The sequence below is a fragment of the Ovis canadensis genome, chromosome 3, assembly GCF_042477335.2.
Source record: "Ovis canadensis isolate MfBH-ARS-UI-01 breed Bighorn chromosome 3, ARS-UI_OviCan_v2, whole genome shotgun sequence".
Lineage (NCBI taxonomy): Eukaryota > Metazoa > Chordata > Mammalia > Artiodactyla > Bovidae > Ovis > Ovis canadensis.
The window spans coordinates 26772928-26845016 of record NC_091247.1 but is presented as its reverse complement, the minus strand read 5'-3'; the positions used below and the strand labels follow the sequence as shown (position 1 = coordinate 26845016).

General features: G+C 40.3%; 1 long non-coding RNA gene across 1 annotated transcript; it reads right to left on the bottom strand.

Moving 5' to 3' along the window:
- Positions 1–26443: 26443 nt before the first annotated feature.
- On the bottom strand, positions 26444–58313 carry LOC138435487 (uncharacterized). The gene is made up of 3 exons (XR_011255124.1): positions 58151–58313; positions 37289–37381; positions 26444–27302 (listed from the first exon to the last, which is right to left on the bottom strand). It is a non-coding gene; the product is annotated as an uncharacterized lncRNA (long non-coding RNA).
- Between the last annotated feature and the right edge of the window lie 13776 nt (positions 58314–72089).

Genomic DNA, 72089 nt, shown 5'->3' with positions numbered 1-72089 from the left:
TCCTGAGGTCTCATAGCCCTGGATAGGGGTGGCTGCCACTATGTTCCATCAACCCACAAAAATACCCTCCAGTTGCTTCTAGTTCGAGAGTGGTCATCAAGTCCTAGTGAACTCTCACTATAACAGAATCAAAGTAGAACTCACCAGGATATTTGCTTGATCCAATGCTGTTCAAATATTCCCTCCCCTTCTCTTTCCTGATGCTGGGTTAAAGTCTAATGCAATTCAGATTTCCAAGTTTCTCTATTCACTCACTGTGGATTTTTACCAAATCTATAACCATTACCCAATAATATATTTTTTTCCCTCAGATGTCCAATAAGCAGTGTTTCAGGTGTTATATATATGTCAGAATATGATACAATTCCTGCTCACAAGGGATTTATTTCAAGGGGAGAGGGTATCTAGCAAATATAAATATTAATACATATGTATACAATGGCTGCAATCGACACAGTGGTTGCACAGCCCTTGAGAAATTATAACATTCGATCAGTCATGCAAGTACTGTCTCTTTGTACCTCTGAAGTACCATTTTTAAAAATATTTTAAACCTGAAAAATATGTCAAAACTGAAAAGTCTAGCAAAGCTACCACCGGTGTTCTTCCTGTTTCTGTCCCTCCTGCCAATATAAGGATGCTAGCTTCAAGATACAATGCTTCATGGTTTTTCTCATCTCACATTTTCTGGCTAGATGTCTTCAGTGAGTTGCTATTTCTGGGGGGAAATGTCAGGAGATCAACAAATATATCCTAAACATTTACAATATGTCAGGATCTGTTGCAGGTTCTAGGCAAAGAGTAGTAAATAAAATAGACAACATCCTTGAATTCTTGGAAACTATATTCTACTCAGGAAAATGACACAAAAAGATAGACAGATAGATAATAAGAAGGTGGCAAGTGCTTTGGGAAAAAATAAAGATGAAAAGAGGAATACTGAGTGCATGAAAACTTCAATGCTCATTGAACACATGCTATATACAATAAGATTCTCTAGACACTGATAATACAATATTGCATAAAGAAAAGGAAAACAGACAGAAATCCAAATTGTCAAAGAGCTCATGTTCTACTAGAAGGAGACAAAAATAGATAAATATTAAATATATGGTGAGTGAGGGAAGTTGCTCAGTCATGTCCGACTCTTTGCGACCCCATGGACTGTAGCCTACCAGGCTCCTCCGTCCATGGGATTCTCCAGGCAAGAATACTGGAGTGGGTTGCCATTTCCTTCTCCAGGGGATCTTCCCAACCCAAGGATTGAACTCAGATCTCCCGAATTGCAGGCAGACGCTTTAACCTCTGGGCCACGAGGGAAGCCCAAAATATATGGTATCAGTTCAGTTCAGTTCAGTCACTCAGTCGTGTCCAACTCTTTGCGACCCCATGAATCGCAGCATGCCAGGCCTCTCTGTCCATCACAATCTACTGGAGTTCACTCAGACTCATGTCCATCGAGTCCGTGATGCCATCCAGCCATCTCATCCTTGGTCGTCTCCTTCTTCTCCTGCCCCCAATCCCTCCCAGCATCAAAGTCTTTTCCAATGAGTCAACTCTTCCCATGAGGTGGCCAAAGTACTGGAGCTTCAGCTTTAGCATCATTCCTTCCAAAGAAATCCCAGGGCTGATCTCCTTCAGAATGGACTGGTTGGATCTCCTTGCAGTCCAAGGGACTCTCAAGAGTCTTCTCCAACATATATATATATATATATATATATATATATGGTATAGTAGATGATAATGAATTCTAAGGAAAAAAAGTAAGCTAAGGCAAAGCAGAAGGGAGTATTAGGTGGGGGCATGTTGGGTAGATCTTACTAAGATGGTGACATCTGTACAAAAATTGAAAGAAGAAAGTTGTGTAATATTTGGCAGAAGTACACAAGGAGTGTCTTTTGATAACCACCAATGTCAGCCTTCTAATGAGACAGCAATGTCTTTATTTTTTTCCTATTGATATAGATGTTGGGTTTTGTATCAGAAGAAAAGAATGATGGGATTAAGTATTTTCTTATCTTTTTCTGTGTAGGCTTTTTTTTTTCCCCAAAAAAGACTAACAAAGTATTTTTTATTTGATTTTTTTTCTTTCTTTAATATCATATAGACCCTACAGTTAGTGGAAATTCCCTTCAGATTTTGACATTTTTGTCAATGTCTTTAATCTTGATCATCATACATGTTTGCCATATTTTGTTAGAAAATCAGAAAAATAAAACAAAACAACCAGGAACAGAAGTTGCTCTCCAAACACTACATTAAACTATGAAGCATCCTATTTAATCCTGAAGACAAATCTGCAAGATTTTCACCGTAAACTAAAGTTTTATAGGTGAGAAAACTGAGAAGTGTTTAATGAATCGTTGGTCAAATGATTCCATAGATTAGCTTAGTAAATGCTAACATTTATCTGACAGCTACGTCTATGTTTTTCTCTTTGTTCCTGACTGCCTTGTGGCCAGGATTGCTAACTACATCCTTAATATTCATCTTCTTCAGTGTTTCTTGGTAGCAACATTTCTACATTATCGAGCATAGCAATGTTACCAACTATGAGACATTTCATAGATTTTCTTGTATCCAGAGGACCCCAGTCAGATGTAGTTGGGTGGGGCTGGCAGGAAAGCTTTTCAAGGGGTCTGATTCAGCGGGGAGATGTTCTATTTTGTTCATTTCCCCTTCCTTCATTTTTCTTCCCACAATATGAATGCAACAGTGAGACTTCCAGCTGCCATCTTGTGACCCTGAGGATGGATGTCATGTGTTAAGGACAGTGGAGCATAAAGATAAAAGGGACCCAGAACATTGATGATAGCATTCATCCATCACACTGTCTCTGGACTGTATCCTTCCTGATTTCTTTTACTCAAGAGAAAAGTAATCTCCCCATTGGCTTAAGACACTATTTCACATCATTCTTATCAACAGTCAGATGCAATTTTTAACTCAAACAGTCTTCTCTATTGTCGAATGTGTTATGAAGGGAAGTAACAGACTTATTTTACCAGGCCACATTTATGAAATAATTATTTTAAAAGCTCTTTGCTTTAAAAGCATAGAAAGTTTTATACGGAATGCAGTGCTTGGCACATGGAGCATATTTTCAGAAAACCATGTTGGATAAATGGAGTAGTAATATTTTACAGAAACAGATTTCCAAATGATAAGTTACAGTATGTGATGAGGGCCCCATTGAGAACTTCTGAGTTCTGACTGACAAGTGCAGTGAAGAAACCTTGCTTAAATAGGACCAAGATCCCTTGACTAGAGGTGAGGGTTAGCCATATTTTTCTGTGTTAACCTCAGAGTTTTTCTACAATTTTTATTTTTCATTCTTTTGGCCAGGCAGCACATAGGATCTTAGTTTCCTGATCAGGGACCCAACCTGTGCCCCCTGGAGTGGAAGTGCAGAATCTTAACCACTGGACCACCAGGGAAGTCCCAGTATTTTTTCTTTTTCTACCCACTCAATCTCTGCTCTAGCAAAAGATACATCTCTGTGATAGATACATGTCAGCAATGTTAATACTGCTGAAACATTATAGAAGTAGATGATTTCTAAGACAGTGTGTAGGCTTTTGTGGGGAGGGGGTTGTTTTTTGTTGCTTTTGTTGCTATTCTTGTTGTTTTGTTTTTGAAGAATCATGAAACTTTGATGATTTGAACCTCTGTTCATACAAAGCAAACTAACTCAGTAAGATTTTTTGCTATTTGTTTCCTAATCAATAGGTAACTACTAGTAATATGTCTGGTATGTGGTCTACAGCTCCATCTGAATGCCCAATAAATTTGGTCCAACTGACATGACCTCAGCGACATAAAGCAGAGGCTGACTTGGCATCACTGCTGGTATCGGAGAATCTTATCAAAGACCTTAAAACCAGAGCTCCATTCAACCTCTGGATAACAAGCATTCTCAGCAAAGGACTATAGTTCAGCTCAGCTGGTTCAAAAGTAACTGCTATATATGTATCAGCTCTGTTACCTGTATGCCTCTAATTAATACTAGACTAGTACCAGATCTCTGAGTAGATGCAGGTGGAAAACAGCCTTATTTTCAGCCCAAGAAATCAACAGTATATTCCATGAAAAGAGTACCTGAGAGATGAACATCAGGTAACCCTTGGGACCCCTGGCTTGTAGGTAAGGAGGGAAGGGAAAGGAAAAAAAAAAAAAAGGAGAGACACCTCTTTGTGTTTCTACCTATAAGCTTTTATTTGCAAAGGTTCCTTACCTGGATACCCCCCCCTCCACCTTTACTCAAATTCAATTCAGTTCAAGGGACATCGAAATACACTGGGCTAGGTGCCATGGGTGCTATATAAAACTAAATCAGACTAGGATCTTATCCATTCCTTGAGATACACTGTAAATCCCTTTTTTTCCCCCCACCCAAAAGTTAATATGGTCACTCACACCTCTAAACTATAATACTATATTAGTACTCTATTCTTATAATTCTATAATTCAACACAGGCAATGCACTTAAGCTCAAGGCACTTAATTCAATTCAATAGAATGCTCAGCAACATTTATATTTTAGGCCCTATGATAAATTACATAATAGAAGAGCAAATAAGACACAGTTCCTGCCCTACAGAAGCTATGATTTAATTGGAAGAGAAAACAGTTAAGCAATTGATTATAAATCTATGGGGTATCTACTCAACTACTTAAAGCAAATGACCTAGAGGGACACAGAAGAGTGTGCCATATTGACAATGGCTGCACAACATCCATGCCACCTTTATTCAGAACAGCCAGGTGCCAAGACCCAAGGGATGAGTTGTAATTCATTTAGGCCAGTTATTATATTTCCTTTCCCTAATTTCCAAGCCTTTTTTGGAAGAATTCTTATATAACCCAGGTGCAGTCAATGAGTCCAAAGACAGAGTCTGTGTTTTTCACAGATGTGGTTGGCATAGGTCCTTTCTCCTGTCATCTTTTTCCAGCCTTGAACACAGGTCTGTAGGTGGAACAGCTATAATGTAGACATGAGACACTGGGCTACATAGCTGAAATAAAACATTCATCAGCATATGGCCAATGAGGTCATCTCATAAACGATCCATTCCCCCATCCTCAGCTGATGGTCACTCTAATGTCATCCCAGGGAAGGAGTGCCCTCTCAAAAGCATGCAGAGTCTTTCTTGATCTCTTTTGACAAGGAGACTCTAACACTTTGTAGTACAGGAAAATCACAGAGCAATCGGTCTTATCACTATCAAAACACTGATAGATGAATGGTTGCCTATCACAGGCTTCTTGGTTTATTAGAAAAGAAAAACCCTTCTTGTTTTAAACTGCTGCTATTCATAAACTCTTTACCTTCCTAACTAGTACAAAATATCTGAGTTGTTCTGTCTAGTAAACTAGGGAGAGGAACTTGTGAAACATCATTTTGAACAATTATTTGCCATCTAAGTTGTCATTCATATCACTACTTATATGCATATGTTTCAACTACCTTCTGTAATTGAAGGAGAAATTGCTTCTTTATAACCCCTCACACGCTAGTAAAATAATGTGCAAAATTCTCCAAGCCAGGCTTCAGCAATACGTGAACTGTGAACTTCCAGATGTTCAAACTGGTTTTAGAAAAGGCAGATGAACCAGAGATCAAATTGTCAACATCCACTGAATCATCGAAAAGGCAAGAGAGTTCCAGAAAAACATCTATTTCTGATTTATTGACTATGCCAAAGCTTTTGACTGTGTGGATCACAATAAACTGTGGAAAATTCTGAAAGAGATGGGACTACCAGACCACCTGACCTGTCTCTGGAGAAACCTATAGGCAGGTCAGAAAGCAACAGTTAGAACTGGACATGGAACAACAATAGACTGGTTCCAAATAGGAAGAGGAGTACGTCAAGCCTGTATATTGTCACCCTGCTTATTTCACTTACATGCAGAGTACATCATGAGAAATGCTGGGCTGGAAGAAACGCAAGCTGGAATCAAGATTTCCGGGAGAAATAATAATAACCTCAGATATGCAGATGACACCACTTTTATGGCAGAAAGTGAAGAAGAACTAAAAAGCCTCTAGAAAAAGTGAAAGAGGAGAGTGAAAAAGTTGGCTTAAAGCTCAACTTTCAGAAAACTAAGCTCATAGCATCTGGTCCCATCACTCTATGAGAAATAGATGAGGAAACAGTGGAAACAGTGTCAGACCTTATTTTGGGGGGCTCCAAAATCACTGCAGATGGTGATTGCAACCATGAAATTAAAAGATGCTTACTCCTTGGACGGAAAGCTATGACCAACCTAGATAGCTTATTCAAAAGCAGAGACATTACTTTGCCAACAAAGGTCCATCTAGTCAAGGCTATGGTTTTTCCTATGGTCACGTATGGATGTGAGATTTGGACTATGAAGAAAGCTGAGCACCGAAGAATTGATGCTTTTGAACTGTGATATTGGAGAAGACTCTTGAGAGTCCTTGGACTGCAAGGAGATCCAACCAGTCCATCCTAAAGGAGATTAGCCCTGGGTATTCATTGGAGGGAATGATGCTGAAGCTGAAACTCCAATACTTTGGCCACCTCATGCAAAGAGTTGACTCATTGGAAAAGACCCTGATGCTGGGAGGGATCGGGGGCAGGAGGAGAAAGGGATGACATAGGATGAGATGGCTGGATGGCATCACAACCTTGATGGATGTGAGTTTGGGTAAAGTCCGGGAGTTGGTGATGGACAGAGAGGCCTGGCGTGCTGCAGTTCATGGGGTCACAAAGAGTTAGACACGACTGAGCGACTGAACTGAACCGAACCCCCTAACAGTGCCTAGGATGGTCCATTGTTTGTAATGGATTTAATAAGATATACATATTTCAGTTTAGAAGAAGGAAAAGTAAGTAGCCCATATCACTAAAGAGTTCCTATTCAAACTCCAAGAGAGTCAGTTTCATTTTGTCTGACTTCTTCTCAGGGCCAGGGGAGAGGTCTTGCCTGTACATCAGGCTATGAGCCACCCAGCAGCCCCAGCAGCCCAGTGCTCTAGGCTCCAGTATTCAGAAAGGGTCAGGACCAAGGGACAAGGAGCACCCTTAGCACTCAACACCTCCCACAAAAGAAACTGAAAGTAACAAATGGTGAATCCATTAAAAAATGCTAGAAATGAAAAAAAAAAAGTGCTAGAAAAGCAGGCGTTTCATATTTCTTCCTAGTCCCACAGCTTTGTTTCATGGGCTATCATGGTGCAGGACTGACCAACCTCTGAGAAATGGCAGTTTGAGTTGAGTGTCATTGCAGCCCTCATGAGCCCTCCTGATATAGTTTAGAATCAGGAGAGAAAATTGGAAATAACTTCATGGAGAAATTCTCCATCTGGGCAAGACATGCTTGTGAAGTCCCATTGGGCATATATCAGTATCTTGCACTAACATGAACTTCAAAGAACCTGACAAGACAGACCAAAATCAGCCCCACATCAAAGCCCACATGCGCCCTCTAGATGGAGATATTTTTGATTACCAAGCACTCTTTCATATTTTTATTTTCTCGTTGTTACTATCACATGCATGTTATTGCTTAGTTCTCAGTAAGAAACTGGGAACGCGGGTTCTAGACTAACTTCAACGGCTGACTAGCTGCATGGCCTTCAGTTTAAAGCCCCCTCAAAGCTTCAAAATTCAATAACTCTACCGTGTACATACATATTATTTCATATGGTTAAAAAAAATCAGACAACTTGGACATGTTTAGTCTGCAGAAATGAATACTGGAAGAAGCACTGCAGCTTTTTCATTTCATGTCAAGACCTCAGATCAAGAGATTAGTCAGTGAAGACAGAGGTAGGAGTAATAGCTTTAAATTTCTAAGTAAGGTAATGGCTGAATTGAGAAAATGACTTTAAAAGGTTAAGAACAATGAGAACTATGGAAAATGCTTCTATATTCAACTTTACTTCTATAGCAAAGACCAAGGACAATTGTTCTTATTATGGAGGTGAGCTGTGATAGCAATATATTGTAATTATTATTGTTATTAATACCTAACTCAATCTTACCTAGCATTTATGTTTACTATGACCCAGATACTGTGCTCTAAGTTTCATATACTTTAAGTCTCTACTGCTACTATAAAAGTTATATATGGTTATCATTTTTACATGAGAGAATTGAGAAATCTGCCTCAGAGTACTTAGAAGACAAATTCAAAATTTTGTACACCAAAATCCACTACTACACCATGCTGGCTTTCAGATGAGAATATAGAGGAATGACAACCAGTTAAGAAAACATACAAATGGCCAAAGGCGTATGAAAAGCTGCCTGATGGTGCTAATAATCAGATATATTAAAATTTAAAAACACAGAACACATCATCTCACACCTGTTAGGATGACTACTATCATAAAACAAAAAGTATCAGTGCAGATGTTAAAAAATGGAAACTTTATACACTATTGGCGGTGGGGATTATGAATGGTGCATCCACTATGGAAAAGAGTACTGACATATTAAAAATAGAACTACTATATGATTCAGTAATCCTACTTCTGGATTTATATCCAAAAGAAATGAGAAGATCTCTAAGAGGCTTCTGTATTTCCATGTTTATCGCAGCATTATTCACAATAGCTAAGATATGGAAACAACTTAAATATCCATTGACAGATGTATAGACAAAGAAAATGTGTTACATCATATTACAGAAGAAAATAAAAACTTTAAAAAGAAAGTCTTGTCCTTTGTGACATGGATGAAACTAGACATAATAAGTGAGATAATTCAGTCACAAAAGGACAAATATTGTGTGATTCCACTTATACGGGATATATAAAACAGTCACACTTATAGAAGCAGAGAATAGATTTGTGTTTGCCAGAAGCTAGAGAGAAAGCGGAATGAAGTGAAGTGAAGTGTAAGTTGCTCAGTCGTGTCCAACTCTTTGTGACTCCATGGACTACAGTCCATGGAGTCCTCCAGGCCAGAATACTGGAGAGGCGTAGCTTTTCTATTCTCCAGGAGATCTTCCCAACCCAGGGATCGAATCCAGGTCTCCCACATTGCAGGCAGATTCTTTACATCTGAGCCACAGAGAAGCCCAAGAATATTGGAGTGGGTAGCCTATCGCTTCTCCAGGGGATCTTCCTGACCCAGGAATCAACCCGGGGTCTCCTGCATTGCAGGCAGATTCTTTACCAGCTGAGCAATCAGGAAGAGAGAAAGGGAAATGGGAAATTGTTTTTCAATGTGTATAAAGTTTCTGTTATGCAAAATGAGTAAGTTCTAGAGATCTGCTATAGAACATAGTGTCTACGGTTAATAATATGACATTATGAATTAAAACATGTTAAAAAGACAGATCTCATACTGTGTCTTACCAAAACAACAATAACAAAAACCACAAAAGAACACAAAGTTTCAGTGGCTTCCCTGGTCACTGAGATTGTAAAGAGTCTGCCTGCAATGCAGGAGACTCGGATTTGACCCCTGGATCGGAAAGATCCCTTGGAGAAGAGAATGGCAACCCACTCCAGTACTCATGCCTGGAGAATTCCATGGAAAGAGGAGCCTGGTGGGCTACAGTCTATGGAGTCGCAAAGAGTCAGACACGACTGAGTGACTTGTACTACAAAGTTATAGAGGTGATGGACATATTTAATACCTTTGTTGTGGTGATGGTGTCATAAGAACTATACATTAAATGTATGCAATTTTTTGTATATTGATTATATCTCATTAAAGCTAAAAAAACAGAGATAACAACACTAACCTCAGAGGAGTAGAGGATTAAATTAAACATCATATATAATATGTCTGGGGCACAGCAGGTATTTAATTGTATTAAGCAATAACCTGTCAGCAAGGACATTGAGCTTAGGTATTAACAACAAAATTACAAAAATAATGATATAAAGGTGTCCTTCTGAGTAATTTAAATTATTCTACAATGAAAGATTCTTGTAAATTCAGTAAACACTTAAAAACTGAGAGTCCTGGATCTTAAAGGGTATAGTGTGGTCTCTGCTACTGGAAATGCAAGTGTATATATGTGTACATGTACTACAATGATGTTTAAAACTTGCTTGATGATCTTTTTCAGTGTATTTACACACACACACACAGAGCTTGTAATGTGAAAAGTATACAATGTGTCCATGTGTTGTGTGTATATATGTTATTTATCTATATATGTAACTGTATATGTATACAGTTGTATCTATATATGTAACTGTATGGTTACATATGCATATGTAACCATATGCATATGGTTACATACATATTTACTTATACTTGTGCACATACATATTTGTGTATAAGCAGACACAGTCATCTACATTTCCTTCTTCAGTCCACGACGCGCTCTCTTCCTGGACACTCTTACTTTCAAAGATTAGAATTGTTCCTTCAGGCATTTATCACATACGTTTAACAACACACATATAATTGGTCTCTTGACTCACCTATCTTAAACATTATCTCTCATCTTCTTGTCATGCGTCATAGGAATGTTAGCTCTATTATTCCTCCCTTCCCATCCCTACCCCCTTGTTAAATTGTTACCTTGGGGTTGTACTTATTGACTTGATTATTATCTGTTAAGTCCCTGGTTTGTATATTTTTTGTGAACCCTTGCAGGGCTAATATTGATACCTACATATGGTCTTACTGATAGTTGGATAGAGTTACTTTGAATAGAGTTGACTTCACGTTGTTCCTAGAGAGCATAAATAACACTGAACTTTGTATGAATAGATAAAAACCAAAAACAGCATGAGATTTTTTATTAATAAATATATTGAGGTATTTAGAATCTTTTTAATATTATACTCCAGGTGGGTAATTAAAGTCACTCTTGAGCTAATGATTTTGCAAATGATTGAAGTAACATTGCTGGATTATATGTGCATGGAAGTTCCATTTTTAATTTTTTGAAAAGCCTGCATATTATTTTCCATAGTGTCTGTATCAATTTACATTCCCACAAATAGTGCACAACTGTTCTCTTTTCTCCATATCCTCATCAGCACTTTTTATTTGTTGTCTTTTTGATAATACCCATTCTGACAGTTTGAGGTGATATCTCATTGTGGTTTTAACTTGAATTTCCCTAATGATTAGTGACATTGAGCATATTTTCATACACCTGTTGGCAATCTGTATCTCTTCTTTGGAAGAATGTCTATTCAGGTATTCTCATTTTTTAAAATTTTTAATTATTTTTTAATTGAAGGATGATTGCTTTACACAGGGAGCCTCTGCCTATTTTTAAATTGGGTTGTTTGTTCTTTTGATGTTGAGTTGTATAACTTCTTTGTATATTTTGGATATCAACCCCATACTAGGTACATCATTTGAGAATATATTTTCCTATTAAGTAGGCTGCTATTTTGTTTGATTGATAGCTTCCTTTGCTCTTAAAAAGCCTTTTAGTTTGATATCATCCCATTTGCTTATTTTTTGCTTTTGTTCCCTCTGCCTAAGGAAACATATTCAAAAAATAGTGCTAAGACAAATGTCAAAGAGCATGCCGTCTATGTTTTCTTTTACGAGTTTTATGGTTTCAGGTTTACATTTAAGCCCTTAATCCATTTGGAGTTTATTTTTACATATGTTATGAGAAATAGTCCATTTTGACTTTTTTGCATGTAGCTATCTAGTTTCCCCAGCACCATTTTTTGAACAGGCTGTTGTTTCCTTCTTGTATATTCTTGCCCCTTTTGTTATAGAGTAATTACACATATAAATATGAGTTTAATTCTGGGCTCTCTCTTCTGTTCTATTTTTGTGCCAATGTTATATTGTTTTGATTACTCTAGCTTTCTAGTACAGTTTGGAGTCAGGGAACATGGTAGCATGGTACATCAAGACTGTTTTGGCTATTTGGGTGCCTTTTGTGTTTCTATACAAGTTTTAGGATTATTTGTTTCTAGTTCTATGAAAAATTCTGTTGGTGTTTGTTAGAGATTACAGTGAATGTGTAGATTGTCTTGGGAAGTATGGTCACATTTACAAAACCAATTATTCCGATCAGGGAGCATTTCTTGTGTCCTTTTTATTTCAACAGTGTATTATAGTTGTCTCAGTATAGATTTTTTACCCCCTAGCTAAATTTATCCCTGGGAATTTTATTCTTTTAGATGCAGTTTTAAGCGGAATTGTTTTCTTAACTTCTGATTTGAAGAGTGTTTTTTTGTTTATATAAATCAGATTTCTGTATTCTAATTTTACATTCTACACTTTAGTGAAATCATTTATGAGTTCTAATAGTTTCTTGTGATGTCTTTATGATTCTCTATATTTAGTATCATATCACCTGAAAATAGTGACAGCTTCATTTCTTCGTTTCCAATCTGGATTTCTTTTTTCTTACCTGATTGCTGTGATTAGAACTTCAAAACTACGTTCAATAAAAGTTTTGAGAGTAGGCATTCTTTACTTGTTCTTCATCTAAGAAGAAATGCTTTCAGCTTTTCACCACTGAATATGATGCTAGCTGAGGGATTGTTATAAATGGCATTATTATGTTGAGGTTTGCTCCCTCTATACAAACTTTATTGAGATGTTTTATCATAAATGGATAATTAATTTTGCTAAAAGCTTTTTTTGGGCATCTTTTGAGATGCTCATACTATTTTTATTCTTCAACTTGTTAATGTGGTCTATCACATTGATTGATTTGTAGATATTGAATCATCCTTGCATCCCTGGGACAAACTTTTAGGTCCATCGATTTATTTCTACTGTTTTTAGTCTCTATTTCATGTGTTTCTGTTCTGATTTTTATTATTTCCTTCTACTAACTTACAGTTTTGTTTGTTCTTATTCTAGTTATTTTAAGTATAAGGATGGTTGTTTGATATTTTTCCTGTTTCTCGAGGTAGGCTTATATTGCTCTAAACTTCTCTTTTAGATTTGTTTTAGTCCCACAGATTTTGGATCATCAGGTTTTTGTTTTCATTTGTCTCCAGATAGTTCTCAATTTATTCAATGATGTATGATTATTTAGTAGCATATTATTAGTTTCTACATGTTAATGTGTTTTTACCATTTTGCAATTCCACTCCTGTATTTATCCAAAAAAAATGATAACACTAATTTGAAAAGATATATGTACTTCTATGTTCATTGCAGTATTATGGATAATAGCCAAAATACAGAACTAACTAAAGTGCCCATCAACAGATTAATATTTAAATAATAAATAGTATATAAATACAATGCAATATTACTCCTCCATAAAAAATAATGAAGTTTTTCCATTTGCAACAGTCTGAAACAACATGGACTTAAGAGTATCATGCTAACTGAAAAAAGTCAAAGACAAATTCAGCATGATTCCACTTACATATGGAATCTGTAAAAACAAAGCAAAAGAAAAAGCAAAACAGACGATCATAGACGCAGAGAATAAGCAGGTGGTTGCCAGAAGGAAGAGACTGTAGGCAGGAGAGAAACAGGTGAGGGAGATTAAGAGGTACAAAAACAACAACAACAACAACAAAAAAAAACCTTTTCCTGAATCACATCATGGGGAATGCAGTCAGTAATAATGCAATATCTTTGAATGGTGACAGATGGCAGCTAAACTTATGATGATCATTTTGCAATGTTTAGGAATATGTCACTATGTTGTGCATTAGAAACAGCATAGTGTTGAAAGTCAATTATAGTTCAAAAACAAACAAAAAAAGATAAAACCTAGAAAAGATCAGATTTGTGGTTACCAGAGGCAGGAGGCTGAGAGGAGAAGGAATTGGATGAAGTTAGTCGAAAGGTTCAAACTTCCAATTATAAGATAAATCAGTTCAAATCAGTTGAGTTGCTCAGTCATGTCTGAGTCTTTGTGACCCCATAGACTGCAGTATGCCAGGCTTCCCTGTACATCACCAGCTCCCAGAGCTTGCTCAAACTCATGTCCATCAAGTCAATAATGCCATCCAACCATCTCATCCTCTGTTGCCCTCTTCTCTTCCTGCCTTCAATCTTTCCCAGCATCAGGGTCTTTTCCAGTGAATCAGTTCTTCATATCAGGTAGCCAAAGTATTGGAGTTTCAGCTTCAGCATCAGTCCTTCCAATAAATATTCAGGACTGATTTCCTTTAGGATTGACTGATTTAATCTCCTTGCTGCCCAAAGGACTCTCAAGAGTCTTCTCCAATACCACAGTTCAAAAGTATCAATTCTTTGGCACTCAGCTTTCTTTATGGTCCAACTCTCGCATCCATACATGACTACTGGAAAAATGATAGCTTTGACTAGACGGACCTTAGTTGGCAAAGTAATGTCTCTGCTTTTTAAAATGCTGTCTAGGTTTGTCATAGCTTTCCTTCCAAGGAGCAAGTACCAGAGATGTAATGTACAACGTAATAAATATAATTAACATTGTCGCATATTATCATGAGTTAAGAGTGCAAAATCCTAAGAATCTTGTTCACAGGGGAAAAAATGTTTTATTTTTCTTTTATCTCTATTGTGAATATCATTTCATGATAGACATAAGTGAAACATTACAAACATACCTTGTATTTATACAGTTCTATTTGGCAATTTGTTGCTGTTGTTTAGTTGCTGGATCATTCATATTCTTTTGCGACCCTATGAACTACAGCCCACCAGGCTCCTCTGTCCATGGGATTCCCTAGGCAAGAATACTGGAGTGGTTTGCCATTTCCTACTTGAGGGGATCTTCCTGACCCAGGGATCAAACCCAAGTTGTCTGCATTGACCTGTGGATTTGTTACCACTGAGTCACCTGCGAAGCCCATTTATATTCCAATCAAAGTGGAAGGAAAAAGTAAGTAATGTATTTCTCTATCATAACATTAAAAATCATATAATATTAATAGGATGATTTTAAAAATCTATTACATTGACCATCCTGGTAACAAAAGTTCTAAAGCATCCACACATATTTGAGTACATATTATTTGGCAGATGCTTTCACTCATATTTTTCATTCAAAATTTAAGAGAGCTCTTTCAGGTCAGTATTATCTCCTTTTTAGAGAACAACCAAAGGCACAGAGATGGTAATTAATATCCTAGGGGCACAGTAAATCACAGATCTAGGATTTGGATGGACTTCTGTTTCCTGGACTGGTGCTTAATTCACTCCATCAGAGTTGACTTCTGTGGATTCTGCTTAAAATCCCAAGGTCATCATGACAGTGTGACTCCTGTGTGAGACAGTCCAGCTTACTCCAGAGAGGGGGAAGTACAGCAAGAAACTATAAAAAAAATTGATTGTATTTTAGGCACCACGACAAGCTGATTTACCACATAGTTCCCTAGTTACTCCACACTTTATATGTAGAGGGTCATTTATCACATGTGCGTGCTCAGCCGTGTCCGAGTCTTTGCAACCCCAATGGACTGTAGCCCACCAGGCTCCTCTGTCCATGGAATTTTTCAGGCAAGAACACTGGAGTGGGTTGCCATTTCTTATTCTAGGGGATCTTCTCAACCCAGGGATTGAACTGGTATCTATTGTGTCTCCTGTATTGGCAGGTGGATTCTTTACCACTTAGCTACCTGGAAAGCCCCGAGGGTCATATATGCACAGAGTCTATTGCCTAAAGGACTCTCCTAAAGTGACTGCACTATGCACCCAACTTCACCATAAGAAAACCTCTTCTATGTGGTTAAAGTAACTTTTCTGCCCCTTGTCATATCCTTAGGGGCAGAAGAAATGAAAGCTCATGTTATTGGTGACAGAGTAACTTACAGGATCCACCTTTACTATTTCATAGCACTTCTAAAACCTCCAGGACACTACACTTACTTATCCTTACTTGTGTCACTTGGGAGTTTTTTTGTTCATAAGTCAAGGGTTGCTTCTTCATGTTACCTGGATGAGTGGATTCCATTTCGCCTGCCTCAGCATTCCTCTTGACAATTCATTATCTTTTTACTGAGCATATACCATATCCCAAACACTATGCTAAACAATGAGAAGTAATACAGTAGAAGAGAAATGGAGTTTTTATTCTAAAAGCTCATAGCCACATGAAAGAGGGAAGTAAACAAATAAAACATTTTTAAGAAAAATGTTAGCTCTACTGACATAGGTATGGGGTACCTGCGGAGGCACTTTGGTCAGCCTGGTGCCTGGCACAGAAGTTGTTATTATTGTTCAGTTGCCATGTTTGACTCTTTGAGACCCCATGGGGTTCAGCACAGCAGGCTTCCCTGCCCTTCACTCTCTCCTGGAGTTTTCCCAAACTCACATTCATTGAGTTGGTTATACTATCCAACCCTCTCATTCTCTGTCACCCTTTTCTCCTTCTGCCTTCAATCTTTCTCAGCATCAGGGTCTTTTCCAATGAGTCAGCTGTTCGCATCAGGTGGCCAGAGTATTGGACCTTCAGCTTCAACATCAGTCCTTCCAATGAGTATTCAGGGTTGAAGTTAATGAATGTCAAATCTTGCAGAACAGGTGGGCATTGCCCAAGTTAAGAAACAAGTACTGTCTCTTCTAAAGGTAGAGACAATGGTAGACGTGATCCAGAGGTGACTGTGTTGCTTAAGATGAGGGAAAAGCACTTAGAGACGAAATGAAGATATTATCAGGTATTTACACTGTTAGTCATGGAAAACCTCTGAGAGGTTTCATAGGGAAAGTTGAAAGATAAGGTTTACATCATAGAACAGTCACAATGGAGGCAGATGAAAAGGGCCAATTGGGTAAAAAGACTGGAATAAAACAGGAAGAGCAGTCCAGAGACTGTGGTAGGCATCTATAGAAAACCTGGTCTACTGCAACTATAGTGTGGAAAAGAGAAGTGCTTGGATTTAGCAGACATCTAGGATAGTGTCAACACTTCTAATTTTTTATGTGTTTTCTTCCCACAGTCCTGGACCACTGGCCCTCCCTGCTGACCTCTCCTGACTTTGCCTAGTCTGGACTTTGTGTGAGTATTCAACCCATTCCTTCCAGGCTTCTCCACCTACTTGGTCTCCTGTCTTCCACACTTACAGGCCAGGCCATTTTAGGGTCTAAGATGATTCTGGATTTATTCTGAATCATGTGTATCCTGAGTTTCTCTCAATTTTAATGGTTCACAATCACTTATTTGTAATACAAAAAAAAAACAAAAACAAAGATGCTCTTCAAACCCAAGTGTTTTCATGAGTTTGAGCAAAGTCACTTGACCACAGAGCTGGATGTGAACTGATGTGAGAACTTTGTGTAAGTACTAAAACGTTTTGTCAGACAAACATTAATGATCTTGGATTACATCATGTTTCACCAGATCCTTCTTGGGATATATGCTCTGTAGTACTGTTCTGAAAACCAGGAATCTCTGAACCTGGCTAATTAGGTTTGCTAATCAGGATTGTAGACCCGTGTCTGCATTTTCCCTCGCATGTATGACACAGAATCAATGACCGTGGCCAGCATTTTCAGTATGTGCTCATCCAGCTAAGCCTCTTTCTCTGCTATTTCCATAATCCAGTTGTGCTGTGAGTGCTCCTTTATATGTAATTTAAAAACAGCATCAAGGAAATCCACTGAGACGGCAGCTGTTCCATTTAAAATGTTCAGAAATGTCTCTGCCAGCTTAAAAAAAAACACAATTTCAAAGACCTATTTAACCTTTGCACTGATTTTTTTTAAAGCAACAGTTTATTCAATTAAAAAGAAACATTTAAAAACAGATAATATTTTTTGCAGTATCTTAGCAACAGGTGATTGAACCCATGCCTAGAACTAGGCGTTGAGATTTTGCCAAAGGGCCACATACTAGTGATATCTTCCTTTTAACAAATGGAATAAATCTAATATTGTTTTGGACAAGTTGTGCTGGGTTACATCATAATATGAAGTTTTGACAACAGAGCCACACTACAGGGAGGACAAGCGAAGAGTAAAGGTTGGGTCTTATAGACTCCCACAGCTTTTAAGAGAGGAAAGCATATACTCTCGAGAGGCATAAAGCTCCAACCCAGGTGCCTAAAGAGAGTTTGTGATTAGGCAGTTTTTACCAAGGGCCCTGATGATTCAGAGTTCAGCTGGCCAACGGTGACCTCTGAGGTTGAGAGCTCTGCCCTACTCTTCGTAATCTACCTCAAACTGGAGGCTCACATAGAATTAGACACAGTGATTCTCAACTCATTTGAGAATGTAATATAAGCCTCACTCTAGAAAATTACACCTTTAAAATATACATGCAAAATATTTGTGTGATTCCTAAGGACTAATGCAATAGGTTAAAATCAACTGTGAATCCCATAATTGTTCACTGTGCCCTGGGAACAGATGCCTCCATTACATCTTGCTAACTTCCATAACCTCAGTGGAAACAGGGAGAAAGAGGGTGAGTGAGGTGACTAGTTCTATGGCCCTAAACAATGTCATAGTATAATCTGCACATTTTTATGGACAAAAAGTAGAGTAAGGCTGTTGGGATATAAAGTCACATTAACGTTAAGGATGAAGTGAGGATTATATATTTTTTTAAAGCTGTCCTGCCCTTGAACGTTCATGTGCTGGTAAATGGTAGATGCAGTGTTAACCACTAAGGGGTTTTTCAACACCCTTGAAAAATTGTAACTAAAACGACTTTTAATATATTCTCAAGAATGTCTTCGGTCAAGGCCAGTTGTCCAGGTACATTTCCAAAAAGCCCAAAGTATATAATAACAACCTAATATGTTTGCTGTGATAATGAGATGATACATGTGAAATATCTAATAGCCTGATAACATATAGGTGCCAAGCATATTGTAGCAATTATTCTCATAATCATTGGATATAATTATAATCTTTTGTGTGAGGCAATTGCTAGCATAATCTCCGACTCAATTTGGGTGAAGCCAAAAGAGACCACCCATTGAAACAGCAAACCATTTAAAATACTGTGTAGGTCTGCTGGAAATTCCTTCTGATCAGAGGAAAGCTAGCTCTCTTCCTTAGGCAGTCATCCGGCAAATATTTACTATTTTCAGAGTTCTAATTTATGCCAGGTACTGTGTTAGAGGCCAGAGATTAAAAAAATAAGTACATGGTGGTCTCTGCTTCAACAGATATATAATCCAGAAGGAGAAAGATATACCTAAATAGATAATCGCAATAGTTTATGAAAAGTAAGAACAATATGCACATGGTATTCTGAGAGCACAAAGGAGATCAATTTAACCTAAGTGGGCAAGGGAGGTGTGTTAGCCCAGGTTTCATCAAAAACAGAGACACCCCTCCTGCAGAAATACCCCTTTTCCCAAATGAAATGATTTTTTCCCACAGGGATGCAGAGTATTTTGTATCCGTTTCGTCTACCCGTCTTCTCCTGCATTCAATCATGCATTCATCCAACATCTATTCAGCTATGATTGTCGTAATGGGCACCTGGTGAACGCAGTGACTAGGTGGCCCTTGAGGCGCTCACACCAAGCAGTGACACGTGAAGAATGCCTGGAGGTGAGAACTCCACAGACATGTGCAACAGTGGGAGCACAGAGGAAGGGAAAGATTATTCCTTTAAGGGAGCAGAAATGCTCACAAGCAGAAACGAAGTGCATACAAACTGAGGCTTGGGAACAAAGTTTCAGTTTGTCCTGCAGGGAAGACAGAACAAAATCATCCACAGGGGCATCATGTGTAAACCAGCATTGGCAAGAGCTGTGCTCAATGTGAAAATATTTTTGGAAGTATTTAGTAACCTCCGGATGTTACACAGCTATTATTCAACTTATGGACTATACAATCCATGGAATTCTCCAGGCCATAATACTGGAGTGCGTATTCATTCCCTTCTCCAGGGGATCTTCCCAACCCAGGGATCAAACCCAAGTCTCCCACATTGCAGGTAGATTCTTTACCAGCAGGGGTAAAGGGCTCAGATGATAAAGAATCCACATGCAATGCGGGACGTCTGGGTTCAATCCCTGGGTTGGGAAGACCCCCTGGAGGAGGACATGGCAACCCACTCCAGTATGCTTGCCTGGAGAATTCCATGGACAGAGGAGCCTGGAGGGCTGCAGTCCATTGGGTCAAAGAGTCAGACACGACTGAATGACTTTCACTTCATTTTAGAAGAGACTGGTTGAGGGGTCAGTGTGACTGCAGCTTGGATCTTTCCCCAAGTCAAAAAGCAGACCAGTGGCACCTAGGATAATGATTCAGAGCATCCTACTTCTCCCAGGACAATCTCTGCACAAACTGATGTTTCTCACCCTGTTGATCAAAAACCAGTTACAAAGTATTCAACGCTTTTAAAGTTAGGCAGAGTGGGACTACCTAAAAGGAAGAGACCAAGATTTTGCTCTTAGAATGCGACCCTACATGAGCCCGTGCCTAGAGAGCCATCCTGCTGCAGAACTCTTTCCCACCGCAGCTCACCTCAGGGTCAGCCCACCAGAAATGCGCTTGGAGTCGTAGCACAGGCGGCGGCAGATAACGCCTCACTCTGCCTTTGATCTGCGGGCATGGTGATTGTCAGACCATACATTTCCTCTAGTGATGAAAACACTAACAATACCCCAACCCCAACCCTTAACCCCAAACCATGAGGTTGATAACGTTCTCCAGAATGAGCAAGGGTACCGTCTGCAGTCTGAGCCCTGGCATTTGGAAGAAAACCCTACATAGAGCTTCTCTGGCTTTTGGCATGACACAATACACTGGTGGTGCTGGGGACTGGCTCCTTTGCAGGTAGATGTCACATTCAAATAAAAGTTGTTTTTTTGCACATGGGATCTGAAAAAAAAAAAAAAAGAGAGAATGTTTGCTATTAAATTCAGGCTGACTGGCCCACCCCAAGCACGGAGACAATCTGCCTCTGCGTGGGGAAGGGAACTTGGAAGGATGTCTCCAGGCCTTGGCACACCCCAGGCTTTCTGGGCCTTGGTGACATATAGGTGCTTTGTAATATAGCCCATTTGTTATGCTGTTTAAATATGTATACGCTGGGTACAGAAAGCTAATATCTGGAACAATAAGGTAATCCTATATGTTTTTCAATGAAAAACATGAGGGGAGGGCGACTTGCTGCCAGCGTTCTGCCATTCTGGCTTAATTCTGTCTTTCAGTTATGTGATATCTCTGAAAGCATACTTTGTTAAAACCGCGTGGAGAAAATGAGCCACAAACAATACCCACTCCATCTTTGAGAACCAGGAGGCCGATTAAACATAGTTTCATTTGAAACTCAAAGAAACAACCAGGAAAGCAACTTCTCAGCTGTACAGCCCCTCCTGCCTCTCCAGTGGTTTGTTGCATTGTTTGTAAAAAATGCTAAGTGTGGACCAGCTTGGGGAAAGAAGTGAGTGAAGAGGAGAGCTATACTTCCTCAAACATTTTGAAAAGTGCTTCATAGGAGGGAGACAGCCAGATTCTTTGGCATGTTAGAGGCAGAGGAGTGAAGCTTCCTAGGGGATGTGATTTTTGGCAATACACTCCACTGGGGTGGGAAAAAAAAAAAAAGCTGAAATCAAAACTAAAACTGGTAGGTCCCTGGCAGTCCAGTGGTTAAGACTCCACACTTGCAATGCAGGGGGTGATGGTTGGATCCCTGGCTGGGGAACTAAGATCTCACATACTGTACCAGTGGCAAAAAAAATGCTTTTTTAAATTAAAATTTAAAAAAATAATTAAAATTGGTGGGAGTAGTGCTACAGGGAGAGGGGCAACTGAATCTACAGATAATAAATTTCTAAAGATAAGTGGCTTTGCTCCCCTTCAAAGGCTGTTGGCCTGAGAGTGGAGGCAACGGAGCCCAGCCAGGTTTCAGCAGGAGCATTTGCTTGCTCACAGGTTCTCTGCTCCTGCTCACCTTCTGATCCTTAGAAAGGCAGCGTGGATAACGGAAAGAGCCCAGATAGTGAAGTTGAGAAACCCTGGTTTTATGTCCTGCTGCTGCTAAGTCACTTCAGTCGTGTCCGATTCTGTGCGACCCCATAGTCCTGGTCCTGGGTATATTCATTTATTTATCCACCCTGAATAATGGTCTTAAACTCATAAGGTTGCTGTAAGAAATCAAAGTAGCATGTAAAATGGCTAAGCACGGTGTCTGATATAAACTGCAATGTCACCAATATGCAGCTGTCTCAAGAGGCATTGTCGTGTTTCCTGCATGCCTGCTCAGTTGTGTCCAACTCTTGGCGACCCCACGGACTTTAGCCCACCAGGGTCCTCTGTCCAGGCAAGAATATTGGAGTCAGTTACCATTTCCTCCTCCAGGGGATCTTCCAGGGACCAAACCTATGTCTCCTATGGGCAGGTGGATTCTTTACCACTGAGCCACCTGGGAGGCCCCCAAGATTCATACATGCATTAGTCACTCAGTTATGTCTGACGCTTTGTAACTTCATGGGCAGGCTCCTTTGTCCATGGGATTTCCCAGGCAAGAATACAGGAGTGGGTAGCCATTCCTTTCTCCAAGTGATCTTCCTGACCCAGGAATCGAACCCAGGTCTCCCGCATTGCAGGCAGATTCTTTATCATCTGAGCCACCAGGGAAGCCAATATGCATAATGGCCCCTAAAGAATTAACCCTCCTAAAAACCTGTAAGATAAGCCCTACCAGATCCCTAACAAGCAGGACTCAGTTGACACTTCTCCTACTCTTGACAGCCCCCATTGCAGAAGAAGGATTTGGCTCCCTAATAATAATCCCTTAGGTCTCACCCTTGACACCAGCTCCTCCGAGAAGCCATCACTGGTTCTTGAGGACAGAAAGCCTCCTGAGCCTCTTCTGTGCCCCCAGTCACACTTCACTATGATTTTGTGCATCCACGTCTGTTTCCTCCACTAGCCTGAGAGTTTCCGGGGACTTATGTCTTATTTATCTCTGTATCCTCCACTCAGCCCCTGGCTAACATAGAATGATATAGAATAAGCATTTCAAATATATCTGTTGCATAAATGAATGTATGAATAAATAAGATTGAATGGACAACCATTTCCTTAATCTCTGAGCTGAAAGTTCAGACAGATTTCTGAGTCATTAACAGGTTTCCCCAGTCTTGTCACTCACCATGAAAACACAGGCAGGAAAGTCCTCAGTAAACCACATCTCAAAGAAACAACAGTTTCCGAGTTCCTTTTCTCTGGGTGAAAGTCTACCCTGTGGAATCCCGGAGTCATGAAAACCACTGTCAGATGCAGAGAAGAATCGACGTCCTTGAGAGTAGATGAATTAACATTGTTTAGCAGCCAGAGCTTCCTCACTGAGCAGGTGTCTTCCTCCTTTGTTCAAATGTTTCTAGCATCACTCACCTGGGATTTTCATGGGCTGCTTCTATCTCAGACAAAAGCATGATTTAGAGTGACCCTTGCCCTTGTCAGCCCAGTTACACTCCTAAGAAGACAATTTTTCAGAAGAAACACCAAGGCCCATCTGTACTCAGAGGTAGCAAAGAGCACACACCCAAATGACAAGTGTGGCTAATGCTTCCACAGGGCCATCTGGAGCACCTTCCTTTTGGTCTCAGGAAAGCTCACAAACAGACTAGCCTGTCTTCTTCTCTTGTTCACATTACATTAAACACTAACTCCATCTCTGAGAGCAGCCCTGATCAACAAGAAATGGAAGTCTGGGGAGACACATGCCTCTACTGGAGGTGTAGATAGAAAGAAGGGGGTGGGTAAGAACAGAGGACATGGGACATCAGAGGCATTTCCATCACTGTTTTTGCTTTGTTAGACAAATGAGCATCAGGGATGGAGAATCACAACACTTCAGACTTCTATTCAGTCTTTCATTTATTAAACCTTGAGTGAGCCCTAACATGGTTTGATTGCCCATGCATCGCTACGGAGCTACTTGCATACGGAGCTATTTGCATCAGGTCCTGGAGAATTAGGATTCCCACAGGCTCTGCTGGGGACTGACAGAGGGCCCAACAAAGTAACTAAGTGCCCCCTTTAATCCTGAGTTAATTCACAAGATACTTAGCATAATTTTAGATTGTTGACTAAATGGGTTTGCAAATATTTTACCCCATTTTAGACAAACTTGCTATCCAGTAATGGGCAGTGCACAACAATTCTTGGAGTCCCTGTAGGGGCAGAACCTTCTGCTCCAAGATTGCTCTCCAAACAATCAAGCACAAACCAGATGGTACTCTCTCTGCAGGTAAACTGGTCTCTAATGAGACAGGTTATGCTGATTTCAGTTGCTTTTCCCAGATCACCAACTGAACTCTCCCTCCTCTGACAAGGAATAAACAGTAGAGAGGCCTAGAGAGTTACGCTGGCTAAATGCCCCTCCGTATAGAAAGAGGAGGACTCCCCTCTCTTGATGTGACTAATACTTGCATACAACGTCTCTGTGACCTGCTGCTCCCCAAGCAAGAGAAGAGCTGGTCCTACTTCGCTAGTTAGGCTTTGGCATTATCATGGTAAAGTAACAACAGTCCATGGAGATTACCCTTGCTGTTGGAGAAAATGAATAAAAACCAAATTAACCGGAATTCAAGTGAGGGTTCTCCTCTCTCCGTGGGACCTTGTCCTCTTATTCCCCAACAAGAGAAAAAAAGTGATCACAACAAAAGTGATTGATACCTGAAATTTACTCAGAATCACAGCAGCCAGTTCTGGTCTGGGCCAACAAACATTCCCCTAATTTCTCAGAACTTCTGCAGCTAAAATTATATGCCGTGAGATACGATGGTCAAAGGGGCTTCCCAGGTGGCACTAGTGATAAAGAACCTGTCTACCAATGCAGGAGATGTAAGATACGCAGGTTTGATCCCTGGGTCGGCAAGATCCCCTGGAGGAGGGCACAGCAACCCACTCCAGTATTCTTGCCTGGAGAATCCCATGGACAGAGGAGCCTGGCGGCTACAGTCCATGGTGGCGCAAAGAGTCAGACACGACTATAGCCACATAGCATGCACGCACACAATGGTCAAAATAACCGCACTCTAAGTATAGACCTGACGCAGACTTAAGAATGTTTCTTAGAAACCACTTACTAAGACTGGATAATCAAAAAACATTTTGCATATATGTTCAATGCTTTTCTAACAAAGTTTAACTTAAAAAAATAATTACTCAAAATTTTTCATTTCCTAAGCATTATAGCTAGCCTGACTTTTACTGCATTGTCATTTAAAACAAACAAAATTGAGTCTTGATTCCTGTCAGTTAAATAAATATAGTCCGTTGAAGCTTAAATTATCATCCATCTTAGCAAAATGTTATATTAGCAGTCAGTGACTGATTAGTTATTTATTCTCTTAAAGAGTAACTAAAGGAGATTAATATTCTGATAAACTTGTCACTGATTTCTGAAGAATGTCTGGCTTTCTTTCATCACTTGAAGTATAATGTGTCAGACATAAATTCCATTATAGTTACAATTAGTACTAATGCCTCCCAAATTATATTTAATGGAAAGGTCATCATTTTAACTACAAATAATTTCTTTCTTAAAAGTTGTAAATGGATTTTTATGAAAAAAAAAAACATAGCTAAATTAATGATGAGGAAAGACCAGTAAGTAAATCAGAAAGACATAAGTTGAAAAAAAAAAGACATTATATTTTGCTTATTTTTCCAGCTGGGTTACATTTTTCACTCATGTTCTGCCAGTATTGGTTTTTAGGTGATAGTGCGAGAGGAATGGGGAGGAGATGAAGAGAGAAAGAGATGGTAAGACCTCATTAAACATGCTAGGTATGTTTCAGACATGGTATAAGACGGCTAAACACTGCTTGTCGTGAGTCTTACAATAACCCTGAAGTAGACATGTTTCCTCCTTTGTGTGTGTGCTCAGTCACTGTCGTGTCCGATACTCTGTGACCTCATGGACTATAGCCCGCCAGGCTTCTCTGTCCATGAGATTCTCCAAGGGAAGAATACTGGAGTGGATTGTCGTTTCCTTCTCCAGGGGATTTTCCTGAACCAGGGATCGAACCTGTGTCTCCTTCTAGGCAGGCAGATTCTTTACCACTGAGCCACCAGGGAAGTGTTTCCTACTTTACAGAGTAGCAGAATGAGGCTCCTAGAGGTTAAATCCCATAAGCAATTTTGTTCTCCTTGGGATATGAGGAAGTGAAAACAAAAGCTGGCCTACCCAGCTTCAAACCTCCACCTCCATAGGCAATGGTTGTTGCTTCTCATTCTTCAGGGTTATGACAGCTGCTGTAGGAGCTTGACATTCCCACCAGCATGATGGGTTAAAGACCTGACCTAGGTGATGCCTAACCTGACCTAAGTGACAGGAGACCAAGTCTTCCCTGTGCTGCTCAGATGCCTTCTCTGATTCTTCTGTAATCTGGGTTCACCGGTGGATTTCTCCTCAGACATTTCTGAAAGCATCAATGAGTATAAGGAATATAAGAGACACATAAGAGAATATTTGGCCAGTATTTAGGTTGGATGACTATAGTGCCTCCTAACATAATCGCAGCATGTTGTGAATGACTTTGTTTTAAAATGACCATGAGATTTAGAATTAAAAGACCCAAGTCTTAAGCAATTACACATAAACTAAAAACAAACAGAACATCTATTTCCTATACATTTCCACACACACACACTAATCCCTATATGAGATAAGAGTTTATTTTGATAAACTATTTAGAAATAAGAACACTTTGAATGGCTCAGACTGGTTATATGACCTTGTACAAGTTACTTTTGCACCTCTGCAGCAGATTACCTCTGCTGCTGCTGCTGCTGCTGCTAAGTTGCTTCAGTCATGTCTGACTTTGTGCAGCCCCATAGATGGCAGCCCACTAGGCTCTTCCATCCCCGGGATTCTCCAGGCAAGAATACTGGAGTGGGTTGCCATTTCCTCCTCCAATGCATGCATGCATGCTAAGCCGCTTCAGTCAGCCCGACTCTGTGCGACCCCATAGACAGCAGCCCACCAGGCTCCTCTGTCCACAGGGTTCTCTAGGCAAGAATACTGGAGTGGTTTGCCATTTCCTTCTCCTGGAAAAACCAATAGCTTTGACTATAGAGACCTTTGTCAGCAAAGTAATGCTTTTTAATACATTATCTAGGTTTGTCATAGCATTTCTTCCAAAGAGCAACTGTTTTTTAATTTCATAGCTACAGTCACCATTTGCAGTGATTTTGGGGCCCAAGAAAATAAAGTCTCTTATTGTTTCCATTGTTTCCCCATCTGTTTGTCATGAAGTGATGGGACCAGATGTCATGATCTTAGTTTTTTGAATGTTGAGTTTTAAGCCAGGATTTTCACTCTCCTCTTTCACCTTCGTTAAGAGGCTCTTTAGTTCCTCTTCTCTTTCTTCTGCTTTTTTAGTTCCTCTCTGCTTTTTTAGGCTGGTGTCATCTGCATATGTAAGGTTATTGATATTTCTCCCAGCAATCTTGATTCCAGCCTGTGCTTCGTCCAGCAGATTATTTCACAGATTTGCACCTCAGTTTCCTCATCTAAAAGTAAGAAGACTGGATTACTTCAGGCTTGGATCAGTGGTTCTCAATGTAGGAACCTGTTAGAAGTGTAGATTCTTGGGCCACACCCTAGAACATAGGTCGAGGTCTAGGTCTAGGTCTAATATGTCATCTACATGGGTCCTCATGAAGTTCTAAAAAGTTCCATGTCCTGTATTAAGTGCAACCTCTTCCCAATGTACTCTGCATATCATTTTAGTATACATTATTGTAGACAACAGACACTCTTTTAGCATCAACCATGTGCCTAGTGGAGATATCCTGGTACATAGAGCCTCAGCCCATTATTCCTTGAGGATTTCACAGTCTACTGAGAAGAAAAAGGCAAGTTAACAGAAAACCAAGCTCGATAAGTACAGTATTAGTGGTGATGCCAGGGGCTATGGGAAGACAGGGGGAACAGTGACTCAGAAGCCAAGAGCTTTAATTCAGGCAGGAGACAGGGGAGAGAGTGAGAGGGAAGAATTCAAGTTATGAGAGAAGGCTTTTGGGATAGGGGGACTTTGAGGTCTGCATTTAAGTCCAATGAGGAAAGTATTAATTTACGTATTTTACAGGGGAAACAGACGATCACAGCAAAACGTCCAAGTTCACACAGTTATTGAGTGAAAGAGATGAAATTTAAAGGCAGATCTTTGGACTTAGCAACTCCTATTTTATTTGATACTGTGCTTCTACATTTCTTACAGTAGAGAGACTGTTAGGGAACTATAGAACCCTCCCCCTTACCACTCTCCCCACATCAGTAATAAAGCAAAATCCCCGTAGGTCTAAGGGGGAAGGGAGTCCTTCAGTCAGTGAGGCAGCAGTGGCAGAGCTGAGGCCTGGGCAGTCACCAGTGAGCCTATTAAATGTATCAGATGTCATCGGTACCTCCTTTATCCTTCTCACTTTGGACCTCACAGGCTGATAAGAAGGGGAAAGCGTTATAACCCAGAAGTAAAACTGTTGCGTGATTATAACCCTGACAGCCTCCCTCTAATGAGCTTCCCTGCAGATATGGAGAGGGGAGAGTGCTTTGATCTCCAGGGGCAGGAGGCTGAAAGGACCACTGTTTGGAGCAAAGCTGTCTGATGGGGTCCAGTCTTCCAGTAATCAAAGTCACAAGCTACCATCTGAGCCATTTGTGAACCACAGATAAGATTAGCTGCTCATTTGATAGATCAGCCACCACCATCAATGGAGGCTAATTGTATCTGAAATATGACCAGGAGAGTGTCAGCTCCTGGAGACAAGCATTTCCTTTATCCTGAGTTGGAAGCCAGGACAGCATTCTGTGTTTGAAAGCTTGAGTTAAATGTTAATATGCGCAGCATTTTTCTCCCTCCTTACCCCACCAGCTGTAAGAGACGACGAAATGTGAGGTCCTTTGAATTAGACATCAATCTGTAGTTATATTTTTGCAAAGATCCTGCATTATGGTGTCAGAGAATACATTCTTTCAGGGCTCAAGGCTGTAGATTCAGGAAGAATTGCACCATGGAATTCTTTCACAGCTTTAGAGCTAAAAAAGGAAAGTGTTCCAGCTTTGGAAAATCGTGTCCAGGAAGAGAGGCTTTGAAATTCTAGAGTGTTGTGTGCTGTCGGGGAAAAGAAACAATGATCGGTTGGTTGGAATTTGAAGGCATTTATATGGATAGCATTTTGCCTCAGAGGCTGAGGTGACTGACAGCTTTACTTTCTTCAAACTTATTCCCATGTCAGTAGAACTTGAACTCAAAATGAATCACGATCAGGCAACTTGGATGGCCCCAGTGCTTTGGCAAATGAAGAAAACCCATCTCATTGTTCCGCTCCACATCCACTGAAGTTAAGTCTTTGGCTACTAAAGAGATAACGCATTCTTTTTTATTCTCCAGGCACGAGAATGTCTGGTTCCTAGCCCTCTGTGAATATTCCTGTCTCTGACTGTAAGCCATTTTAGCTTTCTTCTTTTACGAAGGTGAGAACACAAACCCCCCACTCCCCTCTCACCAAGCCGTCGCTTGGGCTGCTCTATTTCCAGCCTCGTCCACTATAGCTCTTAAATTGCTAGGTTGTCCCCATGTCCAGGCGGCTAGTAAAAGCTGCCTGAAAATGGCAAGGTATGATGAGAAGCACCTCATTACAGCTCCCAAAATACACAGACCCAGAATAGCCTTGAACAGTTGAGGTAAGAAAAGAAGAAGGGGCCCAAGAACAGAAAAACTCAGTCTCCTACCTGGTGTGGGAACTGGAGGAAAGTTCTGCCAACTTCTTGAAAACTCTCAAGCTAAGATGTCCTGGCAGGGGCCACCTTCATGGACTCTCTCCTACTTCCCAGGTTGGGTTGACACCCTGTCCTGCCAGCATCTAACATCTCAGGTTTAGAAGCTATCTTAACCTTGTAGAAGGATGACCACAGTGGCAATGCTCCAGGAGAATCTCCAGATTTGTGTCTCAGGGCTGCAGAACATTACAAGTGGAAGAGCCTTTATCATGAACAACACCCTTAAAACACACCAGGCACTGTGCAAAGCATTTTTCTACATAATTATAAATTATTTAATCCTCATCAATAACTTCCGAGGGAATTACAGTTATTTCTGCTTTAAAGAGGAAGAAACTGAGACTCAGAAAGGTTAATAACATCACCCCAGGATACAGCTTGTAAGTGGCAGAGCTGGTATATGAAACCAGATTTATTTGACTGATGGCAAAATCTTCACTTTTTTATACTGCACTATATGTCACTTGAATTGTTATTCCAACCTTTTCTTTCAATGTTTTGCAACAAAAATGTTGACTAGCCCACTTCAATAACCCTATCTGTACCATGGCTGCCTCTAAAATGTCTTCTTATTATCCAACTTAAATAACACCAATCAAGTTAAATCTATAAAAGCACAGCTAGGGAGAATCTTTGACATACAGATGTGCAAGCGCTATCTTCAAAGCACAGAATCATGGGACACTTGGAACTAGAACCCAGGGCTCAACTGCCAGGCCATTTCCCTGCTTTCTCTGTATTTACTCCAAAGCATCAGGCAAGTCCACTCTGAATCCAGCACACATTAGGATGATGCCAACAGAGGACATCAGGAGAAAGTCTTTCCACATCCAAGAGGACTACACAAAACACTGAAAGTCAAGTGCAAATTTCTGATCACTAATGATGAAGCATGAGCTTGCTTTTCAGAGCACTTTATGATAAAGAGTTACAAATTCTCCAAGGACTCTATCAAGAGATAGCTAAGGATTGCTGACTTGACCCAGTCATTAACTCCACACATTAAAATCCTAAGATTTGATGATCATAGGTGCTTTTCTAGGTCCTATCTGGATCTCAGCAAATGGGGTATGAAATCAGGGAGATGACTGAGATCCAGTCAAAGAGAATTTGTGACTGCCAAGTTCTGTGACATCAAGCCTTAGGAATTAAGATAGGCAGGAAGTGCTGTGAGGTCAACGGACAGACAGGTCCTTTCCTGCAGGATTGTGGGTAATGATGCTATTGGCCACAGGATGGGGAACATTACCCACAGTTTGAGGAGCTTCTTTAGTCCTCCTGTCAACCAGCCACAACAGGGCTCTGCCACAAGCAGCTTAGGTTGTATAGAGAATCAGGCATTATTATAATATTTTTTTTCTTGACCTCACTCACACTTTCCGGGTTTTATTTTTCCATGCAGTTTTAGCTCATATCTGGGAGAAGCATGTTTAGCCGTTCCCAACACTTTGATTCTCTGGAACATGATTTAATAACTCAACAGTGGTTGCTGCACAGGCTCTGTGCTGAGGATGAAATGAAGCATGTGGAGCTTGTCTCTGGGCATCACAGAAACACATCCTGAGGTCGGTCTTGCTCAGGAATTAAGTTTCCCTGGGATTCCAAACAAGAATAGAGACTAAACCCCACACTGCCTCAGAAGTCAGGAGCCCTGGGTTCCTTCTAGTCTGACCTCAGTCAGCTGTCTCACTTTGAGCAAATCCTGGTTTTCTGCCCTGGAGCTCATTTTCTACAGTTTAAACATGAGGAGAGCTTCCCTGGTGGCTCAACAGTAAAGAATCTGTCTGCTGATGCGGAGGACACGGGTTTAATCCCTCGTGCAGGAAGATCCCACATGCTGTGGAGCAACTAAGCCTATGTGCCACTATTGAGCCTTCGCTCTAGAGGCCAAGAAGCACAAATACTGGAGCCCATGTGCCCTAGAGCCTGTCCTCTGCAACAAGGGAAGCCGTTGCAATAAAAAGCCTGCACACCGCTGCTAGAGAGTAGCCCCAGCTTGCTGCAACTAGAGAAAGCCTGTGCAGCAATGAAGACCCAGCACAGTCAAAAATAAATAAATAGACAAACAAACAAAATTGTTAAAATAAAGTAAAAATGAGGAGGCCCTATAGGTCTTTCTCTAAGTCTGTATGATTCTAAAACTTTTCACATTGTCTCCAGGGAACATTCTGAAATAGGCTGATTCTCGGTAGGCACTAAAAGGATGAGTTTGGGGTGGGGGACATTTGATGAAACACCTGACCACTACTCTTCAGATATGTGAAGGTCACGGAAGACAAGATGGGACCAAGAAACTGTCACAGATTTGAGAAGACCAAGAAGTTCAGTTCAGTTCAGTTCAGCTCAGTCGCTCAGTCGTGTCTGACCAAGAAGGCGTAACATCTAAATGCAATGTATGGGAGCCTGATGGGACCCTCGAACAGAAAAGTAGTGTTGGTGGAAAAACTGGGTCAAGTCTGTGAGTCTATAGTTAATAGTATTGAGTCAGTGTCAATTTAGGTTTTAATATCATAGTTATGTAAGATTTTAGCATTAGAGGAAGTTGAGTGAAGAGTTTATGGAAACTTTCCATAATGTCACAAATCTTCTTTAAATAAAATATTATCACCATATAAAAAATAAAGTTAAGTGTAGAGATTCCTTAAAAAACTGGAAATAGAACTGCCTTATGATCCAGCAATCCCACTACTGGGCATACACACCGAGGAAACCAGAATTGAAAGAGACACATGTACCCCAATGTTCATCGCAGCACTGTTTATAATAGCCAGGACATGGAAGCAACTTAAATGTCCATCAGCAGATGAATGGTTAAGAAAGCTGTGGTACATATACACAATGGAGTATTACTCAGCCATTAAAAAGAATACATTTGAATCAGTTCTAATGAGGTGGATGAAACTGGAGACTATTATACAGAGTGAAGTCAGAAAGAAAAACACCGATACAGTATACTAACACATATATATGGAATTTAGAAAGATGGTAATGATAATCCTGTATGCGAGACAGCAAAAGAGACACAGATGTACAGAACAGTCTTTTGGACTCTGTGGGAGAGGGAGAGGGTGGGACGATTTGGGGGAATGGCATTAAAACATGTATAATATCATATAAGAAAAGAATCGCCAGTCTAGGTTCAATGCAGGGTGCAGGATGCTTGGGGCTGGTGCACTGGGATGACCCGGAGGGATGGTATGGGGAGGGAAGTGGGAGGGGGGGTTCAGGATGGGGAACACTTATACCCCTGTGGCGGATTCATGTTGATGTGTGGCAAAACCAATACAATATTGTAATTAGCCTCCAATTAAAATAAATAAATTTAAATTAAAAAAATTAAAGTTAATAAAATTGTGTTTATATTTTCCCAGAAAATAGAACTGTGAATTTCTCAAGGTCAGGGATTTTCTTTTCTCTTTCTGTATGTTCTTAGCAGCTAGTATAGAGGTATATGGCAGTAAGTTTTAAAATTCTTAACAGAATCAAATTGGCCAAAACTTAGTCACAACTGAATTTTAACCTGGCCTAGAGCAACATGTAACCTTGTCACTGTTAGAACAAGTTGGTATTACAACTATGGTACTTCTACAACTAAAACAAAAAAAGTCCAGAAAAATGCCACTGTTTCCTGGCACCAAGGGGAAAAAAAGCTCTGTTTCCTGGCACCAAGGGGAAAAAAAGCTCGCCATGTTCAAGTCAGATAGCCAGGCTGATTTAGGAAAATATAAAGGAAAAAAGAGAAAAAGTAACAACACAAAAGATCAAGTAACTCCTTTAATAACAACCATCATCTTTGCTATTTGGACATCTTTGCTTTTGCAGACAGAAGCTGCAGATAACAGTAACCATTAAAGAAAAAGACAAAGAAAAGAACAACAACAATAACAACAAAACCCTCTGGGCTTTCAATGTGTTTTTCATAATAAATTAATTGCCCCCACCAAAATGCAGCCTTGAGGAGTTAATTAAACAGCTGCCCCCATGGCTGATTCTGAGATGCTAGGGGGCCCCTGACAGGCTGCTAAACAAACGGGCACAATAAAGGTGTGGGCTGTTTGGCTTGATTGAAGAGCTTGAGGTTTTCACCCCTTGGTCTCTAAACCATCTGGAAGTGAGTTCATGGAATGTGGGATGGCAGCTTCTCTACTCTTATCTACTGATAAGATTCTCAGGCTCAAACACGTGTACTAGAAAAGCAGGGAACAAATCTTTTAGACCTTCAACGACTTGCAGATCCTCCCTCTAGACTTCATGTGGTGCTATAGCGCAGAGAGAAGCCTCACGTTTGTCCCCTCCGAATGAATCTGGGTCTCAGCACAGAGAGAAGTACACATATCTCACATCTGTCCCCTCAGAATGAATCTGGGGCTTAGGATGTCAAGATGAGCCACGACTGAAAAGTTGATCTAAAGGAAAACAGTGTTTTGGTTTTGATTCGTGAGTTTCACCCACTTATTCTGAGTCTCCACAGACTTTAGGCTATAAAGGTCAGGCTTCAGAGAACTGCCCTAAGAGGAAACTGCCAAGCAAAAGATGTTTGATTGAGCAAAGAATTTGAGGAGAAGGGCCAATATCTTTCCATGTTTACAACTGCTGTTCATGCTGAATCATAAAAAAACAAAATATCTGAGGATGGCCTCTAACTTCATTGACAGAGGTTCAGGTGTCTGATGATAGAAAGGTTTGGCTGCTGGGAATGAAAAAAAAAAATGGAGATTGGGCTTTTTGCTTTTAGAATCTACAAGTGAAAGAGTATAAATAGTATGTATAGCTGGACATGTGTCTGGTGGGTATATGGGATTGTGGGTGGGTGTGAGTGTAAACTTAAATTTAGACTAAACATAGTCAGGAAAAAAACATTATTAAATGAGGCTAGGAACATCTTGGGACATATACCCAGGAACTGAAGGGATGCATTATCTTCCCAAAAGCTTTCAGAATTCTACCATTTAAGCATCCATCTAGTCCCCTATTTTTGAGCTCCTAGTATGTTCTAGGCACTAAGAGGATCTTGGGAATACAAAGTCAGGTGACACATTTAAACCTTGTTCTCAAAGAGTATGCAATCTACTGAAACAGACAGATGTACAATTTACAAGACAGAGCAATAAGGGCTACTATAAAAGCAAATTTAGATTGCTCTGTGAGGCCAGACACAGGATGGCAGTGAACAGAGAAAATATCTAATGTGTCATTTGTTTTTCAAAACAAAAGGTGTTTCTCGCATGTTTGGCTTATCCCACCTCAGACTAATCTTTTAACTCAAATAAATACTAAGCTTTAATATCTGTTTGTGGAGCTAGAAAAATACAATAGTATACTTGATCTGAATATTTTTTCTCTCTAGTCTCAAAAATCTCAATTAAGTTGTCTGATGAGTAAAATTACTTTTAAAAGAACAAGAAAATTGTCATTTAATTTCATTTACTCACTCAAATGTTTTGTGAAGCGCTGATTCAGTGCCAAGAACTGGTGTCCATGCCAGGGAGTTCAGCCCCTTTGTCTTAAGTCTTTTGAAAGGGGCCACTCTGGTGTTAATTTCTTATAAAACTTAATGGGTTTCATGGTGAAATAGTGATCCTATTTTCCTTTCTCGACAAAAAACATACTGATAATTTTGTCCACACAATCTCACTAGAGTCAGAGAAGTTGTCTAAAGGCATTATAGCTAACTGCAAAGTAACACACAGACAACCATGGTCTATTAGACAAAATGATTTCAAACATCTTACCTCCGGTGAAACAAAATCAACCAAGTTCTTTCATGCATACCTGCGATACCAATGTAATGCTCTTGTGAAACTAACACTAGGCAAATACACCAACAAACACAGCGGTCATGACAGATCAGCTGTGATAAACTTTGGTAGAAATCAGTGGTTCCCTTGAAAATATCACAGCTCTTTAAGGGCCCTATACTCATACATAGAACAAAATTAACTTTGTCCTTTGAATTTATAATTTTTTATATTATATTCTTAAAATACCCTCAAAATGCCCCAAACGGAGATTCTAAGTTCCCTCTTCAAATATGAGCTCTCTTGATTTTACCAACTGTGCTCCTGGGTTTAGTTTCTCCAGCTCAGTGAGGAAAAGGCTTCTGCTCCCAGAGGTCAAACATTATCTTGATTTAGCAGGTTGGGCCCCTGAATCACTGCTATGCTCAGTAGCAAAGAATGCAGGCTGGGGAGGATTAATTACCAAAGCCAGTAATCCTGACTCCAACCTCCAAAAATATGGGGAAGTCCAAAAAAAATCTTGAAAGTGATTTGCAACATTCTGTTCAGATCAGTCTCATGAGTAATGTCACTCTGACACCTCTTAACCATGTAAACATAATTATCTCAGACCCATCTGATATTCTTCTGAACCTTCTCCTTTTCACCCTAAGGCTCAATTTTCCCTCCTCTGAAAGAAGATCAACACAGTTGTAGGAACGGCCTCTTCCTCTGTTTTTCGAGTGAAACAAATATCCTCAAAGTGTAAGGATGCCAGTAGCCTCTTTTATGACAAGTTGTGTGATTCCCACATGCATGGGCAAAAATTAATTATGTATTTTGGTCTCAGGCCCCGGGGATGTAGGTTCTCGTGGAGAAACCTGGTAAGCCAGACCATACCCTGCAATTCCTGTCATTTCACATCAGTAAAATCTCTGTTTACTAGGAAGTAACTAGAGAGGAAATTCCCAGCTGACCATTAAAACTCCTAAACAGACACCACTTTCATTTACTTTGATCTGGGCTCCGTCACGGCTTCCCTGGTGGCTCAGCAGTAAAGAATCTGCCTGCAATGCAGGAGACGTGGGTGGGGACGATCCCCTGGAGGAGGGCATGGCAACCCACTCCAGTTCGGAGAATCCCATGGACAGAGGAGCCTGGTGTGCTACAGTCCATAGGGTCGCAGTGTCAGACACGATAGAAGCGATTGAGCACACATGGACACACATGGGCTCAGCTCAAATTTTGCACAAGATCACATGTCTGCTGTATCACAGGAGAAATTCTATGAATTAAAATATATGTGGCTGAGGTTATTCATCCATTAAACTTAAATAAAAGGCATCATTGACATATATGCATATATATATATAGACATATACATGCATAATGTGTATGCATGTATATGTATCTAGACATTCAAAACCATGCCACCTGCTAGAGTCTGCTAGTGCTTAAGCAAGGGTCCTAGGTTCAGAATGCTACTGCTACTGCTAAGTCACTTCAGTCATGTCCGACTCTGTGTGACCCCATAGACTGCAGCCCACCAGGCTCCCCCGTCCCTGGGATTCTCCAGGCAAGAACACTGGAGTGGGTTGCCACTTCCTTCTCCAATGCATGAAAGTGCCTTAATATAGTCCTTCCATCAATAACAGTTCAATACAGCTATTGGAAAATTTAATAAGAAATGGGGGAAAGTGGCATTTCACAATAAATGGTACAAACAAGTTTTACTTAAAATTTGGAACTCGATCCCATTATGCTATTGTCTGGGCATAATTACAACTAAAACACAAATAACTAAGAAGAAAATGTGTTAAAACAGCTGATATAGCAAGAAATGCAATTGTCAAGGGATGCTAAAATCCCAAAGTTTGTAATACACACCTACCCAATATGTGTCACATGGGGAATTCTTTTTCTTCATAGCAAACCATCGGGGATTTTTAAAAATAATATACAAAGGAAGAGCTTAATGAACTGCATATTTGGAAACTTACATCCACTTTCCCTGTGTCCAGCTAAAGGTTTGCAGGGAGGCTTGACATCGTGAGACTTGACAGAAAAGAAGGCAATTGTTTGCCGTGCAGGTCCTGTAGAGGTATGTGGAAATTAACATCAAATAACTGGTAAGCCAAGTACATGCTTCTTTTCCTTTGAGCCGATGTGCCTAAGACTAAATTTTATCTGTCGTTCCCTAGGAGCAAGGTAAAGTGAAAAGGCAGGTTTGTGTTCTATGACCCCAAAGGAAACAGCACAGTGGGTGGTGGGAGGTGGGTCAGGTCACCTGGCTTCAAAGTGTTACGCCCAAAACTCAATGTTCCGTAAATGTGGAGAGAGGGGCTGTGTTACAGGATCACATGGACCTGGACCCCTCTTGGTAACTGACATTCTCTACCACCTTCATGTCTTTCGAAGAGAGTCCCACTGCTCTTAGGATTGTATTCAAATCCTTAACCAATCATTCAAGGCTTTGACTGTAGCCAAACACTACATCCTCCTTCCTCAAGACTCATTTCCACAACCCTTCTATCTTCTCGCTTTCCACAAAACATGCATTCATGTCCGTGCTGGGTCAGAACTTAACCACACGCTTATTATGTGCCAGGACTGATCCACGCCTTGGGAATAAGGCAATAAACAGGACAACTCCTTTCCCTTATGGCATTTGTACTGGGAGAGAGGCACAATGAAAGACAATAAACATATAAACCAGTAAGTCAGTCGCATTTAAGTGGCAGTAAGTATCTGGAAGGTAAAGAAGGTACTTCCATGAGGAGGCAGAGGGGACCTCTCCAACCTGAATGATCAGAATTCAGGATGTAACTTCTGGATGTAACTTCTAAGAAAATCCTTTTCACAAATGGAAGAAATAGTAGATGAGGTCATGACCAACTCTGAAAACCCCATGTAGCCCAACAGGCTCCTCAGTCCATGGGAATTCTCCAGGCAAGAATACTGGAGTGGGTTGCCATGCCCTACTCCTGGGGATCTTTCCAATCCAGGGACAGAACACAGATCTCTCACATTGCAGGCAGATTCTTCACAGTCTGAGCCACCAGGGAAGCCCTCAGGACACACAAAGAAGTCCAATTTGGCTTCAAAGATTAAGGTGTTTGAAGCATAATGGCTGATTGGCAGAATCTATGAGGCTCCCCAAGATTTCTCACAGAAACTAATCTTTTCCACTGTTTTCCATTATATTGCCTTCTTTTCTCTCATGGGTAAGATAGCCAGAAGAAAGCTTTTCTGGATTTTTTTCCCCCCATACATCTAAATATTTTGCTTATTTCCAATTGTGTTCTTTGTTGCTATTCTTTCTTTTCATTTGCCTGTTTTAAAAAATGTGCATAAGTTTGTGTTTCTTTTAATGAGATTTAGTTCTTCCCTTCCTTTTTGTATTTACTAAGTGGGCCATAATTCACAGGCTGAGTCTGAGAATGGGTTAATCCCTTTGCAGTCTGGGTAGAGCGGAGTTTCCGCCCTTGGTTCAAATGCTAAGTGAACCTGCATAACCAGCTTCAGGTGCAGTTTAATCTCTAGGCCACTGTTTATTTGTCAAAGGCCTTGCTGTGCACTCCTGTAGGTCAAAAGGCACAGAAATGAGAGGTGGCAGAGAGGTCAGACCCTGGGGAACCGGGGAACAGCCAGGACTCCAGTAGGTTTGGCCATTAGCTCCCTGTGTGGCCTGGGCCAGGGCCCAAAGCCCCTGAAGCTTCAGTTTCTACTTTTGTACACGAGGGCCGTGGCCCAGAGAATCCCTGAAGGCCCCCGCCTCCCCCACCCCAATATCTTCCCCAGGAGACAGTGAACTCTGGGGAGAAAGGACAATCCAACTTATAGAAACAATTACTGCTAGCTTGATCTCACTCTGTACTTCCTGAAGAAGAGTTCTTAATATTTGTTAGATATTTATAGGGTGAAGTTCTTTGTTAATTACCTTAGTATGCTATCACTTTTAATTTTCACACAGCTCTGTGGAATACTTGCTGTTATTTCAGATAATAAAATTTAGACAAAGTTAAGGAATTTCATCAAATTACACAATTAGAATGCAGCAAAGCTAGATTACTTCAGTTTTTATACATACCATACTCCAGTGTTTTAGCTCTATTCTAGCTAACTAATATATAAATTAAAGGCAATGTTAAATTACATAGGATCTTAGAACAATATAACTGGCATAGATATAATGCCAAGTGTGTGTTAGTCGCTCAGTCACGTCCTATTCTTTGTAACCCCATGGACTATAGCCCGCCAGGCTCCTCTGTCCGTGGAATTCTCCAGGCAAGAATATTGGAGTGGGTTGCTTTACCTTCCTCCAGGAGATCTTCCTGACCCAGGGATGGAGTGTGTGTCCCTTACATCTCCTACATTGGTAGGCAGATTCTTTACCACAGGCCACCTGGGTAACCCAGAGAGATAAAGGCAGATATTTAAATGGGAAGGCATATATTCTAGCAATATTTATGCCAGACTATTATTTGACTGCCATAAGCAAGTAATATAGGTATTTAATAAGGATGTTATCACATATTCTGGTCAACCACTGTTCTCAGTGGGGCATTATATTTATTTGGAAGAATAATTAGTAAATAAATTACTTTTAATGTGTAAAAATAGCAACTATTACAACTTTCCTTAAAGCACTCTACTTTCATTTGGTCTTAATACTGGAATTCTTGGTACTTAATTAAAAGGAAAAGGTATTGTCAGATAGCTTTGACCAATAGTGCCCACTCTGACTTGGACTGATTCAACATGCCTCTCTAAATACAATGGAGAAGGAAATGGCAACCCACTCTAGTGTTCTTGCCCGGAAAATCACAGGAAGACAGGGAGACTGCTGGGCTACAGTCCATGGGATCACAAAAAGTCCAACACAGCTTAGCAACTAAACTGCAACTACAGATACCCAGAGAGAACAGGAACAACATGCCAATCTCCTTCTTAAAAAGGCCTGATACCATCCTCAGAGCTCTTGACTCATGCAATCTGGCATTTGGCATCATGAGGACAGGGAACATAAATCATTTCTGAGGGATTTCCTGCAGCCCCCAGGTTTCTGTCTCTCTACATAAGCTGCTCCATGCAGGGATGCCGGGGTGCAATTATCTCTTCTTCTTTTCCTCCCCTGCTCATCTTTCTTCTTCAAACCTATTGTCGCATCCTCTCTCTCCTAGACTATTCACACTCTGGCTCTTCTTTTGAGACTCTGATCAGGTATTCTAGTCCATCCTGATTGCCCAACTGACCCCGACAGGGTGGTATGTTACTGCAACAAAGTGTTTGGGTCTTTCAGGAAGTACACAAGTCCACCAAAATTTCACCTCTCACCTGGGATTAAAACAAACAAACAAGAAAACCTTTTGTTTGCTCTAAAATAAAAGGGAATAAGATAAAACAGAAGGAGTGAAAGAAAGCACTTTCCCTTGAGATTAGATTCTTCTCAGAGTATAAGCTTTAGTGGAGACAGTTGATAATGGGAATGAAGTAAATCACTTAGGAACGAAAAGCTTCACAAGGCTGCTAGAGGTAAAGACATATAGAAAGGAAAAGGGAAGAAAAAAAAATAGGAGGTGGAGGGAAACTAAGAAAAGCTGCCAATTTGATAGAGGACAATTGTATTTTACTTCTGGTTAACTTGATTTTTGTATTGTTCCATATTTTTAACATTATATTTAAAATATTTCATAATGAAATAGAATAATTTGGAGAGGAAGCAGGTGGTTTCTAGCTGGAAGAAAGAAAACAAAAGGAATGACAACAAAAAATACCGTAAAATCAAAATAATTATCCACAAAATTTCTCTATTTGAGATGTTATGGTTTTAAAGAAACGAAACTCTTCATAGTTATTTTTAACATAATTATAATTACTTTTTCAGCTGGTGGATGGTCAAATTACCTCCTAGCCCTTGCCCCACAGTCTCATTTACTCTGCTCCTTGTATGAAAGAATCGATACTGATTCACAGAAATTTCTGTGTCGAAAAAAGTACTCACAGTCCAGAACTACTGAATTCAACACAAACTTAACCAAAATTGGGATTTTCTTTTCTGTCCGCATTGTTAGAAGATAATATATCTTAGGACGTATTTTCATTAGGAAATTGGTTTCAGGAAGATCCATAGCCTGAACCTTTGGATTGCAGTTCAGTTAACTGTGAGCAGTATGAAGTTGTATGAAGTATTTAACTTCATTGAGTTTAGGTGGAAATAATAGTTCATAGAGTTGTTATTAAATGACATATAAAATACCTAGTACTGTATTTAGCTCACAATAAGTGTTCTATATAGGATGGCCACATAGGAATAGGGATGATGGTAAAAACTAAGACTGTGACCCTCCCGTGCTTTGTTTGCCTTTACATTCAGGACTGTGGTATCTGAGGAGATTCATAATCTACTTTGCAAGGTAAATGAACAAGTCACCAAAATAAAACATCGCATTGATCTGGCTTTTGTTGCAGTGTTAAGAAGTGCCAAGGAAGAGTAATAGCTCTTTCGAACTTACTTCTCTCTTTCAATTTTAAACATCTTCTCTTCTTACTCTAGCCCAGGTGCAAATTCCTTTGGGTTCTGACAAATGATTTGCCTGATTGAACGCTATTAGTATTTGAGAAAATGGATGAACATTCAAATCTTAAAACAAAAGTTTAAAAATTTTGATATTCATTGAAATAATTTTTTAAAACTTGAATTTTGATTTCTTTTATCCACATGAAGTCTTCACAAATAACTTAACAAGTAACAACCTAGGTTTTGCTACAAGATGCATTGCCTTAGGTGCAATGTTCTTAATAAGGGATTTATGAGAAGATGAACTTTATTAACTGACATCCATACCCCAGCCCCCACACTCTACAAATAAACTCTTTCCAGCAACCATAGGATAAGTTTATCCTACGGTTGGCCTGAGCAAGCTCCTTGGCTACCAGTGGAGCTGTGGATATGAATAGAGTTCAAAAACCAAAGGTAACATCACAGGTCAGCTGGCCTGGAACTTCTGGCTCAGGGTAGGGCCTTCTCTCTCCACCATGCCCTTCACTGATGAATGACCACATACGATGCTGCCCCACCCACTCTCCTGCGTCATCCCCTAAAGGGAGCTTTGTCTCTGAAATGAATGAGTGAAACTTATCCTATCCTTTCCCTAGAATAGAAGAAACCCTAGAGATGACAATTAGATAATAATAGCTCAGAGTTTTACTTTGAAAAAATAAATCAGTGCATTCCCTTTCCAGAAATGAAACAGATCTGGAGACTGCGAAGGACAATAAATTCAGAGAACCAAAACTAATGTCAACACCCAAGTCCTGATGCTCATACAGTCCCACTCCACATGTAGCTAAAGACCTTGTAAAAGAGACCCAAGGGTGTCAGGTAGTTGAAATATACAAGAACAATATATACCTGGAAGAACAGATGGGCTCTGGCCAAGAGAAAGTGCTTGTGACATTGATTTCTGTCTACTGTATTTTGAGAAAAGGGGTCTGAAAATGAAGAACTCTTTCTACTTGCAAAACTGTGCAAAATTGTGGGTAATTGATGCTTTCCTGAGAAAATAACCATGGAAAAAGACCAAATCCCCCTCCATGCAAAGTTCACCTTGGCTCACAGTGCAAGCAGTATGTAAAATAATAGTAACAGCAGTCCCAAAGCCAAATGTCCATTGCTTGAATTTAATAGTGAGTGTGGCGTTGGGGGGCGGGGTGGGGGGAGGGTTGAAGGAAGAGATAGTGGGGACCCAGGAAAGGATAGGGATGATCCCTTGCTAATTCTAGCCCTGAGACTGGTTACAGGAGGGTGACTTATTTTGTGACTGATGAAGAAGAGTAAGAAAGAATTGTGCTTGGGGATAGAGAAGTGGGTATGGAGCACAGACATAAAAATATTCATTGAGAAATTAATGAATTATTTTACTGGGAAATATTTTATCCATTTTTGTTCTAAAAAAAATCAGGCAGTTGCCAAGGATAAGGTGTCAAGCATATTTCCTACAAATAAATAGCTTTCCTAATAAATTATGTACTCAGTAAAAGGAATTGCATTTTACATGCTATGGCCTTACTTCACAGTTTTACAGATTTCTTTAATCCTGACTATATTTTCTCAGGTTTTATATGAGCTGCTGACACTGGGTACTAGTGGTGGCTGGTGAAATTATACCTTTTCCAGGGTTTTAAATCTAGAAATGGTAGCTAGAAAGGAAGTAACTGTTCTGCAAAGATAGGTAGCGCTGCAGTTTTCATGACTCCAAGGAAAACAGAATATATATTAATATGCTCGGTTTTTTTCATAGTTCTTCAGAATGTTCTCATCAAGAAATGTGTTACTTCTTCAAGGTTTTAGAAGAAATGGAAGCAAATGTTGATCATTTGAAAATTCAGTTTGAGGAAGTCCCTTCAACACCCATTAGGCATTCCTTGATTAAACCCATAGGTCTTGCCTAGAAAGTATCAGATCTTTCCTAAAATTCTTTCAGAACTTTTAGATGTCATTCCTGAATTCTAAAAAGCTTAATTTTAGGATATGAAATAAAATGTTTTCTAAGTTAGAAATACTGAATATGATGCTTCAGTGAGAAGGCACGTAGGAAAAGAACAACCTCAGAAAGCAAAATTCATTGTACCTTCTTGATAGCTTAGGAACATTTTTTCTGGCAAGGGCTCAATGCCCACTGGGAAGAAGGAACAAAACAGCACCTCAAACTCAGGAGCAAGCCTAGGTAGCTTACAGCGTTGTGGATCAATATAAGCTAAGGGATCAAATGCCAGTCGCAATGGCTCTACCAGAGCCGAATATTTAAATCAAAAACCCACATTTACTATGTGTGAATGTGTCAGATTTTTCTTGTGGAAGACTTAAGAACTTGCTTCCAGAAGTAGTCCTCCAGGTTGTAGTCTCTGAAACAGTGAAAGTTCAGCAGAATAAGGTCAAGAGTCCACATTCAGTTCTGCACTCAGAGGATGTGTGATTTTGAGCAAGAAATTTCTCTTTGGGCCTCCTTTTCCATTTCCGTAAAGTAAGAGGATTGTCATGCGTGATTCCTAAGTTCTTCCTTTCTAACATGGCTGAAAATAACAGGTTTATTTTGAAATTCAGATCAAGACAGTTCCATCCTCCTTAGGAATTGGTATTAAAGAGCTTTGGGAAATGAAAACTATAAAGAACCTGAGAAACAGTTTAACCTAAATCCCCTCATCCTACTTGTAAAGAAACTGACCACTTGTGTTTGTTGGCTTCACTCCCAGATGCCAGTAAAATATTTGGTTGTTTTAACTAAGTGCAGTAATGGGACTCCTTTTGAATCTAAAAAATCCAGTTTCATGTTCTCTCATGTAGGAATAAAGTCATTTTACTGTCAGAAAAATACAAATTCAAATTATAGTAGAAATAAGATATCCATCTAAAATGAAGATGGGGTTTTCAGCATCATAAAATTAAATATCCCTGCATATTTCCCAAAGGTGGGACTTGGGGAAAAACTACACAGTGTTCTGGCTACAAGGCTTATCTACAGGACAGTCCTGGGGCCTGGACCCAGTTGGTGGACCTATGTCTGAAAAGAATTGCCAAGAGTAAAAGCAAGATACTGAGCATTTCTTCATCTTTAGAACCAAATCTCTCTGGAACCAAAATCTAGTAAATGGCAGGTAGAACGAAGAACTAAAAGCAAATAGGAATGAAGCAGAGAGTGTAAAATCATTGCTAGAAAGACCAAAGGGTCCACACACATTTTTATTAGGATCTTCTTGGCCCCATGGATGAGTGCATCAGTTTTCAAATTCAAGGTCAAGGTAGGCAAGAGCGATGAGGGCATATGACATCCCCCAAAGAATCATTCACTTGTTTTTATTATCATGCTTTAAAAAAATAAGTGTGGTAACTAGTACTGTGATATTATCTTGTCTCTTAAGTCTTTTAGAGGCAGGTACCTTTGCAGATACATCTGTCTTGTCTCCCTAGCTGAAATATTAGCTCTTTGAAGATCTCATTAATTACTATACCCCCAAAGATAGGGCTTGTTTTACAGGAGGTGCTCAGTAAATGTTTGGTTCATTCCATAGTTACCAAACACTCTGCTCAGTTGAAAGTTACATCAGCAAACATTTTATTATACTATTAATGAAAGTTTCTTCACAAAATATGCATTTTGCATATTTTCCGAGGGTTCATAAATCCCTATAGGAATTCTGTGGTGACTTGACCATTCCAGAGATCTCTGGGTACAGAAAATAAGGTCATTAAAATGTATTTGCATCTATTTATTTATTTAATAGTTGGCTTGAAAATGTTGGGTGTTCACATGAACAGGATAACTTTTCATCTTTGTTCATTAGTATAATTTTGTGAAATTCATGATTCATTTACTTGAATGGCCTTCTGAATGTTACTTACATGACTATTGAACGTATGTAGCCAACACCAGATACATAAGACTATTTCATGTGTAACCTAAAACTATTCCTTTGAAGAATTATGCAGATAAGAGACTTGTATTCTGGGCTGACAGATTCTTTCACTATTAAGAATGTGTAGACTTCAGAGACACTTTTAGCCTATTCCTCAAGGTCCATTTAACTACTCTTTGTTTAAAAGAGAAAAAGGCATTCTCTTTTCTTTCATCAAGATCATGCTTTCATTCATGCACTTACCCTTCAAAGCCACTTATTCACTACTTATTACACGGTAGATATAAAAGAATGAATTAGGCATTTGGGAAGAAATTAGAAAAAAAATACACTAATTTCAAGGCATTTACATTCTAGAGGTTCAGTTCAGTTCAGTTCAGTTCAGTTCAGTCACTCAATCGTGTCTGACTCCTTGCGACTCCATGGAATGCAGCACACCAGGCCTCCCTGTCCATCGGCAACTCCTGGAGTTTACTCAAACTCTTCTAGAGGTTAGGGAGATATATAAACACATTATGTTTTCCTTGGTCTCTTCCACAGTAACTGACACAAGCCTGGGTACGCATAGGTACTTAAAAATCACTCGCTGCCTGTGTGAATGAATAAATATAAGAGCTGGAAACAATGGACACATATTTGGTCAGTAAGCCACCAGGGGATAAAGGGATACATTTTAATATAGGAAGAAGGCATCTTTTTGATAAAATAAAACCAAACCCTGATTATGTGCTTATAAAATATGGAGGTTGTTTCCTCAAGGATGATTTTGTACTCAGAAAGCATCCATCCATGGAAGATGTAGTAGTAAATCCCTGTCGTTTGAAGTTAATATCAGAGAGGCTAACCAGGCTGTTCCACTTCCAATAGTCCTCATATACAAGTGTCAGAGCAGAATCTTGGATGAGTAGAGAGATCATGGCATCTACCCAGGGGGCCACCATCCATTTATTTACTGATGTGCTAAACATCTCCTGTGCTTTTTTCAAGGCACTGAAGGCAGCTGAGGTCTCCTGTGCTCCCTGTCCGTAGTACAGAGGGTCACAGTGATACAGAAGAGGAGCTCAAGGCATTACTAGTTGCTTTCAGCCATCCAAACGTTCCATCTGCCCTGTATGGACCTTCCCTGGGGTGGCTTCTACCATTTCTGTGAGAGTGTAAAGGAAAACCCAGCTTTGCTGAGGATAACAACAGCCCCTGAAATGGCAGTGAGGTCTGCTAATTCTGTAACAGTACCTGCCTTGCAGGGAAGGTGGTGAGACATTGACAACCTGCTAATATAATGCAGTATAGGATTCAGGAAGTCCTGCCTTCCCCCCTTCCCTTTCTCCCACAGGGGGGAAAAAAAAAATAGAAAGACCAGGTGACAGTAGAGGTAGAAATGAAGCTGCAGAGTCAGCACCAGGATGAAGCAGAAGGGATTCTCCAGCTTCTTTAGGCTTTAAAACATTCCTGGGATGAAGGCAACACTGTCAATCTTTCCATCAGATTCAAGATAAAATTGTCATTCATAAATCACTAGGCATTGTTGTTTGGCAAGAAGCCAGATAACACTTCTGTAAAAACACTGCTTCCAAGCTTTGCCATCTACCCAGTTTCCTCCACTTTCCAGCCTTCACTTTGGGAGAAAACTCCGAAGCTCCCCTTCTATCATTTTGAAGCACATGCATGTATCAGTAACCTGACTATACCTGTGGTCTAAAATATTAAAACTTCATATGGAATATCAGCTTATTGCCAAGTTCTGAAAAGAACTGAGAATATAATTGTATCTTTGCTGTAGCAGTGTTAGGATATGTAACATCTTCCTTCATTCAATGGACAAACACATCAGGAGTGCTACTATATCTTGAAAGACTGATGCTGAAGCTGAAAGCCCAGTACTTTGGCCACCTGATGGGAAGAGCTGACTCATTAGAAAGACCCTGATGCTGGGAAGGATTGAGGGGTAGAGAAGAAGTAGACGAGAGATGATGAGATGGGTGGCTACCATCACTGACTCAATGAACATGAGTTTGAGCAAACTCCAGGAGACGGTGAATGACAGGGAAGCCTGGCATGCTGCAGTCCATGGGGTCACAGGAAGTTGGACAGACTTAGTGACTGAGCAACAACACAACATTCCTCTGCACAAAAAATGAAAACATAAATAAGCATTTCTCTCTGAGAAAGCCAAAGAAAACATAGAGCAAGATGATGCTAGGGAGGCAAATAGGGACTAGACCAGGTAGACTCTCAAAAACCACAGTAATATTTATTTTCCTCCTACAACCAATATGAAGACCTTGAAGTATTTTTAGCAACGTTTAACATGATAACAATTTTTATTCAAATATACTCTGGAGGTAGTAAAGAGTATATGTCAGTTAACTAGTTTAGGAAACTTTTTCAGAAGTCCAGATAGTAGATATTAGAATAGGATGATGGAAGTAGAGAAACATGGATAAACTCAAGGTATATTTAGGCGATAAGAATGAAAGTTCCTAGTAAGGAATCAGTAATGCGGAGGATCAAACAGAGGGAGAGACTGAGGATTATTTTTAAGTTTCTGGTTTGTACAACTAGCAGGGGAATATAAATGAAGGATTGGATTTAGGAGTAAAGATAATGAGTTGGGTTTAAGATATACAAAGCTTGGTATGCCGTTATGACATTCAAGAAGAGATGTAAAATTGTTATTTAAAAAATGAGCTTAAGGGAGATGTCTGAGATAAGTATCAAGTTTCATTGTTCTATTTGTCTATCCTTGGTCCAATCTTACTCTAATTGCTATAGCTTTACAGTAAATCTTGACAGCAGATAGTGTGAGTACCTCAACTTTGTTCTCCTTATTTTTAAAACTCATTTTGAATATTCTAGGTCCTTTTCATATTTATATGAATTTTAGAATCACTTTCTTAAAGTCTTCAAATAAAGAAAAGTTTATAGGAATTTCGATTGGATTATATAGATCCTACAGATCATATTGAGGAAAACTGATATCTTAACAAAATTGGAGCTTTCAGTTCAGTATCTTACATCTTGCCATTTATTTAGGTCTTCCTTCTTTCAGCAGTGATTTATAATTTTCTGTGTAAAGGTTTTGTATATATTTTTAATGTATCCTAAATATTTATGTTTTAATATTATAGTTAGTATTTAAAACTTTTCATTTTCCTAAATTTATTTGCTTATATATAGAAATAAAGCTTTTTTTTTTTTTTTTTTACATGCTGGCTTTTTGTCCTGAGATCTTATTTGAGTGATTTTCTTTAAATTTTTTATAGATTCTTTACATTTTCTTAAATATATGAACATATTTTCTATGAAATAAAGGCAGTTTTACATTTTTCTTTCCCTTATATTTGCCTTTATTTTTCTCTCTTGCTTTAATTATGTTAGCTACAACCTCCAGTAAAATTCTGAATAGATGTGTCAAAGAAGTCATATTTGCCTTGTTCTTGATTTTAGAAGGAAAGTGTTCAATGTGTCACATTCAAACATAATGTTAGCTATAATTTTTCATAGATTTCATAACTGTAATTACCTCCCAAAGTCCCCATCTCCAATACCATCATGTTGGGAGTTTGGGCTTCAACATAAGAAATTTGGGATTACATAATTCAGTCCACAGCAGTTTGTTTGCTCAGCTTCATCTCTGGTCCACAGATTTTGGCTGCCTTAGTCATTCTCGGCTCTTCTGTGTTTCCTCTTCATCTCAGTGAGACCACTATGATCCACCTGAGCTTCCTCTCACTGCATTGTGTCCTAGTATCCAACTGGACAATCACATGTGAATCACAGCACTGTACTTCCTGTTGTGTACTGTCTGAAAATAGTCATTTCATAAATTTTTGTTTTAATAGTTTTTACAGTGCTTACAGCAAGAGTGCACATTCAGTTGTATTAATTGGGCAGGAATTAGAAGCTAAGACTATGGAATTTTGAAAGGAGGGAATCAAACTTTCCCTGGAAAGAATGGAACCAGTGAGTCTGAGGAATGGTGTAGTGTAAAATTTGGGTAAAGTAGAAATTAAAAAGAAAGATGTGAGAACTCACAATTTTAGAGATGCAGCAGTTATTAGAGGTGACACGGTGTGAGACGCTAACTTCCTCTCCATATTTCCTTTACAGCCAAATGGTAAGAAAGTGGAAAAAGCACCAGTCAGCTAATTGGTACTACTATACATACATATTTACATATTCATTTACTAAGCAATATGGACATTCAATTATTTACTCATTCTGGTTACCAAACTTTCTCTGGATACCACCCAGGGCTCAGACAACAATCTATGGAAATTCAGAATTATAAAGTTTACCTGTGGCTGGGATGGGATCCTAGGGAACAATTTAATCTTGGGAGAAGACATAGAAATGAGTAGAATAGAACTTTGGGAGTGGAAGTAAGATATCCTACTTAATACAGTTGATGGTTTTTAACAGGAATATTTTAGATACAAATACCCTACTATATTTATAAACTTTTATATCCTCACAGTCATCAGATTACATCCTATTGAGGGAAATAAATCAGTCTGTCCATCTGTTCCTCTGTCAATGCCTCATAAAATAGCCAGTTTACATCTCAGACATACGAAAACACAAAAGTCCGTGGAGTATTTTCCTTCCCAAAATGTTCCAGACAATTACAAGTTATATGTTTTGGAATTGCCAGCCATATTATCAAAGGATCCCAGCTATGCAGGCATAAGCCAGAAAGGTGATATTACTTAGTGAGTTAGACAGGATGGATTTCAAATCTGACTCTGTATCTGAATAGCTCAGTGACCTTGGGCAGGTCGCTAACTAGGAAAAAGAAAGATTCTGATTCAAGATATACGGAGCGAAAATGGACAGGAATAGTGGCCGACTGGCTATATCTAGAGAAAGAGTAAAAAATGATTTCTTGTCTCCAAGTTCACAGGACTTGAGAATAGTTGTACCATAAATAGAAATAGAAGAAGGAGGTCTTAAGGAAAGCGAGAGAAGTAACTTCAATTAGAGAAATGTAGAATTTGATATGTAGATGGAACTTAGTGTTGGGCTTCTAAATGGAGTCCTCTAGTAGAAATTAAATGGCGTGACATTAAATATTGGAGCTCAAAAGGGAATCTAGTCATGCACATACTTTATTCAACCAACTATAGTCAAATGATTATATTGGAGATTCAGAAATAAAAGATGGCAATTGCCCTCAAGGAGCTGACTTCAGGGGAGCCAGAGCATTTATAAAACAGATTATACAATCCCAAATGCCCAGTTATTTGGTTTAAGACAGAGGTAGGGACACAGTGCTATGGAAACGAGGTGAGGAATGAGAATAGACTTCCAAGGAACTGAACCAAGTCTTGAAGGAAGAGTAGGAGTTTGTCCAACAGAGAAATTGAGGAAGGTCTTGTATGTACTGGAGACAGGGTCTATGAAAGTGTAGATGCTTTCACCAGCATTACAGATTCAGATAACCTTGATGAGTACATATGTAACTTATAGTAGTACCAGATTCATTTCACTCTTTTCTCGCTATTTCTTCTTCTTATCCTTTGCTCAGTTCCTAAATGGTAGTATTCTTCGCCAGGGTGCTTCTCTCTTCTATATGCTCTCTCTAAGTGAGGATATCTAGGGTTTCACAGACATTTTCATACCAGATCCTTCGATGAGCTCCAGAATCTTAGCCTTTTACATCTCTATTCTCCAACATTCTCCCAGAAACAAAAAATGCATGCAAAATACTAACCAAAAAACCTACATACATTTTCCCTCAAAGCTGCTCCAAATCCATTGATTTTTGTAAATAGCAACATCATCCACTAATTATTCAAGTCAAATGGAGTTATCCATTATTCCTTTTTCCCTTACCTCCTACAACATGGAAGAGGATGCACCCCCTAAATGTCTGACATAAAAAAAAAAAAATTGGTGGATATCCAAAATGCTTTGAGGTAAAAAGGCAGTCCAGTCTGTTTTGTAAATAAAAGTCATGGTCATCTGTAATGAGTAAAATAGAGGTCTTGGAGAGTTAATAACTATATCAGCTACTCTTATTGATTGTTTAATATGTGTAAGGCATGGTATTAATTATCTTACATGCATTTATGTTATTCTTCTAATAACCTTGTGATATCAATGCCAATAATACTCCCACTTACAAAATATGAAATGAGGGTTTAAAGAGATGAAATAACTCACCTAAGTTCACACAGATAGTAAGTCAAGGTTTCAACTGAAGTCTACCAAATTCTGTGCTCCAAACTGCAGTACTATATTGCCTATTCATGCCCTACTCTGTAGACTTGACAATAAATGTCCCAAACTGTATTAAAATCACTATCTTTTCAATAAAAGCAAGATGGAACAAAGTGATTTATATCGCATATAATGATGCATGTGTGCATGCTCAGTCATGTCCAACTCTTTGAGACCCCATGGACTGTAGCCCGCTAGGCTCCTCTGTCCGTGGGATTTCCCAGGCAAGAATCCTAGAGTGGGTTGATGTTTCCTACTCCAGGGGATCTTCTCAACACAGGGATCAAAGGCACATCTCCTGCTTGCCTCTCCTGCATTAGAAGACAGATTCTTTTACTACTGAGCAACCTGGGAATCCTGAAGATGATGATATTCCCCCTTTATTGAAACCCATTTTATACAACTAATTAAACAAAAGCAACCAAACTGTCCTCAGAATTCCTTTGTAATCAGAGTGTGCCTTCAGAGTAGAAACTGAAATTCCACCAAGAAGAAAACAAAAGCATCCATCACCCTGAACTGTTACAATGCAGGTTTCTGACAGAGACATCTGTCCAAGGGGAATGGTCCCAAGCAGATGCTGACAAAGTTAACATTTTTATGGGAAGTTTGCAAATCAAAAATATGCCTTCAGAATCCCCTTTCATCCCTAAATCATGTTCTCAATATTTGCTCTTTAGGCTTCTGTAAAAAGACTACTATTTCTTTGCCCCTAATACACAAAAGTAACCCTAGACTGACCTGGAAGGTCGAGGCCTAGTGAGTGATAAATCTGTTAGCTCTAATTTGTAGAGTAAAGTATTTTCTTGAGGTCACAGCACCAGCCATTCACACAAGCCTTACAAATGCTTTCAGAGGTGCCCCCTAGTAAAATCATGACCAATGCTTTGATCTCAGGGTCTCTTTCTTCTTATAACATGTCTGAATACCTGGGATTAGGATGCAGGCAGAAGTCAGAGCAAAATTAAACAAACAGTAGAGAGTGACCAGTCAGGGTGGCTTCTAGTACTGAGGTCGTGTGTTTGCCTTCCTCCTTGCAGATCAAGGTGAAAAGTGCACCCCAAGCTCTGGCCAAATATAGTATATAAACATACATGAAAGAAGGATTAGCTCTCTTCCCTAAGACTAATGGGGACCCCAGAAATCAATAGCTGATTTGTGACAACAAGACTAAGTCAACATGGGACCAAAAGATACTGGCTGTATTCAACTTGCCCTTAATCTCAGGTAAACTTGTAGTAAATTCAACATTATTCATTTCCCTGGCTGCAATTCTCCCTGACTCGGAAGAAGTGCTGATGTAGGAGGCACACACAAAAGCCACTACTTGTTTCTCCTAATCAGACCCCTTTCTTCTCTGACTCATGACAGATTGCTGTTTGCACACTTTTTTTTTTTTTTGTCTTACTCCTAGTTCAGTCAGCAAGAGCTCTTCATGGAGGGAGGAAGTAACCAATGGACTTTCCCCTGTGCTACCTGTTTCCTGCATTCCTGATGCCCTCAGAGAACCACTAAAAACGGTCCTCTGTAAAGAAAAGACTACTAATGCTGAACTTGTAACATGGAAGATTCCTTTCATCCATTCACCAGGAAACATGTCAGGCAAAGGTTATGGGTATTATGAGTGAGGTTGTCACAGAATTTCTTAAAAACCTAAAACTTTGTAACAGACTCAAGATCCCCACATCAGAGGCTTTTATGGGCTTGCAGTGGGAAGGGGCTAAGTTCCTTGGACCGCAGACCATGAAATCATGAGATGTAAGACTCCCAGACCAACTTTTCGAATAAACATCTATACAGAATATTTTGAATTTAAAAGATCTGGAAGGAAAGCTATGACAGACCTAGACAGCATATTAAAAAGCAGAGACTTCACTTTGCTGACAAACATCTATCTGTATAGTTAAAGCTATGGTTTTTCTAGTATCATGTACAGACGTGCATGTGTGCTAAGTCACTTCAGTCCTATTCAACCCTTTGTTACTCTATGGACTGTAGCCCACCAGGATCCTCTATTCTTGGGGTTCTGCAGGCAAAACTACTGGAGTGGGTTGCCATGCCCTCCAGAAGCTCCTCCCAATGCAGGGATCAGACCCATGTCCCCTGAAGCTCCTGCATTGCAGGTGAATTATTTACTGCTGAGCCACTGGGGAAGTCTGTATGGATGTGAGAGCTGGACATAAAAGAAGGCTGAATGCTGAAGAATTTATGCTTTTGAACTGTGTTGCCAGAGAAGACTCTTGAGAGTCCCTTGGACTACAAGGAGATCAAATCAGTCAATCCTAAAGGAAATCAATCCTGAATATTCAATGGAAGGTCTATTGCTGAAGCTGAAGAGCCAATACTTGGCCATCTGATACAAGGCATTGACTCACCGGAAAAGACCCTGATGATGGAAAATATTGAAGGCAAAAGGAGAAGGTGGTGGCAGAGGATCAGATGGTTAGATAGTATCACCAACTCAATGGACGTGAATTTGAGCAAAATCCAGGAGATAGTGGAGGACAATCCGAGGGGTCTTGAAAGCAGTCCATGGGGTCATAGAGTCAGACACGACTTAGCAACTGAGCAAAACAACAGTAATATTTTGGTTTACAGACCAATTTGTCTTCAGAGATTTTTCCAAAAACAATCCAAGAAAAAACTGAGTTGAACTCCCAGCCATGAGCACTATCATCTCCACATTTTGCAGATGAAAAAAGTGCACAGTATGAGGAAAAGGTGAAACCAACACACAAATCCTGGGAGTCTGACTCTGGGGTGGGTATGCTTAGCCACTGAACTCTGCTGCTATGTGATCTTAGCATGCGTTTGAATCTCTCTGAACCCTGGTGATGCATCAATAAAAGGCATATTTTAATATACAAATGACAGTACTGTGATGAGCAGTCCATAGATATTTCATGTCTGATACTTAATGGCTTGAAACATAGAGATCTACAGATGGCCAATTTTTCTCTATCTTTTTTTTATTATTATTAAGGAACTGGAAATATACACAGTACTGATTATTGGGACCACTTCTTGGCACTGCTCATTGCCTCATATACTTTTCCATCTTGATTCTCTTCAAAATGAATTTTATTTTAATTTTTTGCTGACACGATATTAGACTTGGGCTAGCCTTTAGGAACAAATACCCATGTCAATGCTTCAACATCAGGAAAGGGCACATCTTTCTCTATTTAAAGGCTTTAGCTTTTTTACTCAGCTGAGAATCAAGTTCTTATAGTTTTGGTGAGTAATAAAGAGCTGATAGTCCAGAAATGTACCTGGGATGGCTATTTCCAGATCAGTACCGAACCACAGTGATTACTGGAGGAAACACTGAAAGTGCTCAGTGAGAAAGTTAAAGGCTGTGTGAGTCTAAACCTTTCCCTTGTTTTGTTGTTGTTGTCATTCAGTCCCTAAGTTGTGTCCAACTCTTTGCAACCTCATGAGCTGCAACGTGCCAAGCTTACCTGTCCTTCACTATCTCCCTGAGTTTGCTCCAACTCATGTCCATTGAGTCAGTGATGCCATGCATCCATCACATCCTTTGTTGCTCCCTTTTCCTCCAGCCCTCCATCTTTCCTGGCATTGGGGTTTTTTCTAATAAGTCTGCTTTTCACATCAAGTGGACAAGTACTGGAACTTCAGCTTTAGCAGCAGTCCTTCCAATGAATATTCAAGGTTGATTTATTTTAGGATTAACTGGTTTGATCTCCTTGCTGTCCAAGGGACTCTCAAGAGTCTTCTCCAGCATCATAGTTTGAAAGCATCAATACATTTGGGCAAATCATGCCAGAGGAGGAAAATACTTACTCAAGCACCACAACACATCATTAGATGATGGCCTCCTTTTTGCTGTGATGTCTGAATGCCAGGGGAAACTCCCTTCATCCTCACAACCAAAAATAATACAGTATTTGTCCATGGAGTGCTTGTTATTTTCAGGCCATTGACGAGGTATTACACATTCATCAAGGTGCACAAATTTTGGCCTGGTGCTGAATGGCTGATTACTAAAGTCAATATTTGGCTGGAAACCAAGGTAGAGACTGAGTATCACTATCACAGACTGTTCTTTCAAGATACAAGAATAAATCTGAAGTTTTATCACAAAGTAAATATTATTGCAATATTATCTTCAACATTTTATCCTCAAATTTTAAAAGATTGATATAGTGTAGGAAAAATCATTCCTTAGCACTATCAGTTGCTGATTTCTCTGGTGTTGACCATACTGTACAACTGCAGCAATAAAGTCATGCTCATTTTTAACCAGGCTCAATTAGGGGAGTAAGGTAGTTTGGGATCTGCTTTTGCCAATATGAGGTACTGCTGAAGTTCACATTGCTCCCATGTTATTGAGTTCTATTTAATTCTTCCAACAACCCTCTGTGAAAGTATCATATTTCTATTTTACCATGAAGATGTTAAGATTTTAGAAAAGTTAAATGGCTTATCTAAGTTAGTAGTTAAGAATGATTTTGACCCAGCAGTCTCAAGGTTATGTACAGTGTTCCACAACACCCTAAAAGAGTAAAGAACAGTTCTCCATTGGATACCTGACATGTGCTTCTACTGACATATACATAATTCATTATTTCTTACACAAAAAAATTGAACTAGCCATTCTTATGCCTACTTTACACATGGGCTTGGGCCTAACCTAATTTTTTAGTGAACCATAAACTTCCAGATATTCAAGCTGGATTTAGAAAAGGCAGGGGAACCAGAGATAAAATTGCCAACATCCACTGGATCATCGAAAAAGCAAGAGAGTTCCAAGAAAACATCTACTTCTGCTTTATTGACTATGCCAAAGCCTTTGACTGTGGATCACAACAAACTGTGGAAAATTCTGAAAGAGATGGGAATACCAGACCACCTGAGCTGCCTCCTGTATGCAGGTCAGGAAGCAACAGTTAGAATTGGACATGGAACAACAGACTGGTTCCAAATAGGAAAAGGAGTACGTCAAGGCTGTATATTGTCACCCTGCTTATTTAACTTATATACAGAGTACATCATGAGAAACACTGGGTTGGATGAAGCACAAACTGGAATCAAGATTGCCAGGAGAAACATCAATAACCTCAGATACACAGATGACACCACCCTTATGGTAGAAAGTGAAGAAGAACTAAAGAGCCTCTTGATAAAACTGAAAGAGGAGAGTGAAAAAGTTGGCTTAAAGCTCAACATTCAGAAAACTAAGATCATGGTATCTGGCCCCATCACTTTATGGCAAATAGGTGGGGAAACAATGGAAACAGTGAGAGGCTTTATTTTTGGGGGCTCCAAAATCACTGCAGATGGTGACTGTAGCCATGAAATTAAAAGATGCTTACTCCTTGGAAGAAAAGTTATGATCAACTTATACAGCATATTAAAAAGCAGAGACATTACTTTGCCAACAAAGGTCCATCTAGTCAAAGCTTTGGTTTTTCCAGTAGTCATGTATGGATGTGAGAGTTGGACTATAAAGAAAGCTGAGCACCAAAGAATTGATGCTTTTGAACAGTGGTGTGGGAAAAGACACTTGAGAGTCCCTTGGAGAGCAAGGAGATCCAATCAGTCCATCCAAAAGGAAATCAGTCCTGAATATTCACTGGAAGGACTGATGTTGAAGCTGAAACCCCAATACTTTGGCCACCTGATGCAAAGAACTGACTCATTGGAAAAGACCTTGATACTGGGAAATATTGAAGGCGGGAGGAGAACGGGACAACAGAGGATGAGATGGTTGGATGGCATCACCGACTCAATGGTCATGAGTTTGAGTAAGCTCCGGGAGTTGGTGATGCACAGGGAAAGATGGCTTGCTGTGGTCCATGGGGTTGCAAAGAGTTGGACACTACTGAGCGACTGAACTGAACAATGTTTTAGTGGCTAAAACAAGATTTGAACCCAACTGTCTGATTTTTAAACACTACAGCCTACTGCATGATCCTTCCTCTAACCATTTTTCCCATCCTCTGAAGATTTTTCAACAATATTCAGTGACCATATTGAGCTCTGACCATATATCAGGTACTGATAAGGCTTAACGTTGAACATTTCCCCCAAAAGGGCACAGAGGCTTACTCTACATGGAGAATTAAATTTGCACAGTCACTCAGGAGAAAGAATACACAGAGACACAGCAAATTTGTTATTAATTACAGAAAGCAGTGTGTTTGGATGCAGCATAAGCAAGAGAAAACCTGGGGCATGGGACCAACCACTCTGTTACTTACCATCCTTCCCAGGGTTTCTCTGATAAGAACTGGTGTTAGGTTAGAAGACTGACAGTTTCCTGGCAGCAATTTGCAACAAGCCAACCTCTTCTTTTCCTTGGGTCCCTCCTCAGGCTCTTCCCCTGGGAGAGGACAGGAGGCACAAACACAACCCAAATTTGCTGCTGGGAATGAGGTGGAGTGAACCCTGGGATATTTGTTTTTAGTTAAATATTTTCTTCCAGTTAGCCCATGTTCCATTATATGAGTCACTCTGACAGTTTAAACCAACTACATTTCCCCCCCTAAAGTGTAGGTTAAGTGCAATGTTTAACATAATGAGCCCAGGGGGGGGAAAGTTCACAGTAAAGATGAATATTCCTCTTAAAAAAAATTAGACCAAATTAATAACTAGTTGGTATAAGCTTGCAAACAATGAAAGGGGAAGAAGGGTTTTTCCTTCTTTTTAAAAAAATTAAATCACAAGGTCTATTGTTTTGTTTCAAACCCTGAATACTGATATATTTCATACATGATGGCTATTTTCTTAAAGGAAAAATATAAGACTTTTATTAACCACTATACGCTCATATTTACTGTAAGGTAAACAGCAACCCTAGGTAACAGCTCTTTTTCTCCTAAATTACTACTTCCCCTTGTTCCCTGGAGACCTAACTAACTCCAGCTTGACAAAGATTGATCCTTGGTCAAGACGGAGGAAGGCGTGCCTCTTACTATGTACCCCTCACTTCGCAGCTCTCAGTGGTTGAGTTCCAAATCCTCCCCAAACCACTCATGATCCACACTTTTTTCCTTTTCCCAGCAAAATCAAAACTTGTTTCTTATGAAGGTTCCTGCTAACATTGCTTCTTAAGATGGCTCCTTGAATATTGCCTTTCTCTTTGCTAACAGCAATCCGAGGATTTAACTCTAAGTGAATCAGAAACATATGGCATGCATTTCTCTTAATAACACTGTGGGTTTTTTTTAATACATAATTAAAGGAGAATGGTGCTACAGGCAAAGTAAGACTTGAGAAGTTATTGAAAGGCAGAGACTGAGGATGATTCATGAATACAAAAGAAAGGTCCCCTTGGCCTTGAGTTTTGCAATCCTGAGCTACCTGGGAAGACACCAAGCCCTTCAGGGAAACTGCTAAGACAGCCTTCCATTTGCACTCTTCCTCCATATTTATTTTGTTCTCTGTTTCTTTGTCCACTACCTTCTATCCCTTACCCGGCACCTACAACTTCTGGTTCCTTTACTAAGATCCTCCTTCTTCTTAAAGTTAATTCTGCATTTGCTTAGAAGCCTTTATATGCTAAGACCGACATGAACTGAAGGTAGATGCTCAATTATTGAGTGTGTGACCAGAGTCTATTCCTGGGATTCTATTTCATTAAGCTCATAATTAAGCAATCTTAATATCAATCTCATTGAAAATCCATGGGCGCTGATGTTACCTTATCTCTATACAACCTTTATGGGGTTTGTGCGGTCAGTATGTGTTTGTGTGAGAGAAAGAGAAAAAGATCTGACACAGATGGGTTACAACCTGCCAATCACAATCTGCCTTGAAGAAGACGACTCATATTCTTGAATCTCAGGTTTTTACATCTACAAAGTGGGCATGACAATAATGCTATAGCAGGAATCTGTTATAAGAATGAAATAAGATAATAGATGAAAAACTGTTTTGTAAGTTACATTCAAAATAATTTTGAAAACATTATCTTTACCATCTATGGCCTTAAAATATTTAAAAGGTTGTCTTAGACATGCTCCATATTTTAATTTTATTATGATTTCCCATAGATTCTCTATATAATTTTGGAACATTATTTTTCCTCAAAGAGGGAGAAACTAGATAAACCAAGTGTCTACTTGGTGTACCTGTAGCCCACAAAGCCAAGAAGAACCCATCTTTATCAAATATTGGCCCTTGTGAAAGTCTATAAACTGTCTAGTTAGTTATTAGAGATAGCCAAATAGTGACACTGCTCTAAAATTATCTAAACCAGAATTGGACATCTCCACCCTCAATTTTCTAGTCTGTCACCTTGTATTTTGAAATCAGACTCAAAAATCCTTCTAGAAAGGACTCAATCTTTCATTTATCAAGGGTCTCCCATGTGTTCCTGTACTGAATTAGGCCACCTTGTATGGGCCATTCCATTTCATTTTATCTCCCCTGGACACATGTTAATCCAGGGATTTTGAGGGGGCCGCAGAGATCTTCTTGGTTTTAAAACCAGAAATAAATCAAGTATTACACTGATTAGGAAGTAGGGGTCACCTGGTAGGCCCCTAATTGTTGCCTTGGGTGGGGGGAAGACCTGAGGGCTGTGCCTTGGCAGAGCTGCTGGAGATGCCCATCAAAGCAATATTCCTCTTTGCATGGCCACCTGGATGACTCCGGTCAACACTCTGGGAAGGTCTGGCTTTGGATATGGTTAAGCCTTCCTAACCCTATCTGCCCATCTCAATGATTTTAGGGCAAGAGAAGCATGCAGGTAGGCAGACACCAGTAAGGGGAATGCTCTTTTGAGAAGAGGTGCAGCATGGCACAGTGCAGTGAGCTGCAGCCCAGCTTCATTTTGCCCCCACCCTCGCCCCTCCTGTGTACTAAACTAAGTGACCTTGCCCAAGTCACCACTCTGGCCTTCATTTTCCTCCTCTGTGAAATGGGACTGATCATGCCAGCCTTTCCCATCTCATACAAAAATGGTAAAAGTGAAATAACATCAAAGAAACAAAACAAAAAACTAACTGAAAAGCTCCTATTCAGCAGGGCTGAGAATCAGGTAGCGGTGATATACCAGGAGGTGCAGCTACTGTGTTCCCTCTGAGGGCAGTGGAGGAAAGGGGTCTCTAGAGAAAACTCTGAGGAGGCTGGTATCTTCCTGATATTTTCTAGGATGTTACAGTGAGAGCCCTGGCCTTGGTGGCTTTTCTTGGCTCTGCCCAGGCCTCCCTCTCTGGCTTCTGCTGAGGATGCTGCTAAGCAAGAGGCCGATGGGCCTCCAGAAACTTCTCTCCAAGGAGCAAAAGGGCATCTTCTCCTCTCCCAGCCTGGCTAGATCCTCATGGAACAGACTTAGCTGATGGACAGAGCAGTTAGCCAGAGGCAACAGGAATCTGGAGAAAAGGAAGTGAAATGCAGCCAGCTATGAGCAAGACAGTGATCAAAGACTTCCTAGGAGAAGAAACATGGCTCACTGAAGAGAGGGACTGTGGGGAAGATTTTCCCTGCAAGTTGTTTTAACCAACACTGTTTTATGCCACTTACATACAGAAGATTGACTGTGACCATGTTTAGACTCTCCAGGATATGCTTCCAAATGGAAGAGAACAGAGGAGAGAGGCAGGGCGTGAGGAGAAGGAAGAGAGGGGGAAAAACAAACTTGAGAGCAGAGGGACATAAGACCAAAATGGAAGGGAGAGGGCAACTGATTCCCAGAAGGATGGAGCTACACGTCCGTCATTCATAGTGGACTCAATGGACATGAATTTGAAGAAACTCTGGGAGATAGTGAAGGACAGGGGAGCCTGGCGTGTTGCAGTCCATGGAGTCGCAAAGAGCTGGACACGATTTAGTGACTGAACAACAGCAACGATAACATCGTTCATAGAAAACAAAATGTGGTAGCACAAAACATCTATTCCCTTTATAGCCCTTTTCCCTACCCTCATCAGTATTTGCAGTTACGGACTCCTGAGTTCAACCAAGTCTCTATGATCTCAGTCTATGGTCCTTAGAAAAATAACATAGAAAAAAATGTATGTGTGTGTGTATGTGTGTATGCACATGTGTGGGCATGCACACGTGTGTGCCTGTGCAGAGCCACTCTCTTCCCAGTGTCTAGGCTCATTTTGCTTCAGGAGCCTTTCCAGTAGGATGGCTGAGACGACAAGCCCAGCTCGGGTTTCACGAGACCTCGTCCTGTCTGAGTGCTGGTCACAGAGCAAAGTCGGGTGTATTTCAGAGGCTGATTAGAGTTCTCACAAATGCCAGCTAACATCATTTCAATGACTATTAATTTAAAGAAAATATTTGCCTGGGGAAAAAAAAAAAAAGCAAAACACTGGAAAACACTCCTGTTTTATCACCAAGTGGTCCTTCTTCTCAGATAATCCTTTTTTTCATCATGAATGAGCAAGTCTGACCTGGGCAGAGCTATCACGGTGGAACAATTAGAGGAACATGGGCCAGATTCTTCCAATTAGGTGACAGCGCACAGACCTTTGCTGTGGTGATGGCAAAAAAACCTACTGTTCAGTCCCCCATTCCCACTGTTCAAGTGATAAATGACCCCCGGCCTCCGCTCCCCAGAGCCGAGCAAGGCCTGTCTCTGGACAAAGGCCAGGGAAAACAGAACAAGATTTATAAGAGCCAAAGGCAGACTGAAGAAGAGCTGCAGGGCATGCAGAAGAAGCCCGCATGAGAAAATGTGGCGTGTTTTAGTAACGCACGTTATTTTGTGATGGCGGGGTAGGAGCTGAAGGGGCACTGGGGGGCTGGTGGAGGGCAAGTGCCACAGTCACACAGGAAGCCTGGAGGGTCTGGGAGGCCATGGGCTTCTCCACAGTTGGCCCAGCTCTTGGGAAGGTGGGGAGCACTGGCCTTGAAATCTTGGTCTGGTTCCTTCATTCACCCCAACTCCTTCTAAACAGACACCGTTAAAGGAATGTCTTTAAAACCAAGGAGACAAATGGAGACAGAGAAAGTGGTCCTGTGCTGTTAGATTAAAAGGCATGATGGTACAATTAAAGATATTTACCAGAGAAATTTGAACCCCATTACATGCTGGTGCACAGTATGTGAGGAAGAGCTGTTTTATATCATTAAAGACAAAAACCAGGTCTATAGGTAAGCTTTAAGAACAATAAACATCCTGAATTCAAGAATAAGTCTGTCAAATGAAGGGATATTGATTTTGGAACAAGGAATATTATGTCAAACAACATTAGTTTAATTGATCTGAATTTAGTTTAAGTACTAAAAGCATTTATATACAAACAGCAAACGAAAATTAACTGCAGCTGAAGCCCTGCTGTCGTTCTCAGGAGTTTCGCTCAGACCAAAACCTGGCATCCAATGGGCCGACTTGGAGCCGTGAGCACAGGGCTGAGCTGGGCTTTCTTCCCTTGTACGACAATGGGGGAAGGCAATGTGCTTTCTCTCAGAGGTAGGAACATTTAACACCGGCCTTTGACTTTTCAAAATACACAAATGCCGCTTCTTGCTCCGAAGGAATTCATGAGAGAACACGGGGGTGAGGCCAGGAGCGAGGAGCAGAGGGGGGACCCAAGTCAGTGAACCGCTTCTAGTCCCCAAGCGAATGAGCCCCATCTCCGCCTCCGACCACTTGGCCCCATCAGAACCAACACCTAACAAGGCTGACTGTTCTCCGCACAGAGCTGCCCCTTTCAGAGGCTGCCAGGCCCTGGGAGCCCCAGGTAGGGGCTCCAGGAAAACACCTGGGCACAGAGCCCAGGCAGGACAGGTTCTCAGTAAACAGTGCCAGCCTCAGGCCTCTGTGGTGACAGAATGGAGGGAGACTGCGAACATGTCCAAACCCATTTCCTGCTTTGCACTCCTGTTTCTGAAAGAGATCGCAAGTCAACCGCTTATTCTTTCTTAATCCTCCACCTACAGCCGTTCTATAGAACTCACTCTGCACTCAATGAACACACAGGAAATGCACAGCAGTAAAGCCAGATCAGAGATACACATTTTTTTCTTTAGTTACCAAAATCTTGTGTGCAAGAATAATTGTGACTGTCCTACTGGATTGTTCAAAGGAAATCCAGCAGAACCATTCAGAAGTCCATGGGTGCTGGGGCTCACCCCCAGCCTGTCTGCAGTGGGCTGGCTGTTGGCCGTCATGGACCCCCATGCATGGGTGAGGGTGTGAACCGCTCGGTTATGTGTCAGACTCATCCTTCAAGGTCTGGTCAGCTCAGGAGCCGACCATGTTTTCACTTTGTTTTCAGAAGGCCTGACAAAGGCTCCAGGATGTTGTTTTGTTTACATCTTGCCACCTGCGCTCCCTCCCTGAAAGTGGAGTCTCCACTCCCAGATCAAAGGGCAGTTAAGTGGAGCTGGAAGGCAGCTCTCTCCACCTCCAGCCCTCAGCTTTCACTCTCACTCCAGAGTGCTGCACGTTGTCAGATTTATAGCCTTCTGTGTGAACACAGCCACAAAAACCAACAAAAGCAGCCCCACGCCATGGTTATCTTTCTGTCCGGACCCTCTGACACACTCATGAGGTTTATTCTCAGGGTTTCGGCTGTGAAGGGACCTTTCTATGAGCTCTCAAGATACCAGTGATTCTATATGTCTTTATTTCTTCTTGTCGAAACAATTTTCTGTTCCATCCATTTGCCGCATTTTCCATCAAATTAGTCTCCCCTCTGATAGTCCCAGCCAGCAGTCAGTGGAGGAGCAGAGTGACCAGGGACCTAGAGAGCAGTGTTCTAGAATGACAGATGTGACCTGCTGATGATAATGCAAAAAGAAAAAGCACATGAGTCAAGACCTTGGGTGGTGGCACATTCTGGGAACATTCACTCTGGAAAGGTGTTCAGTATGTAGTCATGCCTCACACACTCCAAAGAACTAGTCTTCTTGGGCTAATATTCATATTATATTTACTCAACAAGCGTATACTGAACACTTACAATGTGCCAGATCTTCTGCAGAGTATTGTGAAGATTTGTACACTATTCCTATATTGTTATTGTTGTTCAGTCATTAAGTCATGTCTGATTCCTTGTGACCCCGTGGACTGCAGCATGCCAGGCTTTCCTGTCTTTCACTATCTCCCAGAGTTTGCTCAAACTCATGTCCGTTGTGTCAACATCCCTGCCTTAGTCCAGAAGAACAGATGATCTGAGCACAGTCTGACTCATATCTGCTAAAACAGAGGTGCTAACAGGCCCCCAGAAAGCAAAAGCAATTGCTTTTCTAGAAAATAAAGTTACTATGGTCTGAATGTTTACATCCTCCCTAAGTTCACATGTTGAAATCCTCTCCTTGTGAGATGACAGTATTAGGAGGGAGGGGGAGAGGTCACTGGAAGGTGATTAGATCATGGAGGCAGAGCTCTCTTGAATGGGATTAGTAATCTTATAAAAGAGGCTCCACAGAGATCTCTCACCCCTTTCATCATGTGAAGACCCAGTGAGAAATCAGCCATCTGCAACCCCTTCACCACAACCTGAACAGGCTGGTAACCTCATCTTGGATTTCCAGCCCCCAGAACAGTAGCCTGAACCAACGAGGACAAGGAAAGAGGAAAGTCAGGAGTGGGATGATTCAGTGAGGAGGAAACTGTCAGGGCAGAGCACAGAGGGTGCAGGTGAAGTCGGCACAATGTTGCCGAGTCGAGGGTGGCTGAATCACAGGCGGTTGTGGCGAGAGCCTGGTAGTCCTCCTCTAACCTCTTTATTGCTTTCTTTTCCCTTGAGAAGGCGTAGTGGACTGAGAGGCAGATGGTCTCAGGTTTGGTCACTCCCCTCCATTTCGTGGACAAGTACACTTCAGTTCTGTAGACCCCAGCTCCTCCCATAAAATACGCACCAAGTAGCAGTTAACCTCCACACGAAAGTGGAGGTGAGGCTTAAATAGAGACAATGCTAGAGAAAGCCCTTACACACTGGACAGAACTAGGCTTCCAAGGCCCTAGGTCATATGTTCCAGAGAGGTCCACACACTGAAATAAAGGGGGAAGTCAGGCTTTTTCTGGCCTGAATTTCGGGGAAAAATAAAATCCTCCCAATAGTTATTTATATGCGATGATGAGCAAGTCACATCATTTCCCCTGGCATTATTCTCCTCCATAAAACAGGAGTAGAAGGGCCAGGGTTGATTTCTAAGGTCTCTTCCGGTTTAGACCTCTAGAGACAGACTTTAAAGCTCACTGGGCAAAACTTTCAGGTTTCTGAGGACCTTGTTTAAATCCACCTCCTGGAGTGTAACTGTTATATGTCTGAACATTACAAATTATGAAATACGAAATAAATACACGCACATATACATAAACACATGTGAGTATATATAGACGTGCATGTATATATGTAACTCAATTGTTCCAACCAGGGACATCGGTCCAATGCCTGGAGTTTCTCTTTTTCTTCCAGGATTCAACATCTGGCTCAGTTCCAATGTATTCCTGAGTTTCTCAGTCTCATTCCCACAATGATCTGTCTTCTCTCTCTGGTTGAAAGAAATGCATGCTGGGCATTCTGCCAAGCACTTGGGGGCCTTGTAGCATTCTCCTGTGACCCCTGGGGTCTGCCCTTTTTCCTGTGTCACTGGTTGTGGGAGTGGGAGGCCTACTGTGGCCCTGCTGAGGCTACACATTGAATTCTGAAGCATGAAATGTTTACCCAGGCCCAGAACTGAACTCCCCAGATCTGCGTCTCAAGAATCCCAGCCAACTATGTCCCGATGACCAGTGCCTTATGAAGTGGCCTTGGTAAGAGAGAGAGAGGGCCACCGGCTCTTCCACAGCCATCTTTACTCATCCTCTTTCACATGGAAAAGGTCCTTCAAGGTTTACAAAATACAATTACATCCTTGATCTGATACAGATCAAGCCAGGACATTAGCATCCAAATAAGTACTCAACCTATTGTGCACCTGCATATGAATGAAATCCTAGGGGTCATCTTTTGAGGAAGTGCCCACTTAATGACCTCTAGTTATCCCAGAGGGCCCAGATATGCTCTGCCTTGTGATACACAGGATACTTTTAAGCTCAGAGGACAGGAAGTATAAAGGTTGACTTTGAGGGCAAAACAAAAATGAAAAATAAATAAAACACCTAAAAGATGAAGAGACTCTGTCCTCCCCTTTCCTGCCCTTCCCTCCTCAAAGTACCATTTCCACTTCTCTTACAGCCTTCCTCTTCCTCCTGGAAACAACTGCTTTCAGAACAGAATTTATTCACCGTCTCAAAAGGCCCTTAAAACGCTGACATTTTATGGTTCTATTTGAATTTCATCCAATTTCTTTTCATGAGATGAAGCTTTGGTATTAAGGAGTTTCAGATATGTTGGGGTCATTTGGGAGGAGAGATAGGGACTTCTCTACCTAGGCAGATTTTATGGTGGATGTCTTTATGAAAATAGGCAGCATCATGGAGCCTGACCAGAGAGCCTGACAAGGTCTCCTCATATTTAACAGAAGGATGTTCAAGCCGCGAGGAGGTCCCAAGAAATGGAGCCTGCTTCCAGAAAGACACAGTTCTTCCACTGATGAACTCAGTGCAGTGAAATGGATACCTAAGGGCAGGAGCTATGAAGAGAAATCCTCCATGCCTCTTGGATTTAAGGAGTCCATTGTCTGCTGGTGGAAATGTGCATATAAACAGATCATTTCAGTAAAATGTTCTAAGTGATAAAAACAGATGCCAGTATAGGTACTGTGAGAGCAGAGAGAAGGGACATTTAGCCAATCCAGAAACTTAGAAAACATTTCTCGGCAGGAATGAAATCTGTTCATGTTGCATTTTAAGGGTGCTTTTGTGTGTGTTTTATAGCACGTTCTTGTCTTTTCTCTCACAGTATCCACTCCATCTCTATCAGGGAGCCAGGGAAAGGAACATTACCTCAAATGACAGATGAGAACACCAGGGCACAGCAAAAATAGTTGAAGTTGCACAGCTAGTTAACAAGAGAGAATAAACAAACCAATATTGTTTTTATGCAGAGAAATAGTCAATTAGATAGAGACTAAATGGAATAATGGTGAAAGTCCTAGAATAGTCTAAGAGTAGTACAAGGAAAAAGGAAAAGGTAGGATAAAGTTTTTGGTAATCTGAAATGTTAAAGCAGTATTTGATTTGCTTCAGTTAAAGGTATCCTCCTTGGAATGTACATTCTATAATTCAGAAGCACTCTTCCTGGGGCAGGGAGTAAAGAAGAAATGAGTAAAGGAGGTCAAAAGTTAATCAAAAACACATAATATCATTTACAATTTTTCTCAAGAAAGTAAAGTACTTGTCTATTAAACTCATGCAAAATCTTTACACTGAAAATTATTACACACTCAGGAAAGAAATGAAAACCCAAATAAACATTATTGTTATTCAGTCAGTCAGTCATGTCTGACTCTTTGTGACCCCATGAACTGCAGTACACCAAGCTTCCCTGCCCTTCACCATCTCCCGGAGTTTGCTCAAACTCATGTCCATTGCGTCGATGATGCCATCCATCCATCTCATCCTCTGTCACCCCTTTCTCATGCCCTCAGGTGGCCAAAGTGTTGGAGTTTCCACTTCAGCATCAGTCCTTCCAATAATATTCAGGGTTGATTTCCTCTAGGATTGACTGGTTTGATCTCCTTGCAGTCCAAAGGAGTTTCAAGAATTAGCATCTGCAGCGACATGCTATGTTCATGGACTGGAAGATTCAACATAGTAAAGAAGTCAATTCTTCCCAAATTGGTTTATAGGTTTAATACAATTGCTATCAAAATCCCACAAGTTTTTAAAAATAGATACACACAACCTTTATCCTAAGATATATGTGGAGGGGAAAAGTTTGTGTAAATTGTGTGTTTATGCCTATCAGGTTTAATGTTAGCTCTGTAACTTTGATTAGCTTTTCATTTTTAGTCTGAAAAATTCATGGTATGATAAAATGCGCTAATATAAGTAAAGATACAGTTCTTAACATATATAAAAAGGAAGGAAACACTATTCCACTTAAAGCTCCTAAAGTTCATGCTGGTTTTGTGCTTTGTACATGGCATCTTCTGTTTCCTCTGATTGTAATGGACTTCCTCACCTTTTGCCTACCTGGCATTTTAGTACACATTCTTAAAATCAGAACTCAAACATTACTGGCCTCTGTTCCCTTGGCCCCTGGAACACATGCCCCTTAGATTTCATTCTAGGAATAACTGCTTGCTTTTTTGTCTGTATTTATCTCCACCAGATACTAAGGGTCATGAGTATAAGAATGTTATTGTATTTACCTTTATGGCCCCAGAATCCAAATGGTTACTGCTAAGTAATTGTTTGGATTAAAAACAATGGATGAGTAAAGAAATGAACAGTTTGTAAACATTTATTCTTAAAATATACAGTCAGTTAATTGCATACAACTTCAGGTCTAAGATAAAAAGATCTAGGAAAAAGTAACAGTCTCATGCTAATAATGAACGAGAGCTAAACTCACTTCAAATTCACAGCATTTTTACAAACCCATCAGAGAATGGAGGTTGCAGAGAACTAGCTCAAAATCTAAGTGGAGATGATAGCTGAAGGGAGAGAAAAGATATACTCACCTGAGATAGTTAGAACGAGCATCAACAAAATTTGAGCTAGAATAGTCAAGAAGTTGATATAGGCCAAGTGGGAGTGGTAGGACGGAAGGAACCTCTGGGGAGGGCACAGAAACTAGGCAAGTCCCAGTATCTTTCAGGTTTGTTCACTGTGGACCCCTGTGAATGCCGTGGTTGTTTACATAAAAGATCAGAAGGGCCTATCACGGTTCAGATCTGAAGGAGAGGAACAGAAACCATGCAGGAAGGACAGGAGCCTCAGCTGGATCCTCCCCCAGCACCTTCACCGTGGAACAGAGACTTTCTCTGAGGTGAAGGGCAACGATGACAGCCTTAGGGCATAGGTGAACACACTTTGCTTACACTGATCAAGGGGCAGTAGGAGGAAAAATCCTAGTCCTGGGAGAAGAATAGTTGTGTGCTGAGTCCACAGCTGCAGTCAAGGGAGGGACAGAGAACAAAGGCTATCGTGCTAAGGTCCAGGGACATGGTACATACCTAAGAGTAAGCTTTAACTAGAGTAATAGAGATCCCACTCCACCACCAAGAGTGGAAACTTGGAATAACGCGTAAACGAAGAATACTGCTAGAAAAGGGAAGAAGAGGCATGGAGTTTTCAGAGATCCTTTGAAAGTATGTTACTCGCTCAGTTGTGTCTGACTCTTGGCAACCCCATGGATTGCAGCTCGGCAGACTCCTCTGCCCATGCGATTCTCCAGGCAAGAATGCTGGAATTGGTTGCTGTGTACTGTCTCTGAGGTACAGCACAAATGGAAGACCAAAAACTCAGAATTGTTCCTCTGACTCTCCATACACTGCCCTACAAGGTGTCTCTAGAGAAATGGGAAGAATGTGGTGTAGTGCGTGAAACCAAATAGCACTCAAAAATAGTAAAATAGGTTTGCTTCTCTAGAGTAGATGGAACATTCACTGACGTAAAGTGTAGAGTTCCACTGGAAAATTCTACCAAACATTCAAGGAAGAAAAAAAACACCCATTCTATACATCTTCCATGGAATAAAAGCAGAAATAATACTTCTCAGTCATTTTATGAGGCCACAACTATTCTACTACAAACCAAACAAAGGCATTGCAAGGAAAGAAAGCTAGAGGAAAATATCCCTCATTACCCAGAGACAAAATACTGAAGAGAAAAATAGAGCATCCCTATTGTAAATCTAACTTTTTTTGGAATAAAAAGTAGAAAAAATTGTATCTTTGTTTAGAACTCAATATAAAACTTCCCCATTAAACAGAGATTTCCTAAATCTTGCAATGAGAATGTTAAACTGTTTTCTTGATTTGACCCATTTGCCGAGGTTACAAAGGTAATATATGTAAAGTAAAAAGAAACCTGGAAGGCAAACTTTTATCAAGTGATCAAAACAATATCATCAGAAATCATTTTAATCATATGCTACCTGATAGGATACAAATAGAAGAACGTAGCATGACTTCTCCGTTATTTCTGCCAAAAATATATGGTCTGAATCTATTCATGAGGTACTACCAAACAAACCCAACTTCAGAGGCATTCTACAAAATAACTGCTTATGATCTTTAAAGAAATCAAAGTCATGAATGTCAAGGATGTTCAAGAACAGTCTCACATTGAAGAAGACTAAAATCAATCTCTGGTTCTAAACAGTATCTTTATTCTGAAAGGAATGAATTTGGCTACTTGGTGAAATGAGAATATATTTATAATAACATGTTTAGAGAAGAATAGTGCAACATGTCAGCAACTTTCTCTCAGATGATTAAAAAATTATCTTTTCTTGTCCTTGAAACTTATGGAGAAACTTAATCATAATTTACACACATATACAAGTTTACTCATAGCAACATAACTCATAATTGCAAAATACTGAAATCAACTTACAGATACTATGGGAGACTGGTTGAAACAGGCATATCACAGAATGGATTTATATGCAACTGTAAGAAAATCTCACACTGAAGATTTCTCACAATGCAAAAGAATGCTCAAACTACTGCACAATTGCACTCATCTCACACGCTAGTAAAGTAATGCTCAAAATTCTCTAAGCCAGGCTTCAGCAATACGTGAACCATGAACTTCCAGATGTTCAAGCTGGTTTTAGAAAAGGCAGAGGAACCAGAGATCAAAATGCCAGCATTCTCTGGATCATTGAAAAAGCAAGAGAGTTCCAGAATAACATCTATTTCTGCTTTATTGACTATGCCAAAGCCTTTGACTGGGTGGATCACAAGAAACTGTGGAAAATTCAGAAAGAGATGGGAATACCAGACCACCTTACCTTCCTCTTGAGAAATCTGTATGCAGGTCAGGAAGCAACAGTTAGAACTGGACATGGAACAACAGACTAGTTCCAAATAGGAAAAGGAGTACATCAAGGCTATATATTTTCACCTTGCTTATTTAACTTATATGCAGAGTACATCATGAGAAACACTGGGCTGGAAGAAGCACAAGCTGGAATCAAGATTGCTGGGAGAAATATCAAGAACCTCAGATATGCAGATGACACCACCCTTATGGTAGAAAGTGAAGAAGAACTAAAGAGCCTCTTGATGACAGTGAAAGAGGAGAGTGAAAAAGTTGGCTTAAAGCTCAACATTCAGAAAACGAAGATCATGGCATCTGGTCCCATCACTTCATGACAAATAGATGGGGAAACA